This window comes from Apus apus, chromosome W (assembly GCF_020740795.1).
Source record: "Apus apus isolate bApuApu2 chromosome W, bApuApu2.pri.cur, whole genome shotgun sequence".
Lineage (NCBI taxonomy): Eukaryota > Metazoa > Chordata > Aves > Apodiformes > Apodidae > Apus > Apus apus.
In genome coordinates this window covers 10687243-10748190 of record NC_067311.1, presented here as the reverse complement: position 1 = coordinate 10748190, position 60948 = coordinate 10687243, and the positions used below count along the sequence as shown (strand labels likewise).

Sequence of the window (60948 nt, the reverse complement as noted above, 5' to 3'; positions counted from 1 at the left end):
CAGCTTTCCACTTCCGGCGGTTCCCTACAAGACGACAGGAGCCATCGGTGAAAAGAGCAAATTGTTTCTCAGTCTCTGGTAGATGATCATATGGTGGAGCTTCTTGAGCTCGTCTCACCACTTCTTGTGGTGGCATTCCAAAGTGGGTGCCTTCTGGCCAGTTTGTAATTGTTTCCACAATACCTGGACGATTAGGTTTCCCTATTCGGGCTCTTTGGGTGATCAAAGCAGTCCATTTACTCCAAGTCACATCGGTGGCATGATGGACAGGAGAAAGGTTATTCTGGAACATGAATCTCAGCACCGGTAGCCTGGGCGCCAGAAAGAGCTGTGCTTCAGTGCCAATCACTTCTGAAGCGGCTCTAACTCCTTCATATGCTGCAAGTATCTCCTTCTCAGTTGTTGTGTAGTTGGCCTCGGAACCTCTGTAGCTCCGGCTCCAGAATCCCAGGGGTCGACCTCGAGTTCCCCCTGGTGCTTTCTGCCAGAGGCTCCAGTTGGGACCATTGTGTCCCGCTGCAGTGTAGAGCACGTTCTTGATGTCTGGCCCTGTTCGAACCGGTCCAAGGGCCATTGCCTGCACAATCTCCTTTTTAATCTGCTCAAAAGCTTTCTGTTGGTCAGGACCCCATTTGAAATCATTCTTCTTTCGGGTCACCTCATAGAGAGGTTTCACAATTTCACTGTAACATGGAATATGCATTCTCCAGAAACCAACAGTCCCTAAAAAGGTTTGAGTGTCCTTTTTAGTTGATGGTGGGGCCATAGCTGTTACTTTGTTAATCACATCCATTGGGATCTGGCGACGACCATCTTGCCACTTGATTCCCAGGAACTGGATCTCTCGTGAAGGTCCCTTGACCTTGCTTCTTTTTACAGCAAAACCAGCATCCAGAAGAATTTGGATGATCTTTTTACCTTTCTCAAAAACTTCTTCTGATGTGTCACCCCACACAATGATGTCATCAATGTACTTCAGGTGTTCTGGAGCTCCACCCTTCTCCAGTGCAGCATGGATCAGTCCATGGCAAATGGTTGAGCTGTGTTTCCACCCCTGGGGCAGTCGATTCCAGGTGTACTGGACTCCCCTCCAGGTGAAAGCAAACTGTGGCCTGCACTCTGGTGCTATGGGAATAGAGAAGAATGCATGAGCAATGTCAATAGTGGCATACCACCTGGCTGCTTTTGACTCCAACTCATACTGAAGCTCTAGCATGTCCGGTACAGCAGCACTAAGTGGTGGTGTCACCTCATTCAGGCCACGATAGTCCACTGTCAGCCTCCACTCGCCATCAGGCTTTCGCACTGGCCAGATAGGACTGTTGAAGGGTGAATGAGTCCTGCTAATCACACCTTGGCTTTCCAATTGCCGAATCAGCTTATGAATGGGGATCACAGAGTCTCTGTTGGTGCGATACTGTCGTCTATGCACTGTTGAAGTGGCAATTGGCACCTGTTGGTCTTCAACCTTCAGCAACCCTACTACAGAAGGGTCATCTGAAAGGCCAGACAAAGTACGCAGCTGTTCAGTGTCCTCAGTCTCTACAGCTGCTATACCAAAGGCCCACCGGTACCCTTTCGGGTCACGGAAGTATCCTTTCCTGAGATAGTCTATGCCAAGGATGCACGGAGCACCTGGGCCAGTCACTATAGGGTGCATTTGCCACTCCTTACCAGTGAGGCTCACACCGGCCTCCACAACAGTCAGTTGTTGAGAACCTCCTGTCACTCCAGAGATAGTGACAGGGTTTGTCCCTTTATGATTCGATGGCATTAGAGTGCACTGTGCACCAGTGTCCACCAAAGCTTTATATCTTTGTGGTTCTAATGTGCCAGGCCACCGAATCCACACAGTCCAATAAACTCGGTTGTCCCTCTCCTCCTCCTGGCTGGAGGCAGGGCATCCCTAGGGTTGAGCACTAGAGCTCGATGAACCATCCTGGTTGTTGACTGGTGCAACCTTCTTCTTGGAAGAACCATCTCCTGGCTTTGTTCTGTTTAGAAGATCTTGTACACGTAACTGGAGAACATCAGTGGGTTTCTTGTCCCAGACTCTCATGTCCTCTTTAAAATGATTTTTCAAGAGAGACCACAGGTGACGTCGCAGTGGGTCCTGTCTTCCTCGCTGCTGTCTCGTAGTAGGACGTCTCTTCTTAATGGTTGCAACACGTGACCAGTTGTCTCTAGGAAGAATCTGGAGTTTACTTCCCCATCCATTTGGCATCTTATTCTTCCTGTCAGTCATTTTTTCAATGGCTGAGGTGTGGAAGTAAAGGGAATCAGAGAGGATGTCTCCATACTGTCGTGCTTTAAAAGTTACCTCACGTACAGTTGGTCTTTCGTAACCTTCAAAACATCCCATGAAGGAGAATATATGGGCATGCGCTGCTGGTACAGCCTGAACAAACTTCCGGAACATTTGTGTGTCACACTCAACATCATCAGGATCTGTGATTCCATCTTTATTATAGATCACTTCTCGCACAGCAATCTCTCTCAAGTAGGTGATGGCTTTCTCGAGAGTGGGTGTTCTGCTTCGGCGCCATCCGATGTCACCCTTGTGGGGATATCTCTCTCTCACAGCTGAAAGAAGTCGGTCCCACAGGGTAGTAGTTCCTGTCTTACTACTAAGTGCTCTGTCAATACCAGCATCTCTGGCCAGGGATCCCAACTGCTTGGCTTCTCTCTCATCCACATTGTAGGTCTCAGCACCACTATCAAAGCATCGGAGCAGCCAAGGAAGGATTCCCTCACCATCAATGCGGGTGAAGTCCTTTCTCTTGAGGTGCAGTTCTTTCATAGAGAAAGGCTGGGCGAGGTCACCGTCGTCATCTGATTGAGGAGGGCCTGCTGTTCTTTTATCTGCTTGAGAGTGGCCTGGTTTTTTATCTGTCTGAGAGGCACCCGCTCCATCATCTGATTTAGAATCCTTCCCTTCCTCACCGTCAGCCTCTGTTTTTGTCTTTGCCTTGCTCCTAGTCACAGGGTTGTTGCAGAATGGCTTGAGCAGCAGGGCCATGGGCCCCTGCTATCTCCTCGAGAGGCCTTGAGAGTGTAGCACAAACAGCAGCTGTACAAGCAATCTCTTTTTTTAGCCTAACACAAGTATAAACAATCTCTGTTAGCTTAAACTAACTCAAGGACAAGGTAGAGAAGTAGAATGATAGAAAACAAGGAAGAACCCTGGAACTCAGATGTGTGTTGTTGTCCAGTAAAATCACTGCAAGTAGTTGCCGTCCAGTGAAATCACTACAAGTAGTTTTGGAAAAGGGTATGAAAGTAACACTGTGTATTCAATAAATTGAAGCTTGCTTTATCAATCACATTGATTCTGGACTGCTCGCTTCCCTCGCCGCCGGCACAGGGTCAACTAGCTTGACTTGCGAGGGATTGGATTTTATCTTTGTAGGAGCAGTTGTTTTTGTAGCAGCAGGAGTGTTGGTATTGGCAGCAGTGGTGTTGGCAGCAGCAGTGGCAGCAACATTGCCTGTGGGGGAATGGCAGTGAGCAGAACAGCATCTGGCCCTACGCATCCACAATATATTATAAACATTCAGCAAAAACATCCCCACTGCAACCATGCTATTCACATCAAGAGCTGGGAGATTCAGCTTGAAAGAATATGGAGAGGTAAAATTGAACCAGCTATTGCTGTTACCAACATGGACCGTTCTATTCACTTTAGGAGTTGTACCAGTAGGACTAGCAGTGTAACTGTACACATACAGTGACCCCATAGAGAACAGTATCATCATCCCTAGGATCACTAGGCTGGTAATGATACGGTTGATTATGGCTACAGTTCTGTCAATAAACCACAAAAGAATCACAAGAGCAGCTACAAAGAGCAGAAGGCCCTGGGCTACATACCACATGTACAATTGCAGGTTTGGAAAAAGATCCAATAGATTCATTGCAGCAAGTGTCTGTTCAGTTTTCAATCTGTCAGGACACTCAGCAGAATTACTGCTCATTGCTATCTGAGGGATTCCTCCCATCAGAGATGGAATTTTGGACACTCCCAATTGATGAAAATGTGTAATCTGGGCTTAAAATCAAGCCCCACGTTGGGCGCCAATTAATTGTTGTCACCGTTTGACTCAGGTCCGACAACAATGCTCTCGATCCCCTCCCCCCCCCACCCAGGTAGGGAAGGAGAGAGAAAAAAAGAGAGAGACTTGGCTGGATTGAAAACTAAACTACACAGCTTTAATTAAAACACTAATGAATCATACAAGAAAATATATACAATTATATACAGATATATTCAGATATGGGCAAAAACCTCTCGCCTCCCCCCACCCCCGGCAACTCCCACAGCACTCCCCTGAACTGGGAAGAGTCCCGAGAAATCCCGGAGCCGCTGCTGGAGAAAGCAGAGAGTTATGAGGGTCAGGAGAGCTCGAGCCTAAGGGTTGACGGTGATGGATGAGCAGAGTCCTCCCCGGACGCCGGCCATGGACGGAAGAGAAGGCGAGAAGAAGAAGGAAGGAAGTTGTCCTCTATGATCTCTGACCTTCCTTTGAGCTTACGTAGATATATGGAATGGAGTATCTTTGGCCAATTTTGCTGTCTGTCTAACTCAGCCTCCCACGGGGGGGGGTCAGAGATCTCCCCATAGTGTCTGAGCCGGCGGAGTGAAGGTGTAACCTTGAAACCTCAGTAGTTAGAAAAACATTCCACTGTCTTATCAGCCTAGCAGAACACACATTTGCTAGTTAAAAGAAAGCTTACTGAAGGAAAAAAAAAATCAGTGAAAAGAAAAATTGGCTTAATCCTGGCTCAAACCAGGACAGCAGCAATGCACCCTAGTGCAACGGCCACCGGGAGACCCCTTACAAGGCGTCACCTTAGCCGAGCTGATGGGCTTAGGTGCATTTGTGCGGACTGAGGCACAAGCATTACTTGGCCCTGATAAGTGTAGGGAAGCTATGAGGCTAGCCCGGGAGGCCATGGATCTAGTGAAGGGGGAATTCCATCCTACATGGGAATCAAACAAGGAAAAGACGAGGCTTTTGGCAATTTTATAGATAAAGTTGCTAGTGCCATTGAACGAGCTGGGGTCCCTGACTATATGAAAGGTGCAATGTTAAAGCAGTGTGCAATCCAAAACAGTAATGCAGCAAAAAAAAGTATATTGAGCACCTTAGGGTGGGAGTGGACCATTGAACAATCCCTTGAGCGCCTTTCCAGTGTACCCACAGGTCCCCAAGCCATGCTAGTAGAGGCAATAAAAGAACTAGGGGCAGGATTACACAAACAAGCTGAGGCAGCGCAGACTCAGGTGTTAGCTGCTCTTGCACCCTTACAAGCCTCTGCGATAACTGGTGTAAAGGCTCCATCTAGCGGCCGAATAAGGTGTTATCGCTGTGGAGGAATGGGTCACATACGCCGGGATTGTCAAGCCACCAGCCTGTGGTGTCAGAAGTGCCGCGTCGATTCCCACAACACAGGCGCTTGCCGACGCCGTCCGGGAAACTACAAGGGCAGCGCGAACAAAGCCAACAGCAGCCGCGCTCAGACACAAATAGCTGCTGCCCAGCAACAAGCACCGGTACCCTCCTACGGCCTGCCACCGCCGGAAGCCTCGGCCTGGACCTGGCAGCTGCAGTAACCGTCTCACTGATGACCACTAGACCCGAAAAAGTGCCAACAGGGATACAAAGACCTATCATAATCCAAGGACAAGCTATGGGTGCTTTGCTTTTAGGGCATTCTTCGGCATCAATGATGGGACTGTTTGTATTGCCAGGAGTAATTGATGCTGATTATACTGGAGAAATACAAATGATGGTATACACCCCTTTTCCACCGTTACGGATACAACAGGGCCAAAGGGTGGCTCAGCTAATTCCACTTCCACAAATAACAAAACCTCTAGCGCCACCACAAGCGTCAGAGAGGGGAGCGCAAGGGTTCGGCTCTACTGGAGGGTTGACGTTGTTAACCCTAGATCTAACCGACAGGCCGAAGCACATCATACAACTGGAGTTTCAAGGAGAAAAGAAAACCCTCCAAGGACTATTGGACACTGGTGCAGATTCCAGCATCATTGCCCCAGAATGTTGGCCCCAACATTGGCCACTACAAGCATCAATGTCAACGGTCACCGGAGTGGGTGGGTTGACCCTGGCCAGGCGATCCCCCACATTGCTGGTAACCATTGACAAGAAGACGCTGCACAATGTGTTTTCCATCGTGCCTTTGCCTCCAACGGTACAGTGCCTTATTGGAAGGGATATTCTGTCTCAACTGGGAATGGTATTAACCACTGAGCACCCTTTGGGTTAACGGTCATTGCATGGACTTTCCCGATCCCACTGGTTTGGACTACTGATACGCCAGTCTGGGTTAAGCAATGGCCATTGAAAAGGGAAAGTTTAGAACAAGCACATGAGCTGGTACAAGAACAGTTTGATCAGGGACATTTGAGGCTATCGACTAGCCCGTGGAATACCCCTATTTTTGTTATTAAGAAGAAATCTGGAAAGTATCGGCTGTTACATGACCTACGAGCAGTAAATAATCAGATGGAGCCCATGGGAACCCTACAACCAGGACTACCTAACCCTGCCATGTTACCATCTAATTGGCCCCTGTTAATAGTAGATCTAAGAGACTGTTTCTTTACAATTGACCTACACCCTCGAGATATCAAAAGGTTTGCATTTACACTGCCCGCTTTAAACAGAGAAGGGCCTGATCAGCGCTTTGAATGGACTGTATTACCACAAGGTATGCGAAACAGCCCTACACTTTGTCAGTTGTATGTGGATAATGCCCTCCAATCGCTACGTCAAAAGTGGCCTGAAATGATCATCTATCATTATATGGATGACATTTTGTTTGCACAGCAGCAATCATTTTCTGACCATCACGTTAGAATAATACAGGAAACATTAAACAAACAAGGACTGGTAGTAGCCCCAGAAAAAATCCAGATGTCGGCGCCCTGGAAGTATTTAGGGTGGATGCTCACAGATTCAACAGTGTCCCCACAAAAACTGCAATTAACAACGCGAATAGCTACGCTACATGATGCTCAGCAGCTGTTAGGAAACCTACAATGGCTGCGCCCTGTTGTCGGCATACCTAATGAATTGCTGGACCAGCTGAGGCCTCTACTCAAGGGTACTGACCCCATGCAACCAGTCATGGTCACGGCAGAGCAACAAGCTGCTCTACAACAAATAATTGACTGTGTGCTCTGCGGCAGTGTACGCAGACGGGACTTTACGCTCCTGATACAGCTCATCATCTGGTGTGGCCCTAAATATCTATTGGGTGCCTTAGCTCAGCAGGAAAAGAAAACTGGGGAGGTATGGGTATTAGAATGGATTTCTCCCCCATTGCAACAACATAGAACCCTTTATCAGAAAATTGAAATGTTGGCAGATTTAGTGAAAAAGGGGCGCGAACGAGCGCTGCAAGTCACAGGAGTGGAGCCAGAGCAGATATGGATACCTATGCCGAAAGACACCTTGACGTGGTATCTACGCAATAGCATGGAGCTACAGGACGCAGTATTGGGGGCCAGCTGTGTGATCGCCACGGACAAGATTCCCAGTATACCGCTGAGTTGGGTTGGACAGTGGGGCTGGATGCAACGTCCAAAGAGATCTTTAACACCGCTAGAGAATGCAGTGACGGCCTACACCGATGCCGGATGAAAATCCAGATCAGCGGCGGTGACCTGGCAAGAAGGAGAAGCTTGGCGACAGCAGCTACTCCCAGCCACCGACATGGATTCTTTACAAACAATGGAACTGCTAGCGGTGGTGTGGGCGATGTTGAACCTAAAAGGGCCCCTTAATATTGTCACGGACTCCCTATATGTAGCGGGGGTGTGTGAACGAATAGAGGAAGCTTATATTAGGGAAGTCCAAAACAAAAGGTTGCATGCACTTTTTATACAACTACAGAAAGCCATCAGGTTAAGGCAGCACCCTTTTTCTGTTATTCACATAAGGAGTCATAAATGGGATGTAGGATTAGGAGAAGGCAACTCACGAGCAGACAAACTAGTGTCAGTGTTACAAGGAACACCTTTACCACAACAAACATTGGCCAGAGAAGCACATTCTATGTTTCATCAGAATGCCAAGGGGTTACAGAAGGAATTTAAAATCTCATATGAGGAAGCCAAGGCCATAGTCAGGTCATGTCCAGTTTGTAGTCACCATAATGGAGGTTGTGGTTTAGGTTTGGGAGTTAACCCTCGAGGCTTGAAAGCCAACGAGAACTGGCAGATGGATGTCACGCATGTAGGCGAGTTTGGGAGGTTAAAATATGTGCATGTAACTATAGATACCTATAGTCACTTTATATGGGCCACCGCTCAGGCTGGGGAGAAGGCCATACATGTGGAAAGGCACCTCAGTAGCTGTTTTGTGGTAATGGGAACACCACAGCTGATAAAAACAGATAATGGCCCAGCCTACTCTAGCAAAAGGGTTAGAGAATTTCTGCAGTCATGGGGGATCAGACATATCACAGGTATCCCCAACTCTCCAACAGGGCAAGCAATTGTAGAAAGAGCCAATGGCACTTTGAAGAGATATCTAAAGAAGTTCTCTGACACGAAAGATCTTCAGGGAAGGTTGCTAAAATGTCTCTTTGTGCTAAACTTTCTCTGTGTTTTTGGAGAAAATAAAGAACCTGCTGCCATCAAGCATCATGTCCCTCTGACAGGACAAAAGGAGCAAAATGTGAGGGTTAGATACAGAGACCCCAAAACAGGTCAATGGCAGGAGCCAGCAAGGGTCTTATATTGGGGTCGAGGGTATCTTTGTGTTTCCACCCCAACAGGTCCACTTTGGGTCCCAGCAAGATGGACTAAGCCAGTGTTGGATGCTGTCGATGCGCTCAGCCCACCACCACAGGAACCTGTTACAGAACAACACCTGGCGTAGGGACGCCAGAAGACAATGAGGACTTTTGTTTTAACAATTATAGGTGTTCTTGTTGTTTCAGGAGTTGCCGTATGGGTCCCAGCCCCAGCTCAACCAAAAGAAAACATATGGGTCACTCTAGCCAACAAAACAGGTCAAGAGGCAATATGCCTATCTTTGTCCTCGCCAGGTAACCCTTTCTCTACATGTTTAGTAGATGTGCCTTTAGATGACTTCTGTCGCTCTTTCACAATTATTGTTAGATGTAGACTCGGTGTGCCACACTATGCTGCAAAATCGGGCAGCTATAGATTTTTTATTGTTAGCGCAAGGACACAGCTGTGAAGACTTTGAAGGAATGTGCTGTATGAACCTCTCTGATCACTCGATGTCAATCCATGCCCAGTTGTCAAAACTCCAACAGCTTACCAACCGTTTACAACAAGACACAGGTCTAGGCCTTGACGGCTGGCTCAAAGGTCTAGGTTTAGGCCCTTGGCTAAGAGGAATCATACAATATGCCTTAATTCCTGTTGGAATGATTTTGTTAGCCTTGTTAATATCACCATGTATACTAAGCTGCTTACAGAAAATGATTAATCGCATGTTAAGTCAAGCCTTTCAGGCTAATCTAATACTCCACAAAGAAAACAGGGGAAATGTGGAGAGTCTTGCAGAAGACTGGCTGCATGAGAAAGGTCACGTAGACATGATACAGCTGGTTAATTGTAAGAGCTGAGAAAAGGGAGTTTTGCAAGAAACCAGGACAGCATGTCCTTGAGCACAAAAACTGCTATACAATAACAAGATATGGTAGAGGGAACTTGGACATGAGAGTGAGAAAGCTAGCCTGGGAACACTAACTACAATAATGTAATCAAAGGCGTGGTTAACATTAATAGTTAGCCAATGGTGAGCTTAGCTTTGCACTATGTATGAGCTTCATTATTGAGAGCATAAATACTGCCTGATTGGAGTCAATAAACGAGACTTGCTGATCACTCATCATGGTCGTTTGCATTTCTCCCGTCGCCTCCCACAGCTTTATATCTTTGTGGTTCTAATGTGCCAGGCCACCAAATCCACATAGTCCAGTAAACTCGGTTGTCCCTCTCCTCCTCCTGGCTGGAGGCAGGGCACCTCTAAGGTTGAGCATTAGAGTTCGATGCTCCACTCTGGGTGGTGACTGGTGCAGCCTTCTTCTTGGAAGAGCCATCTCCTGGCTTTGTTCTGTTTAGTAGCTCTTGCTCGCGTATCTGGAGAATATCGGTGGGTTTCTTGTCCCAGACTCTCATGACCTCTTTAAAATAATTTTGCAAGATACCACAGGTGGCGTCGCAGTGAGTCCTGTCTCTCTCGCTGCTGTCTCGTAGCAGGATGTCTCTTCTTAATGGCTGCAACACGTGACCAGTTGTCTCTAGGGAGATTATGGGGTTTACCTCCCCATCTGTTCAGCATCTTATTCTTTCTGTCAGTCATTTTTTCAATGGCTGAGGTGTGGAACTGATGGGAATCAGAGATTCCATACTGTCGTGCTTTGAAAGCCACCTCACGCACAGTTGGTCTTGTGTAATCATCAGAGCATCCCATGAAGGAGAATATATGGGCATGTGCTGCTGGTACAGCCTGTGCAAACCTACGGAACGTTTGTGTGTCACACAGAACATCATCAGGATTTGTAAGTCCATCTTTATCATAGATCACCTCTCTCACAGCTATAACTCTCAAGTATGTGATGGCTTTCTCAAGAGTGGGTGTTCTGCTTCGGCGCCATTCGATGTTGCCCTTGTGGGGGTATCTCTCTCTCACAGCTGAAAGAAGTCGGTCCCACAGGGTGGTAGTTCCTATCTTACTACCAAGTGCTCTATCAATACCGGCATCTCTGACCATGGATCCCAACTACTTGGCTTCACTCTCGTCCACGTTATAGGTTTCAGCCCCACTATAAATCATCAGAGCAATCGAGTAAGAATTCCCTCACAGTCAGTGCAGGAGAAGTCCTTTCTCATGAGGCGCAGTTCCTTCATAGAGAAAGGCTGGACAAGGTCATCATCGTCACCTGATTGAGGAGGGCCTGCTGTTCTATCTGCTTGAGAAGGGCCTGTTTTTTTATCTGTTTGAGAGATACCTGCTCCATAACCCATTTAGAATCGTGTGCTTCCTCAATTTCAGTCTCTATCATTGCCTGAAGAAACTCTGGATGTCTCAGATGGGAGTGGGTAAAAAGGGAGGAGCATTTTGCCTTTGCCTTGCTCCTGATCACAGGATTAACTAGTTTGATTCGAAAGGGAGTGGACTTGATCTTTGTAGAAGCAGTATTTTTGTAGCAGTACTTGCAGAAGCAGCTGTTTTTTTAGTAGGACCAGTGGTGGTCTCAGCAGCAGTGGTGGTTGCAGCATCACGGGTGGCAGTGGCAGCAGTGGCAGCAGCATTGCCTGTGGGAGAGTGGCAGTGAGTGGAGCAACACCTCACCCTACGTATCCACAATACATTATAAACATTCAGCAGAAGCATCCCTATTGCAACAATACTATTCAGATCAAGAGCTGGGAGATTCAGCTTGAAAGAAAATGGAGAGGTAAAACTGAACATGCTACCAGCATTACCAACATAGACAGTTCCAGTCACTTTAGGATTTGTGCTGTAACTGTACACATACAGTGCCCCCATAAAGATCAGTATCATAAACCCTAGGACCACTAGGCTGGTAATTATACGGTTGATTATGGCTACAGTTCTGTCAATAAATGATGAAACAATAACGAGCAGCTACACAGAGCAGAATGCTCTCGGTTGCATACCACATGAACAATTGCATATTGCTGTCACTGTTTGACTCGGGTTCGACAACAATGCTCTCGATCCCCTCCTCCTCCCACCCAGGTAGGGAAGGAGAGAGAGAAAAAGAGAGAGAGACTTGGCCGGATTGAAAACTAAACTACACAGCTTTAATTAAACACTAATGATATAAGAAAATATATACAATAATATACAAATATGTTCAGGTATGTGCAAAAGCCTCTCGCCTCCCCCCACCCCCAGCAACTCCTACAGCACTCTCCTTAGCTGGGAACAGTCCCGAAGAATTCCAGACTGCTGCTGGAGAAAGCGGAGAGTGATGAGGGTCAGGAGAGCTTGAGCCTGGGGGTCGACGGTGATGGATGGACGGGGTCCTCCCCGGACGCCGGCCATGGACGGGAGAGAAGGGAAGAAGAAGCAGGAAGGAAGTTGTGTTCTGTGATCTCTGACCTTCCTCTGAGCTTACGTAGATATATGGAATATCTCTGGCCAATTTTGCTTTCTGTCTAACTCAGCCTCCTATGGGGCGGGGGGGGGGACGACGACGACGACACGCGTGTGGGAAACTGTTCTTTTCTTCCCCACATAAGTCTAAACAAAATGCCTTTTAAGCCAGCGAAGGCCTCTCCTGATTATCCCCAGCCAACAAAGTAAAACAGACTTGCTTCTCAAGGACAACTGAACCCAAAACAACAGATGTGGTCCGGGACAGAAAGGATGGGCAACAAGCCATCCTGTGCCCCTGGTAGTCACCGCCCTAACGTTGAGCTCATGGACGCTCATTGGCTCTGGACAGTGACACTGACTGGACAAGTGGGTCAGGGGGGTATCAAAGGCGGCGAGTGCAGCAGGTGGGCCCTTCCCCCCTCCCTGAGGCCCGTTCGGACGCTTTCTGCCTGGGACACCCCCCTGCTGCGGACACTGGTGCTGGGACCCTGCCTGCCTGCCTGCCCCGGGTCCAGCCTGAGCCTCAGCGCCGAGCGTGCCGGGGTCCCGAGCCCTGGGGTCGGGGCCGGAGCCCCCTCCCCGTGTTGCTGCCGCTGGAGGGGAAACCAGCGGCCGCTGCACCCGCTGCCGAGAGGCTGCCCCTCCGACACCACGGACCTGCCGTCCTGCCTTCCGGCCACCGACCAACGCTGGACAAGCCGCCGGAGGGTAACATCATCACACACACACACACATTCCTTTCCTCATACTCGCACACACAGCGCGACCTCTTAAGGAGGACCGGCGTCGGGTTTCCTTCCCTCCTCCCTTTGGTCCTTAACCCTCTCCCTTAAAAGCACCCTTGCATTGCCTCCCTAAAGGACACTTTCTTACTACATACATATTTATAGCCCTGGTAGCCATTTACATTTGCATTGTCCCTAAACATCATCCCTCGGTTTGTGTTAAGCCTTAATAAACCTATTAGTTTGTGGAGTAAACCTTGGCTTTAGAGGCAATTTCTGAGCGTGGTGGGGTGGGGGTGCTTTCTAGCTACCACCCTGAAATACGGTCCCGCGGTGGCCGTTCCTCTGTGAGAGGCAGCGCCACGTGTGACCCTCGGTCTTATTCAAAAACCCCTCCACATCGGGAGGGGGAGTCGTAAAAGTATCCTGACAGCCGGTACCCCCCCGGTACCAGCTTGCAACAGCGTGTCATAGATCTCCCCGTAGTGTCTGAGCCGGCAGAGTAAAGGTGCAACCTTGAAGACCCAGCAGTTAGAAAAACATTCCAGCTGCTATCAGTCTTAGAACACTTTGCTACTAGTTTTAAAAAAAAGCTTACTGAAGGAAAAAAAAAATCAGTAAAAGGAAAATTGGCTTCATCATGGCTCAAACCAGGATACTGAAGAATCAGGTTATGTATTGGGAGCAGGGAGTCTCTGTGCAGTACTGCTGACGATGTACTGTAGTAAAAGCTGTTGGTACCTACTGTTCCTCCACCTTCATCATGCCCACCACAGAAGGGTCATCAGAGAGACCAGGCAGGGTAGACAGCCGGTTAATGCCCTCAGTCTCTATGGTTGCTACACCAAAGGCCCATTTATACCCTTTTGGGTCTTCAAAGTACCCTTTCTGGAGAAAGTCTATACCAAGGATGCATGGAGCATCTGGGCCAGTTACTATCCAATGGGTCTCCCAATAATTCCCACTCAGGCTAATTTCAGCCTCCAACACAGTCAATTCTTGAGACCCACCAGTGACTCCAGAGATGGCAATGGAGTCTGCCCCTCTGTGACTGGATGGTATCAAAGTGCACTGTGCACCAGTGTCCACCAGGGCTCTATAACTCTGTGGTTCTGTTGTGAGAGGCCACCCAATCCACACTGTCCAATAAACTCGGTTGTCCCCTTCCTCCACCTGGCTGGAGGCAGGGCCCCACTAATGTTGAGCATGGCATCCACAAGTAACACAGGGGTTTGCATGGTGTACTGGACTCACATTTGAGTCTGAAACCCATCTGCTTGGACCAGCAGTTACTTCCTGGGAGACCAGAGCGGTCATCATTCTGGGACCGTTACCTCTAATGGCACCACCCTGCAGCTGCCATACTCTTGCATGCAGAGCAGTGGTGGGTTTGCCATCCCATTTGCTCATATCTTCACCATGGCTGTGCAGAGTAGACCACAGAGACCTTCATGTTTGGTTCTGCCCAACCTGAACTGGTCTCCTAGGAGGGCTTCTGTTTATAATGGCTGATACATGGATCCATTCAAGAGAGGAATAAGTGTCTTTCTCCCTCTCCAGTCTGGATACTCTATCACCAGTGTCTTCCACTTCTCAACCGATTTTTCCACAGCTGAGACACGGGCATTTAGGGTGTTAGAGATATTGTTAGAAATGAAATGTAGTGTTGTTTTTGCATTCTAGTGTTAGAAACATAGTGTTGGGTTTGGTTTTTTTATATATATATCCTAGTGTTAGGAATATAATAGTTTGTTTGAGAGAAGTGAGATATCTGCACATTCCAAGGACACCAGGAGTGGTTTACGGCCCAAGAAACTGAGGGAGCGAATTGGGCTCCATCTGGGGAAGAAGGATTTATGGCCCAAGATAAGACCAAACAAAGCCACTTCTATCTTGCTCCTCAGGGCAGGATGACACCAGTAGGTATAGATCATTTTGTTAATTGGGAAGACAGCCAAGGGGGCAAGAAAGGTCAAAATTTTACCTTAAAAGGTAAAAAGTAAACTGCTAGAATGGAATGTGCAAACAGGGGCGGGAAACTTATAGGATAATTTGAAGTGTCGGATAGGCTGTAAACCCTGGAGTACCCAGCCAGTGGGGAAGCAGGGGAGGGAACTTTGCGTCGGGAATAGGGAATATAAACCGTTATTCACCTTACTATGGGTGTGCCTACTTGTTTAGGTCACCCATTCTTGCAAGAATGTAAATAAACTGTGCTTCGCTGAAGGATCTGTGTGGGCCTGTTCATTGGCACGACAAACGTTTCTCACATTAGCATAACTCCTAGTCCTCCTCCACGCCAGCACATAGTAAGGGGCTCAATATGGAGTGAAGAGCAGATCACACAATCGGGTGGGGTAGCGTTTCCACACAGTATTCCTGGCTCCGGGACAGGACTGCAAGTCAAGCTGATCCAGACGGGTGCGACATAGCGCCGAAGCTGGGGAGTGTCCGACTTACCTAGGCTCCAGCCGGCCTCAGGGCCCATGAGGCAGCACAGCGAGAGCTCCAGCGTCGCTCGCCTCGCCCCACCACGCCTCGCTCCGGTGCGGGCAGCTTCTGCTGGCCGAGGCTTCCCCGGGCGGGCAGCAAGAGGGCGGTAGCCAGAGCGGTAGCCAGGGCCGCAGCCATCAGGCATGAGCTCCGCGGCTGGCGCTGAGCACCCTCTCCGGACGGGGCGGGGCCAAGGTAGGCAGAGCACTCGCCAACCGGGTCAGGAGGCCGCGGTGCCACTGGAGGCGGGCTCCCGATACTGCCTCCTCCCCCGCCTCAGCTTGGTCTCGTCGGCTCCTCCGCTTCCTTCCCTCCTTGGCCGTCTCTGGCTGGAGCTCGGCGGTTGCTATTGGCTTAGTGGCCCCATCCGGGCACTCGGCGCAGCGCTGTTGCTCAGCCCGATCGTCCCAATATGGCGGAGGTGAGCGGGGAAAGCGGGCTAGGGTGTTGGTGTTCGGCTGACTCCTCGCGGGGCCCCCCCCGCCGGCAGGCACCCCGCACCCGCCTCGCCATCCCCGTAAAGGCGCTTCCGGGGTGGCTCGGCGGCGCGGGGTGGCTGGCGAGACAGCCGACAGCACTGAGGCAGTGGGAGCCTGCGCGACTAGGCCGCACGGCGGGTGCAGCGCAGCGCGGGTACTGGGTTTACAGCCTGTGGGCGGCCGACAAGCCGAGCAGGGGGGCGCGGGCCGGGTGCGGAGGGGGTCACGGGCCGAGCTGGGCATCGCTGCTGCAGCGCGGGCGATGGAGAAACGCCTGGCGGGAGGGAGGAGGAGTGAGCAAGAGGCAGCTGGTCTGGCTTCCTCCGCTGCTGCTTTCTCTTGTCATGTCCCACTAGGGCTGGAGGGAGCAGGAGTGTTAGGCCCGGCGTGGCTCCTTGGGGGCTTCTGCCAGGGGAGGAGGAAAGGAGAGCGGCACGTGAGGAGCGAGTGAGGGAAGGAGGGATCGGAGAGGGTGAAGGGTGAACGGGATGAAGGAGCGAGCAGGATGGGGGCCGGGGGTGAGGCCGGCGGGGAGCGCAGAGCAGTGGGAAGGGGGCAGCTCCGGGGGTGGAGGTGGGGGGATGGGGCGTGAAATGGAAACCCTTTACCTGCTGCTGGGCTGGAGGGAGCCCGCGTCTCACCTCGTTCACTCCTCTCCCCGCAGGCTTCCTTTGGGAGTTCGAGCCCAGGTTCGTTCTCGCCCACCTCCTGTCCCGGTACCTAGCCTGCTGTCCACGCGCCGCGCTCTCCTTCCTGCTCCTTCCCAAAGTTACGCTCTTGCTTCGTAGCTTTCCTAACGCTTGATGTTCACGTAACTAGATGCCTACCTGATTTTTAAGAGGAGATGTGCACTGTGGAGTTCTTCCCTTAACTCTGTTCGCAGTTAGTAATTGGCTGCTCAGAACCCAAAATGAAAACAAAGTTTTTTAGCACTTTTAAGTCAGCATCTCTGTAAAGCCATATAGCCTGGAGAGAGACTGCTTCTCTTGTTGCTGATAACTGCAGGCTTGTGTAAATTTTTGACTTATTTATAATATCAGAAAATGCTTAAAATAATAATGATATGTAATTGTTAAGGCTTTAACTGCTGTTAAGGTTCTTTGGAATACTTTACACAAGTAAGCATATTTAACATCAGCAGGGCTACTCATTTGGTGAACGCATTTGCTTCTGTGTAACTGCTTTCAGCATTGGCTGTTTTAAATCTTTTTAGCTACTCATTAAATTTATTTAGCTCATATTATTTGAATATGGTTTAAATATTTTAAATGAGATGTTGAGTGTTCAGAGCTACTGAACAAGTGGGACTTTTTTTATTTAAAGTCTGTGAGTGGAATAGAGCTTCCACAACAATAGAAACATTCAACGCATAGTGTTGTAATCACAGTAGTATTATCGGCTATACTGAGAGTTCTATGAGACCATAATATGAATAGCATGTGAATAAAAAACATTTTTGGTCTGACTGTTTCCATATGGTATGGTGTTAAAAACTTGCACAGTATTGTCTTAAGTGAGATAACTGGACAAAGTTTACTTTAATTACCTGCATATTAGAAATGAACACTTGCTGAAAAATTAATTAGGTGCTTTAAGAGTCACAAGAAAAGCACTGAAAAATTTTAGCTATTTCATTCAAAACTTCTTTAGAAGTTCTTATGTGGAAATAATTCTTAATAAACTTTTTATTTGCTGTTTGTAAGCCAAGAATTGCAGCAGAGCACTAGTATGTAAGAGATAGAAGGGGAAAACAGAAGTGAAAGAGAAATACCCTAATCTGTTTCTTTTCTCCATCCTGAAAGCCTTAAGAAAGTGAACATTAAAGAACAACACTGTATTTCAGTAATTTTCATTGCAGAACACTATTTGGTGCAGAATGTTTGTGTTTTTAAAACTTGTTAAATCTAATTATAATCTTTCTAACAGTTGACAAAATGCACTTAAAATAATAACAGTACTTTTTTTATGACTTATGAGTATCCTCTTCACTAATGAAAAAGTGTCTGTTGGACCACAGAGCTGTCACAATGACTTGTTAATTAATGTGATCCATTTGAAGCGTTTTGTTACTTATTTTTTCCTCTATATTTCTTGAAAATACACTGTTCGTTCATCCTTTTTAGATCAAGTGCTAATAATTAAATTACTTTTAATAAAAGATCTCATCTGCGAGGTTAAACTAATCTGAAATGTCTTGCTGCTTATTTTGCTGTTAGTAGGAAGCTGATTCGCAACCTAAGTTAGCTGTTTACCAGTGAAAAACTGTTAGTTACCATATAAATAGAATCGGAGTCTATAAATCAAGTGTCTAGCCGCATTTGAAATCTTATGACGTGTGGACTTTATACCTTAATGATGATTTCAAGGATGTTTTGAATAATTTTCTATTCAGTAAAATATTAATTTGGGATTATACTTTCTGAAACCTTGTTTTAGTGGTTTAGATGCTTCTTCCAAGTACTCTATAGTGCAAGAGAGAAAAATACACCTATTACAAGTATGAAAAGGGAAGGCCAGCTAAAATAGCTGAATTTGTCAGGTAGTTAGGAATTTGTTCCAATTATTCCATTGAGAGTTCTGACCCTGTATGTAAAAATCAATGCAACCTTATTTTTTTTCTGTAATATAACTTCATATGGTGGTATAGACAAAAAAATGACTCAAATTAGGGTTTTTTGATAGTTGGCTCTTTGTCATCTGAGGATCATGACTTTGACCCTTCTGCTGAAATGCTGGTACATGATTATGATGATGAGCGAACTCTTGAAGAGGAGGAAATCATAGAAGAAAACAAAAATTTCAGCTCTGAAATCGAAGATTTAGAAAAGGTAAGAGTGACTTGCTCTCTCCTAAATGTCCATATATATTATACCTTTTTTAGTGTAAAGAACGTTCAACCTGTTCTTTAGTTTGTATTGTATAATGCAGTTTCCTGCAAAATGCCTTTTGCAGTTTGTTAAAAAAAAAAAAAGAAAACATTCAGGTTTGGTTAGAATATAGCAGTGCATCCTTATAATAAAGCTGAACTTAGCTTCTCAAAGATGTTAAGTTCCAATTCTTCTTTTTCATTTAATATTTTTACTTTGGAAGGGAAATTACTGAAGCGGGTTTTAGCATTCTATAATGTAACTTTTAAGTTTTATAAGTTGAAATTTACTTGAAATTGTGCATTTTGCATGCTACTAAGAGACAGCTGTGTTTCATTCTGTTGGTCAGATTTTATTTTTCCAATCTGGAAACGGAATCCTGTTTTAGACCTGATAGATCACAGTCATTTGCTTCATAAAATGTAGTTCTGTCTCAGTTTCATCAGTTTGATGGGTGTACAAAATGACCAGTGTGCTCCTTGGCTTTTCTTATTCCTTTTTACATACATTTTTTCTATTTACACCTCTTGTTTATCCATGGCAGGGCATCACCCATTTTAAACACCTGCTGAATGCTTAACATCCACAAACTGATGCTGCTTGTGTTAGCATTCAGTGACCCACGTACATCACTCGGCATAACTGCAGATTTTGTTCAACAGAATTCCAGGAAAGTGTAATTTTTAGCATTAAATATAATGCTGTGTTTTTGTAGTCTGTGTAAAACCAAATTTTCTAAATGTAGAATTGACAATGTTTATACTAGTGATTTTTTTTTTTTTTTTCTCCTGCTGCCTTTACAATTACATTTTTGCTGATTATGAAATTGCATTTATAATACCAAGCAGCTTGCCAAGTCTGGTGGTTAAAATGGAGTTGTTACTCCACAAAATTCTTATTTCTTCTATAATAGAAGAAAAAAGAACTGAGCACCACTCATCTTAAGCACTTTATTACTTTATGTCCCAATCCTGGAAAGACTTGAACGTGAGTTTATGTTTACCCATTGTGAAAAGTTTGCAGGTCTAAGATCTTAGCTGACTAAAGAAAACAAGTAATTTCTTGTTGAACTCCTACACTGATTAAATTTTTAAAGTTAATATAACTTAAAGTTATAAATATTGGAAAATATTTCTAATTCTTTGACTTGAATCGGGTAACAAAACAATAAACTGGAAGGGTTTTTTAAAATTAATTGTGTTAGGATGCAAGTATGATGATATTTAGTAAAATAATTTGATCAAAAGCTGTTGAAACTAAACCAAGCCTTTCTCTTGATTTTTGCTTATGTATCGTTAGCTGTCTTTCTCCTATTACCTTCTGTACTAGTTTTGGCTGGGATAGAGTTAATGTTCTTCATAGTAGCTTGTATGGGGCTATGTTTTGGATTTTGCTGAAAATAGTGTTGATAAACGCTGATGTTTTAGTTGCTGCTGAACAGTGCTTACACAGTGTCAAGGCCTTTCCTGCCCCTCACACTGCCCTGCTGTTTGGGGACTGGATGGGTATTGGTTGGTGCTGAGCAATTGTTTTCATTTGCGTCGCTTGTCTTTCTTGGGTTTTACTTGCTCTCTCTTCCCTCCCCCCCTTCCTTACATTAAGAAAAAAGATTATTACTTCTTTTAAATTATTAGACTGTTTTTATCTCAACCCACATTTTTTTTTTTTCTCAAGTTTACTCTTCTGATTCTTCCCCTGCATCCCATCCCAACCGAGCAGGGGAGAGTGAGTGAACGGCCACAACTGTCCTTTTTGAAGCTCAACATGGGGCATGAAGGGTTTGAGATAACAGATATAAATAAGCTCTGGTCAAATCTGTTAACAGTTTTTGGTCATGATATTTATTTGTCCTCAATATTAGTTTATCTGATCTGTGCCATGCTCCTTTTTTTTTTCTGTATGTGTTAAGGATTCGTGTTGGCTTTTGCAGTTTGCTGTGCTCTGAAGTGTTTAGTGATGTTTTGCCTGGGAAATTTATTATTAAAACACTGGCCTTAAGCTTAATATTATATTTGGGCTCTGTACTGCCCCAGGGGTGGAAACACAGTCGTACCATTTGTCATACATTAATACAGACTGCACTGAAACAAGGTGAAGCTCCTGAACACCTGCAGTATTTTGATTTTGTTATTATTGTATATATTGTATATATTTTTTTATTTTTGATTTTCAAAATATGTCTTAGCCTTTTAGGCCTAAACTGTTTACATGTTGGCAATATATTGAAATGTTTGTAAATCTTGTATTAGGAAGGAAGCATGCCATTGGAAGATTTACTGGCATTCTATGGTTATGAGCCTGCAATTCCAGTTATGGCCGGTTCCAGTGCAGATAGCTCTCCAAGTGAACTTGCAGACGAACTTCCAGATATGACTCTAGATAAAGTGAGTCAGAATTATTTTCTCCTGTATTATGGTTTAAAAGCAGAAATCCAGGTGACCTTAAATTATATTTCTCTATCTCTAGATGTTACAAAATACATATCTTTGTCAATTTCAATATACAATTAAGAGTTACTGTACTAGTGGCAGACTTGGCAGTTAGGTTTATAGTTGTACTCGATCTTAAAGGTCTTTTCCAACCTAAATATTCTGATTCTGTGATTATACTCTGAATTAATTATTTTTCAAGGATATTGAGGATCTGAATCTAATTATAATTATCACACTTAGACATGCATAGCAACTTTAGTTGATTACTACAAATGAAAAATGAATAAGTTAACCGTTCTTCTAAAACACATCCAGAAAGCTTTAAATAGATTTCCTTTTTTATATGAGGAACTTTTCTGAAAAGATCTGTATTTTGTTGAATGTACACAATGTCCAGAAATAATAATTCTGGCTTCCAACATACATGTCATGTATCAAACCTTTGTGATTAACTTTAAAATGCACTCCTGAATGCTTTGGAATGTTCCTTTCAAATGCATATAATTTGGAAAGGTCTCAACTTTGCTGAGTGAGAGAGATTGTTTTATGTGCAATGACATCTTTGTTGGAGATATGGACGGTGGGATTGACTGTATCCTCAGCAAGTTGGCGGATGACACCAAGCTGTGTGGTGTGGTTGACACCCTAGAGGGAAGGGACGCCATCCAGAGGGACCTTGACAGGCTGGAGAGGCGGCCCAATGCCAACCTCATGAAGTTCAACAAGGCTAAGTGCAAGGTCCTGCACCTGGGTCAGCACAACCCCAGGCACAAATACAGGCTGGGGGGAGAATGGCTGGAGAGCAGTCCTGAGGAGAAGGACTTGGGAGTGGTAGTAGATCAGAAGCTTGACATGAGCCGCCAGTGTGCACTCACAGCCCAGAGAGCCAACTGCATCCTGGGCTGCATCAAAAGGAGTGTGGCCAGCAGGGCCAGGGAGGTGATTCTGCCCCTCTGCTCTGGTCAGACCGCGCCTGGTGCCCTCAGCACAAGAAAGATATAGACCTGTTGGAGAGGGTCCAGAGAAGGGCCACCGAGATGATCAAAGGCCTGGAGCACCTCTGCTATGAAGACAGGCTAAGAAAATTGGGGCTGTTCAGCCTAGAGAAGAGAAGGCTCTGGGGAGACCTTATAGCGGCCTTCCAGTACTTGAAAGGAGCCTACAGGAAAGCTGGGGAGGGGCTTTTCATCAGAGAAGACAAGCGATAGGACAAAGGGTAATGGTTTTAAACTGAGAGAGGGGAGATTTAGGTTGGATATTAGGAAGAAATTCTTCACTATAAGGGTGGTGAGGAACTGGAAGGGGTTGCCCAGGGAGGTTGTTGATGCCCCATCCCTGGAGGTTTTTAAGGCCAGGTTGGACGAGGTTTTGTGCAACCTGGTCTAGTGGAAGGTGTCCCTGCCCTTGCGGGAGGGTTGTAACTAGATGATCTTTAAGGTCCCTTCCAATCTTGATGATTCTATGACTATATATGTCGCATTGTTTAATATAAAACCATGAAACACAGTTTTTGTAATTTGCAGGCTAACTTTGAATTTTGATAGTTTAATCTGTTTTTTTGCTATAAGGCATAGGCAGCTAGTAGTTTGTATTATAAAATCTGTAGGTAGTACATGTGTCTCTACATTTTCTGTAAGTATGATGAAATTATAAACACAAAATACGATATGATAGCTCTGCATGTCTGATTCTCATTAGGAGTCACAATTGTGTTGAGGCTACAGAAATGTAGTCAACTTGTTTAATACAGTTATTTCCCTCCCTAATCTCTATACAGAAGGGTTCAAACATGACTGCTAGTGAAGGAAGTGTGTTTTTTCTTTTTCTTGCTTTTCTCTACAAAACTATTTTTTTGGGGGGAAGGTAATGGGTTGTCTGTTATCTGTAAATCTTCTCAGACAAAGTCTACAAAAGTGCCTGGCTGTTCTGGTTTATTTTTCCCCCAGAGTTTAAGGGGTAACAGCCTGTTAGAGTTTTAGTATAACTGTGATGCAAAGAATGACAGAATTCTAAAGATTTCCACTGGCATTTTTCATTGGATGCATTTGGAGGAACATCTGAGATTTGATGCTTGCAGAGGTTACTACTTGTGCTTTTATTTTAATAGAAGACAAAGGGGAAATAAGTCCCCCTGTGTTCAACTCTGAAATTAATAGTTATATTTATTTTGAGATTTAGGGGGAGCAAACTAGCTTTTTAATTGAGAGGACAGTCTGCTAAAATTACTTATGGTAAAATAATTAATTTTAATTAATGTGACTTACAATTTACAGAATCTAAATGCTCACCAGTCTATACTTAATAGTCAGTCTGAGGTTTTATTTTTTATTTTAATGATACAGGAGGAAATAGCTAAAGACCTCTTGTCGGGTGATGATGAAGAAACACAATCCTCTGCTGATGACTTGACACCATCAGTTACTTCACATGAGGCTACTGACTTCTTTCCTCGGCCATTAAGATGTAGGAAACCTAATTTTATAATAGTACTCAAAAAGTCTTAGTCTTTATATATAGCTTCCTAGCTTAAAATACAAAAATTGCAGAATAGTGCTGACTTTACTGGGAACTGAGGAAAGTGCTTTGCAGGATATGCTGTATGTGAATTTTGTCTTTGGTATTATTGATTACCTAAAACTAATTTTTCTACAAATACAGTAACTTTTAATAATTAATAGTTAATGTATTGAGGAATGCTCTTTTGTGATTTTCAATACTTTACTGAATTACATGAATATGTAAACCAGTCTTTTAAATTAGTGTTTCTCTACTAAATCTTTCGCTGCTGCTTTTAAGCCAGTGACCCCTATATTCAGCTTGTGGATGTGAACTGGAACATGCTTTCTTTGTGATTATTTCCCTTCACATGTTCGACAGTTTTCCATAGGACTTCATGAGTCAAAGCTGTTTTATATGGGATGGGGCCTATGAACTCATGACCACCAAATTTTCACTACCCATGGGCTATTATGGGAAAGATCTGAGGTTATCCAACCTGGATGAGATATTCCTCATTGCTCCAACTCTAGTACACCAGTGAACAAATTAACTGTAATAGGCAATGTGGAGGATTTTTATCACAATTTTAATTTGACAAATATATTGAGCTATTTTTTGGGGTTTTCATCCCTCTAGAGAAGGGGGATGTGCTGTCTCGGTCATCTGCAGTTGTACCCTTTGCATGCTGCTGATTGTGTAATGTAAGACATTTGTATTGAGAGAGATATACAAAAACCTTAAAAATTATAATGTCCTTTTTTAGTTAAGCAAACCCCAACCTTGCTAGCACTTCAGTATTGCTTATGAACACTTAATGAATATGACACTGAAAATGTGGCAACTTTATGGAAAAAATGATTAGCCTTACTCAGGATTAAGAAACAGTCATCAGCTATTGTGGGGTTTTTTTATCAGAATGTTACTCTTTCTCTATTAGAACTTTTGGGCATTTTAAAATCGAATATCCACCATTTCAGGGAGGGAAATGTCACTTTTCTGTGCTGTTGACAGTTTCATCATTTTTCTGATCCCTGTCCATTTCTCTAATATAACATTCATTTTAAGATAAACATGTCTGACACACGGGATATTTTATTAATTTTGGATTAATTGGAAAAATAATTGCATATTATTATCCAGGCATATTGTTGTTTCATGCATTCATGTTAGCTTCTTGCCTGCTACTTCTAACAGCAAAAAGAGATAGACTAGTGATTGTAGTAATGACTACAAAAGAGGAGTCTCAGTCCATACAGTCTTGGAAATTGTCTCTGATGTTGACGATTCTATTTAGTTGTGATGAAATTAAAATTGCAACCCCATTTATGAGCATGTTGTTACTGAAAATTGAGAATAAAAAACCAGCTTTAATGTTATCAGAACTGTAGATTCCATTCTGCTGGGGATAAAATAATAGAATTACTTCAGAACCTAGTACTGTTGTCCTGAAAGCCTGGTGTGCAAGAAGTCAATCCATGCACAGAGTCAAGATATTTGCTTTAATATCCAGTTCCGCACAGAAAAGGGAACAGGGTGGTATTTCACAAAGCAAGCTCAGTTTCCCAAAATGCAAGTGCTACTTTTATACCCGAAAACATGAGAAAAATACTTTAACTTTATTCTATCACTGGCACACATGATCGGTCAACTAATTCCTTGCTTCCATTTAAAGTGGCAATGCTCAGGAATTTCACTATGCTCAAAGAGTAAGGGGCTTGTTGTTAGTAGGGGTCCCTCTAGCCTGTGGGTATGAATTTTAGTATGCTAATGATTAATTAATATATTAATGTTAATACTGTAAATCCAGTTAGTCTGTTTCCTACCTAGTGCTCAAGGCTGTAACCAAAATAAGTTGTGGGCAGTGCTGCTTTCCATCCCTTTCATCTGTCTTGCAGGGCTTTCTCAAGGTTGGGCTGTTGACTACTTGGGATGTGTTTTTTCTCTAATTCTTACTGTTTCACTGTTATGTAAGCTCTATTTTTATTCTGCGTGTCTCTTGTTCTCTTTTATGTGATTTCCCCCCAAAATTTTACTTATTTCAATTAGTAACTGACATAAATTCCCCCCTTTGAGACTTAATTGATTAAAATCTTTTATATATTTAAGTCTCGCTCATTTTTTCCTTCTTGGGCATATTTTCCCACTAATATTTTAGCAGGTTCCATTGCATTTTCTTATTAAGACTGGAAGTTCTCTTTGAAAACAGAGCTTCAGGGAGACCTTATAGTGGCCTTCCAGTATCTGAAGGTGGCCTACAGGAAAGCTGGGGAGGGGCTTTTTATCAGGGTGTGTAGTGATAGGACAAGGGGTAATGGTTTTAAACTGGAAGAGGGGAGATTTAGGTTAGACGTTAGGAAGAATTTCTTTACTGTTAGGGTGGTGAGGCATTGGAACAGATTGCCCAGGGAAGTTGTGGATGCCCCCTCCCTGGAGGTGTTCAAGGTCAGGTTGGACAGGGCTTTGTGCAACCTGGTCTAGTGGAAGGTGTCCCTGCCCATGCAGGGGGGTTGGAACTAGATGATCTTCTAGGTCCCTTCCAACCCAAACCATTCTATGATTCTGTGAAAGTGCACTGTATAAGTACATAGCAACACACAAACACTAATATTAAAATTGCTATGAATCCTGCAATTCTTCTAAACCAACTGCCTAAGTCTGGAAACCAAGAAGTAAGCCAATTCCATGTTTCAGTAAATCCAAGAGAGGCATCATCCTTTTGTATCTCATGTAAAACTCAGGCCTGTTGCCATATTTCAGGTCTGTGAATATTCTTCCACCCAGGTTCACATACACACAGCAGCTTGTCTTTATTAGTGTGCATGCTCCCTCCTTTGATGCCAAGAGCATATCCAAAGCTGTCCTGTCCTGCTCCACAATTTTGGCCAATTGCGAAGCCTCGTCTAGGAGGGCTGTGATTGCATCAGCAGCCTTATTTTCAGTTGTCTGTCACTGCTGAGATATTTATTATTGCTTTTTCCAATTCACTTACTACCAGCCAAGGGACAAACCATCTGGCAAAGGAGTGAAATGTGACATTTCTCCTAACCAGGGGGTTGCTACCTCTTGGTTTTTTTGATGAAGGTTCGGAACCTTTTTTCAGTTTGTCAGTAAAGGTCACATTAGAGACTATAGCCTGTGAAGTGTAAATTCCTGACCAATTTGCTGGTAACACCTTTCTGGTTTGTCTCTGTATGTCCAACACCAACCTCTTCCTTCTGGGACTGGCCAATTTTTACAAAAAGGCTTTACCATTGAAAGAGTTTGGGCACATCCTCAATATCTTCTCACAAAGAATGTTGTATCCTTTAGACAGTTTACCTTAGCCATGCCTTTTTTTTTTTTTTTGGGGGGGGGGGGGAGGGGTTTGCACATTTGTATAGAAGTACAATACTTGTTCCTTGGTACTGGAGTAATTATTTCCCACTATTGGGTTTCTAATTTCTTATCTCTATTAGGGGCTGTGTTTATCCAGAGGTTGGTCCAGGAGATATTGGAAGGAATAGGGACAAGAATCATAGGTGCCTCTTTCTCTGAATGTTCAGGGAAGTGAGTACGAATCCAGCAGCTGGACTTGTTGCTTGTTTTAGCTATCTCCTGGGTCAAGCTGATGTGCATGTTCTTTTCCCAAGGCATGTGAGATGTGTCCATGGCATATGTTCCCAAATTAGTTGTTAGTATCAGTATCATCAAGTTCAACAAACCCGTACTCTTCTGGATGAGCATGACCTCTGATTAACTTTGATTCTCTACACAAGCGAGGTAAAACTACTGAGGTTAATACAGTTATCACACAGAATAATATTGATAGTCTCTGGGAGCAATTGAACTCTAAGTAAGTATTCCCCAATTCCCAGGCATGATTAATTGATTAAAGCTGATATCTAGACAGTTTTAACCTAAGTCCTGTAGGCATCAGATGTCCACTGTCCCTTGGGAGGTGCATCCTTCACTCGGGTGTAATGATCCGAGAATTGATCCCAGTGTTCCAGGTTCTAAAATATGAGTTATTCTATGGAGTACTGTATTTTAATTACTTGGAGTACTCTGCTGTATTTCTTCCTAAGAAAAAAAAGATTAAAGAGGAATAAGCAGTCTTCTGTTGTCTTTTGCTTATTCTGTTTTGCGTATGTCTACTATGTCTTCACTCCATGCTGAGGCAGCCTTGTTTAAAGGAATGTTTTGAATGCCCATTAAAACTTCTGTTGAAAGGCTTTGGTAGGTAATAAAGACTTGCCTTCAACTTTACTTTCTTTGTAATTAACCTGGGGCTAAGTCATAGCCCTGGAAGTTTTCTATTTTTCTCATACCTTTTCTATAAGGTATAAGCCTCTATTGTAGAAAATTATGAAGAAAAATGATCTAATTTCCTTCTGACTGTTAGAAATACAGTAGATTGTCTCAGTTGCTGTGATGGTAAATGTTTCAGTTCTGTAATATACAAGTAGAATTGCTTTCTCACTTCATGCTAGTTTGATAGAAATGTAGATCAACAGACTCATGATGAGTGTCTCCCTAAATAAAAGCAGGGGCTCCTTTCAAAAGTAAAGGATATCTTGTAGTTCTGTGTTTGAACTGAAAATTCTTCCTAGCTAAAATAAAACTTCTTTGTGCCTGAAGCAAACACTACATGTGATGGAGATAAGGAATCAGATGATGAAGACATAGAGGCAGACCATGGTAATTCATCTGAAGATTTGAAAAAGGTAATAACAATATCTTTAAAAAAAACAATAAAAACTTTACTCTTAAGAAAAATGCATTAAGATTTATAGTACATATTTAAAATAGTACCTTAATTCTGGAATTCTCTGCAAAAAGCCATGTTAATGAAATTTGTAATGCTCCCATACACAAAATATTAAAGCTAATACCATTCTTTTGTTATTTTTGTTACATCATCAGGAAATAATGGTTGGTTTACAGTATCAAGCTGAAATTCCACCTTACCTTGGCAAATACAGTGATAATGAAAAGGGTAAGTTCTTCTGATGGTTTAATTTTTATCTTATGTTCATACATAGCTGTTAATGGAAAAAATATTATTTAAATTTATAAGATAAATTCTGTGGCTTCATTGAAGTCCAAGAGACCTCAAAAAGAAAAAAACAAACAAAAAAACCAAGTCAATTGAAGTAACACAACCACATAATTATAACTCAGAAATGTAATTCTACAACTTTGAGAGGAGTTTCTCAAGATGACATAGGAGGGTGGATAATAATGTTAATTCTGAAGTAATAGTTGGAGGCAACAAACCGTGGGTCAAAAAGGAAATGTTTTTATCAGAGTATCATAACTGGGCTGTGGGTATGTAACTTAATTTATATTGAAATCTTCAAAACAGTATCTTTCTTTGCTTGTTTTTTGGAAACCACAATAGTGTGGGTTACAAAATGGATATGCAAAACAAGGCAATTTCCATAGCATTAATAGAAGATGTAGGTCCTGATACACCTTGTCTTTAGAAAAACATTGCTTTTAAGTATGATGTTATTACTGTGTAAATTTAGGTTAAAAACTGCAGTTGTGCTAGAGTAGAAAAAATAACTTATTAAGAGTGTTATTTGGTATCTTTAGAAACCTTTCATCATGAGAAAAGTATATTACATAGCTGTGGAATTCAAAAAGCAAATATTGAAATAAATTTACTCATTGGTGGAACAGCTGTGAAATTAAGGAACAGATTGGGGAATATTCTGTTTTTTCTTCTGTAAGTTGTGTTTGAACTGTAACATTTCATGGGAATATTATTCTAGTGAAGTAAATAGTCTTTTCACCATTACCAACTGCTTTTTGAAGAATGTTCCTTTGCAGTAGAGGAATGTTTAGTATGGATGGAGCTGGAAGCATTAGCAAGTGAACATCACCTGTTGCTTAAGAGACCTAAGGAAACTTTCTTTTATCTAAGATTCAAGCATGAGGCTTACCAGTTGTAAGAAATGAAGGAGTAAGAACCAGATTTATCTGGATAGTTCTTTTACTATTTACACATCTTGATTTATTTGAGAACTAGAGAAGGGCAAATAACCAGAGGATGATCAGGAAGATGTTAATCTGACAACTTTCTCTGGAATGAGCTGGTGCTATAAAGAACCAGTGAGAGTATTGTCTGCTGGCATGACCAAGAGCAGAGGTAGGTTTTGGATGGGAGAGCTTGAGGAGTTCCTCTTGAGAATATCAGGCCTGGACTCCAGCAAGAGGTGCTGGGTTGTCTTAGTTGATAATGGAGGTTTAAGCTGAGCATCAGCAGTGCTTGGAGAGGTTGGACCTGGCTGTATGGGTGGAGGATTCTGTGAAAGCCTCTTCTGTACTCCCTGAAGAGCTTGTGATGGCAAACAGGGGCTTATATTTCTACTATGTAGTCCCAGCTACTGGAATTGTGCTAGAAGGCAGTTCTGCTCTTCTATAAACCTTACACTTATAACACATCTTTTTGAAAGCCTTTCATGTTCTTAAGCCATAACAGAACTTTCAAAGGAGATGTAATTTTATTCCTCACCTTAGCTTAATATTCTTTCCTGCAGTTTTATGAGAGATTTGCAAATCTTCATATCTTCTGCTGTAACTGCCATTATGCTTGTGTGTGCTTGAATTTAATAAGTCTAATTTTGTATTGCCAAGAGAGTACATGAAACATGTGGAATGTTAATCATGTCTGTTGATCAGAGTAAAGGATTTATAGTTTAATCTAGAATTTAAATGTGTGCATAGACAAAGGTTCAGGACAACTCTTGAATATTTCCTATATTCTTTTTCAAATAAACTACTGAAGAGGTGCATACGTGATTTCAAGTATACCATGAAGGAGGACTATACATCCTGATTGCTTGTAAAATATGGAATGTACAAGTTGTTGGCATTCAGTTGTTAGTGAATGGAAAAAGAAATTTCCACATTGAGACCTAGTTTTACATTTTGTTAAGTAAGTTTTGGCAAATTTTAGTTAAAAATGACCTGCTAGCTGCTGCCTTTTTTTTTGACATGTAATATTTGAAATATTAAAGTAATAGCTTTCACTCTTTTATTGTAAAATATAGCTTATTTGTTGAAAACAGCTGAACAAAACTGAGTGGATTTGCTCATTTGTTTATATGAAGATGATGAATTACATATGCATAACTTGACTTGAATCATCTAGCTGTCAAGAAGCTGCTCCTCTGTAAAGACTGTCTCAAGAGTTCTGTCCCTTGTCTCATCCTCATGGAACCTGAGTCTCTTCACCATACCACACTGCAGAGTCTGTCTCTTAACTGAGGCTTTTGGGGAAAAAGTGAGCTGCAATTTAAAAGTGGTATGATGGTACTTGATTTGATTACTTCTGTATTCCTGTTCTTTGTGAAATAGATTTTTATGTTATAGCCTTAAAAATGTCACACCTGGCATTAATGGATTTATGTTTTAACAGCCTATGAAAATGAAGACCATTTACTTTGGAAACCTGATGTGATCTCAGAAAACAAAATTAAAGAATACCTTTTTGAAACCTCCTTAAGAACAGGAAATGAAAACATGATTGACAGAATTCCCGAAGGACTACATATACGGGACAATGAACAAGTATATTTTATATTCTGTTCCATTTGTGACACATTAATTATGAAGCAATGTGTTCTCTTTCTCTGCCTTGTATTATAAAGGCAGCAATATTAAATTTCTTTTTAAATTTTAATTAGATGCTATTGGGTCAGGATCTTATTTGTAATTTTAAGCATTTGCTTAAAGTTACGAGTATTTGAATGTTGGCATTGTAGTGATCTGTGATGTTTCTGATTGTCATGCTGTTGACAATTCCAGGTTTTCTAATAATTACATATAATGTTTCACATTTATTTAATTAAACCTTGCCTCAAGTTCTGGATAGTTTTGCTTTTTGTTGTTATTTGCAAATTTTAATCTTGTATAAATATAAATCTTCTTTTTATACATTACATATGCTCACTGAAAGACTAGTTTCAGAAGTTTAGATTGGATATTTGCAAGCTTTGACTCTTTCTAAAGGCTTCTTCTATTTTATAGGCACTATATGAACTTCTCAAAAGTAGCCATAATGTTAAAGAAGCAATTGAGAGATACTGTTCAAATGGAAAAGCATCTCAGGGTAAGAGAGAGTACCTGCTTTTTAAGAAATGTGTGTTTGGAGGGAAAAAAAATAATTTTAAAAGTTGTGTAGAAAAAACTTGAGTAAGATTTAGATTGATGAGCACATCCTTTTCCATGATGTCTTTAGCACAGATTAGGTATAATCTGTTGGCCAGATGGACATTTCTGCTAGAGAAGTTTGCAACTTGTATAAAGGTTGCTGGATCATCTTTTACACATTTTCTTCCCTTCTTTCATAGAATCATAGAATGTCTTGGGTTGAAAGGGACCTCTAAAGGTCATTTCATCCAACCCCCCTACAATAAGCAGGGATATCTCACACTAGAACAGATTGCTCAGAGCCCTATCAAGCCTGACCTTGAATGTCTCCAGGGATGGGGCCCCCACAACCTCTCTAGGCAACCTTTTCCATTGATCCACCACCCTCATATTAAAGAACTTTTTCCTAATGTCCAACCTAAATCTATCCTTTTCTAGCTTAAAACCATTACCCCTTATCCTATCATTATATGCCCTAGTGAACAGCTCTTCCCCAGCCTTCTTATAGGCCCCTTTTGGGTATTGGAAGGTCTCTATAAGGTCCTCCCGGAGTCTTTTCTTCTTCAGCCTGAACACCCCCAACTCCCTCAGCCTGTTTTCATCAGAGAGGTGCTCCAGCCCTCTGATCATTTTTGTTGCCCTCCTCTGGACATGCTCCAACAGGTCCACATCCTTCTTGTGTTGGGGGCTCCAGAGCTGGACTCACCAGGGCAGAGTAGAGGGGCAGAATCACCTATCTCGGTCTACTGGCCACACTTAGTTTGATGCAGCCCAGGATGTGGTTGGCCTTCTGGGCTGCAATTGCACATCAGACCCCCAGGTCTTTTTCCACAGGGCTGCTCTCTACCATGTTGTCATGACCTGGGTAGGGCAACCCAGGGAGATTCAGATTGGACCCCTTTGCTTTCTCAACTCCTTCTCAGAGAGGAGCCTAGGTGTGGCTCCAACCTTTGTCTCACACCTGGCCCTTCCAGGGAAAGTGATTAAGATGTCATGGTCTGAGGAAATGCTCAACTGTCTGATACTCCTTGATCAGATTAAGGTGAAATGACACTCGATCTGTATTTGAATATTAGATTTAATTAAAACTGTGGAAGGAATACTGATACTTCAATTATCATCTCAAGCTGTGCAATCATAAAGGCCTAATTATTTGGGTCACAAGAGTACAATACGTATATGTTCAAGCTGCGCGACCTGAGGAAAAATCGTGGTTGTGTTACTAAATGATTTTAGGAAGGAAGAGAGGGAGACTAGGAGAAGAAAAGTCAGAGAGATAGATAACAGCAAATCACCAGTCCTGGATCCAGCGCTGGGCCAGCCAATGGGGGAGAGTTGGTATCAGTGAGGCTCCCAAAGTCCACCATTGCAGTCCCCTGTTTTATAGGCCTAGTTTCCTTGTTTCACAAGGATGAGTAAGTGTGATTGAGTCATAAGACTGAGCAGCTGGAGTGGACCTCAGCCCCTCTATCTTGTTGTACATGCAGGCTGCAGGCCACAGGCCATATGCAGGCCATCATGGTTTTCTCCATTCTATCGGGCAGGCCTTTTGGGATGCAAATGAGACTTTGTTTGAGGGGTTACAATGGGATTTCCACACCACTTCCTGCAAGTGCAGGTCCTGAGGGCTGGGTCCCTCACATGTCTTCCCCCAGCCTGTAACACTGGTTGCCCTGGCCCAGATGCAGGATCCTGCACTTGACCTTGTTGAACCTCATGAGGTTCACCTGGGCCCACTTCTCTGCCTTGTCCAGGTCCCTCTGGATGGCATCCCGTCCCTCTGGCGTATCAACCATACCACACAGCTTGGTGTCATCGTTTCCTCCATTGCTGTTTTGACAACAGCACGGACTGAGGAGAAGGATGGGGAGAGTAATGATTTTGCTCCCATAAGCCAGTTCTCACCCACATTACTGTACCTTTTTGAGATCGTGATCAATTATAATCTGCTGACACTTAGCCAGCTATATTCTCCTGATTCTGGTATATGTAAGTGAGCCCCACTCTCTTCATCACTGCACTAAAATTGTGCTATGTTATAGAATCATGAAGCCATTTAGGTTGTGAAAGACCTTTAAGATCATCAAGTCCAATTGTTAACCTAGCACACACTGCCAAGTCCACCACTAAACCATGTCCCTAAGCACCACATCTACACATCTTTTAAATACCTTGAGGGATGGTGACTCAACCACTTCCCTAGGTGGCCTGTTCCAATCCTTTCTGTGAAGACATTTTTCCTAATATCCAGTCTAAACCTCTCTGGCACAACCTGAGGCTAGGTTTCTATTGCTTGATACTTGGGAGAAGAGACCGACACCCACCTCACCACAACCTCCTTTCAGGAATTTGTAGAGAGCGATAAGGTCTCCCCTCAGCCTCCTTTTCTCCAGACTAAACAACACCAGTTCTCTCAGCTGCTCCTTATAAGACTTGATCTCTAGACCCTTCAACAGCTTCATTGCTCTTCTTTGGACACACTCCAGCTCCTCAATGTTCTTGTAGTAAGATGCCCAAAATTTAATACAGTATTTGAAGTGCAGCCTCACCAATGCTGAGTACAGGGGGACAACCCTAAACTGGTTCTACCATGTAGTTCTATAGGTCTTTGGTAGAGTGTGGAGAGATTTGCTCAAGTTTACAGTTGAAAACAAGCTTCCATCTTGTTTGTCCCTAACTTTATTATTCCCTTAAATAAAAATCAGAGTTTATAACTTAGCAAAGATGGTGCTTTGTCCTGTATTTTAATATATGTGTTGCATAAAGTAGAAATGGACTATGAGCCCTGGTATAAATTGGTATTCTGGCAGATATTCTCTACTCAGAAGGGATCCAAAGGCAATTTGAGCGTTTACAAGTTAGGTGCTGTGAAAGCTAAGTATCTAAGGGAACAATAAGAAATATCAGAGCAGTACCTCAGAGAGCTCTTGTACAATAAAAGATTGTGTAGAGCTGAACAGTAAGGAAGTATCAGTTGCAGGGCTGTATCCTAAACCCCACACCTCTCTAGGATTTAGATTCTTGTTTTGGGATAGAAAAATAACTGCCCATTTGTGGGTCAGAGTCCCAAATTCTGTCCTAAAGACTAGTACTTACTCCTACACCCCAACTCAGATGGAATTCATGCCCTCATTAAAAATGGATGATAATACTGTTAGTGCTTGTCTCCTAGAGTAACTTTTGTGCTACAATCTACTCTATCCACTGAAGTTCATTGCTATTCTCAAGATGAGAGTTAAAAATCCTTATCTCATATAGTAATTTCTTAATAGTGTAAATTTCCACAGGGATCTTTTCCTTTGAAGCTTGAGAACTTTGTAGTAACGAATGCAAAACTAATGGGGTGAGAAAGAAGGGAAAAAGGAAAAAAAAAACATGGCCTTGTAGTGAAATGATTATCACCTTCATCTGGGAGCAGAAAGGTCTTGGTTCCAGCATCTACTTCCAGAAATGTTTTGAAATGTGTTTGATGGTTGTTTTTTGGGTTTGTTTGGGTTTTTTCCCATTGGCTTTAAATGACAGCTGATCATTATTATGAATGTAAGATACCTGAAATATCCCTCCTTTGTTATATATAGACATAAAGCCAGCATCAAGATAGGGAAGCAACAATACTTGAGACAAAACTGACATACTCAAATACTTTTGAGCTACGTTGTTTTAACACTCTTATTCTTTTTTAGTGATTTTTAGATATGTTTTTTTAATTTGTAGAACTTAAATTCAATTTTATTTTAAAAAAATTGTTCCTTCACACTTGCGTTCTAACAGCTACTGTTCTTTGTATCCAATGCAAGAAGAAATGTTCAGAAAAATAATCTTGCTGATATCTCAGTGATGTTATCAAATCTTGTTTTTTTGATGACAAACTTCTTAAGAAAGAATAAATCAAGTCTTTTGAATGTTCTTTGCCCTCCAGGATAAAAGATTTCAGAAATCACTCTTATGAGTCTTTATAAACAAGAATGTTAGATTTCAGGTAGGATATCTGTACAGTAGAGGAAGGAACATGGGTCTAAATAACTGAACTGTTGGTTTTTTTAGAGTGCATTTGGATATTCATGCATTAGCAACACAAATATTTTATTCTCTGTACAAAATTAGTGAGTGAAAATAAGTATCATGATACTTTTGCAATTGTCTAGAAGAGATGACAGCATGGACAGAAGAAGAATGCAGAAGCTTTGAACATGCGCTTCTGATTTACGGAAAAGATTTTCATCTCATACAGAAAAACAAGGTTAGTATTTTACAGTTAAATGGGAGAATTGGTAGATGATACAATGCTGAAAATTTGTAAAAGCAATGCATTTTTCAGAAGCCCTGCAGAACAGTGAAATAAGAACCAACATACTAAAACCAACTTGCCATTTTTGTGCTAATTTTACCTCCAGTGTCATTGGAAAAGCTAGGTGTTGCAAGATGAGTCAATATATTATTTCTGAAATCAACTGATATTGACATTACTTCAATTTATATATTTATATTAGTTTAAATGTCTGCCTCTCCTAGTACAGTATTTCCATACTATGACTGTGGGAGGGGAAAATGCTTCTTTAATTATTTTTGTCACTAGGAAGGTGTAATTCTACAGAAACAGGCTTAGCTCTTTTTCAGAAAGTGTAGTCATCCATCAGTACTTTGGTTTTTGGCCAACAAAGGATTTCTAATCTTGATCTGGATTGCTTCTGATTGACTCTTCTGTGCCTGAAGAATAAGAATTGGATTTTTTAGGTTTTTTTTTAGTTTTGTTTGATTGTGTTTGTTGTTGTTGTTGTTTTTTAATTAAATATCTGTAACATTTGGTACATCTGACGGTACAGATGTTTCCAAACTTTCTGTTCATCTCCTGTATGTTTTGATACCACCTTGAGGTTTTGCACTGGTTTTGGCTGGGATAGAGTTAATTTTCTTCATAGTAGCTAGTATGGGGCTATGTTTTGGTTTTGTGCTGAAAACTGTGTTGATAATACAGGGATGTTTTAGTTACTGCTGAGCAGTGCTTACACAGTGTCAAGGCCTTTTCTAGTTCTCACACCACCCTACCAGCAAGTAGGCTGGGGGTGCACAAGAAGTTGACAGGGGGCACAGCTGGGACAGCTGACCCCAGCTGAGCAAAGGGATATTTCATACTATATGACTTCATGCTTAGCAAAGAAACTGGGGGGTGAAGGTTGGTGGGGCCTCCCATTGCTTGGGGACTGGCTGAGCATCGGTAGGTTGGTAGCAAGCATTTTTTTTCTTTTGCATCACTTGTTTTTCTTGGGTTTTATTTTCTTACTTTTTCTTTTTAAATTTAAAATTGTATTTTTATTATTAAACTATCTAAACCCACGAGATTTCTCACTTTTATCCTTCTGATTCTTCCTTCCCCATCCCACTAGGGGAGTGAGCAAGTGGCTGTGTGGTGCTTAGTTGTCAGCTGGGGTCAAACCATGACAGGTTTTTTCTTTAGAAGGCTGGTGGTTTTGTTGTATTTCAGGTAAACTTTATAGGATTGTGGTTGCTGTTCAACAACAGTCAGCTAGTCCTGCTCAATAAACAGCTTAACCTGTCCTGTGATAAATATTTGGGTGGTTCAAATTTTAAATGGACCTTACCAATAAACAGTAATTCACCAGAGATACAAAAAAATAATTTATTTTTTCCAAAATGCAACAAAGCACATGAGTTGATCTTTCCTGTCACTATGGACCAGAATTTGTCTAAGTACCCAGTCTTTTCTGCTTCACTTCTCTTAGGTCATTGGTTTGCTCAGTTTTTTCCATTGTAAGAGATACTGTCTTATAGTTTAAAAAATTGTTATTTAGGTTAAGAACTGAAATGCTTCAGATGTAGATAGAGTTTCAATCTAGGTTAAAAAAGAAAAACAAACAATAATAATGCATACAATAGAACAGATGTAATATTTACAATAGAATATAATATAATATTTCAGTTGGAAGGAACGATTGTCTAGTTCAACTGCCTGACCACTTCAGGGCTGACCTAAAGTTACAGCATGGTATTAAGGGCATTGTCCCAATGTCTCTTAAACACTGATAGGGATGGGGCATTGACCATCTCTCTAGGAAGCCTGTTCCAGTGTTTGACCACCCTCTCATTAAAGACATTTGAAACTGTAGATTTCTTTCAAGTCTCCTGATTTGGTTTCTTCCAGATACTAGAACAGTAAAACTAACAATATTGCAGACATATGGGGACTGGAGAGATGACAAAACATAATTATTTGCATTAATCTTGTCAGTTCTTCTCGCCTTCTTCTAGGTAAGAACCAGAACAGTTGCTGAGTGTGTGGCTTTCTATTACATGTGGAAAAAGTCAGAACGTTATGATTACTTTGCTCAGCAAACAAGATTTGGAAAGAAGAGATACAACCATCATCCAGGAGTTACGTAAGTAAAAGATGCTTGGAATATGTTTTCTGTTGCAAATTGTAAATGTGGAATGTTGTTTTTTTCTTCCCATCATTGCAGTGTAATTCTGCAGTAGCTATGGCAACTGGCTCCAAACCTGGTGCTGCCAGCAGGACTTGGGGGTTTTGACCGTAGTTTGATTTACAAGACAGTGGGCCTGCTGGCGACGGATGGGAAAACCCTATCTCACAGGGGGAAAAGGGTACTAGGGCAAGAGTTAGCAAGGCTCATGCACAGGGCTTTAAACTAGACTTGAAGGGGGAGGGGGATAAAACCAGGCCCACCAGAGATGAGCCTATGGGTGAAGTGCCAAGGATGGAGGTGAAATCAATAGCCCAGTTCAAGTGCATCTATGCTACCACACCTAGCATGGGCAACAAACAGGAGGAGCTGGAAGCCATCGTGCTGCAGGACAGCTATGAGGTAGTTGCTATCATGGAAACATGGTGGGACAACTGTCATGACTGGAATGCTGCAATGAATGGATATAAGCTCTTCAGAAGGGAAAGGCAAGGAAGGAGAGGTGGTGATGTGGCTCTATATGTTAGGGAGTGTTTGGATTGGATAGAGCTTGATTATGGTACAAATCTTTGGTAAGTCATGGGTAACAGGAGAGGTGCCTGAGGACTGGAGGATAGCAAATGTCACACCAGTCTACAAGAAGGGCAAGAAGGAGGACCCGGGTAACTATAGACCGGTCAGCCTCACCTCCATCCCTGGAAAGGTGATGGAACAACTTGTTCTTGTCACTATCTCCAGGCATATCAAGGATATGGGGGTCATCAGGAGCAGTCAGCATGGTTTTATCAAGGGTAAATCATGTTTGACTAACCTCATAGCCTTCTATGAGGAAATTACTAGGTGGATAGATGATGGTAGAGCGGTAGATGTGGTATACCTTGATTTCAGTAAAGCATTTGACACTGTCTCTCACAGCATCCTTGTAGATAAGTTGATCAGGTATGGGTTTGGTGATCAGGTAGTGAGATGGATCAAGAACTGGTTGAAAGGAAGGAGTCAGAGAGTTGTAGTCAATGGGGCAGAATCTGGTTGGAGGTGTGTGACCAGTGGAGTCCCTCAGGGGTCGGTACTGGGACCGGTGTTGTTCAACATCTTCATCAATGACCTGGATGAGGGTATAGAATGTACCCTCAGCAAGTTTGCTGATGACACTAAGCTGGGAGGAGTGGCTGACACACCAGAAGGCTGTGCTGCCATTCAGAGGGACTTAGGCTGGAGAGTTGGGCAGGGAGAAACATGATGAAGTTCAACAAGGGCAAGTGTAGAGTTCTGCATTTGGGGAAGAAAAACACCATGCACCAGTACAGGTTGGGGGCTGACCTGCTTGAGAGCAGTGTAGGAGAAAGGGACCTGGGAATCCTGGTAGACAGGAGGATGACCATGAGCCAGCAATGTGCCCTTGTGGCCAAGAAGGCCAACGGCATCCTGGGGTGCATTAGAAAGGGTGTGGTTAGTAGGTCAAGAGAGATTCTCCTACCTCTTTATTCTGCATTGGTGAGGCCGCATCTGGAGTATTGTGTCCAGTTCTGGGCCCCTCAGTTCAAGAAGGACAGGGATCTGCTTGAGAGAGTCCAGCGCAGAGCTACAAAGATGATTAAGGGAGTAGAACATCTCCCTTATGAGGAGAGGCTGAGGGAGCTGGGTCTCTTTAGCTTGGAGAAAAGGAGACTGAGGGGTGACCTCATTAATGTTTACAAATACGTAAGGGGTGAGTGTCAGGGAGATGGAGTTAGGCTTTTCTCAGTGATGACCAGTGATAGGACAAGGGGTAATGGGTGGAAATTGGAGCATAGGAGGTTCAAGGTGAATATACGAAAAAATTTTTTTACTGTGAGAGTGACAGAGCACTGGAACAGGCTGCCCAGGGAGGTTGTGGAGTCTCCTTCACTGGAGACATTCAAAACCCATCTGGATGCGTTCTTGTGTGATGTGCTCTAGGTGACCCTGCTCTAGCAGGGGGGGTTGGACTAGATGATCTTTCGAGGTCCCTTCCAACCCCTAAGATTCTATGATTCTATGATTATAAAATTGAGTGTTTATGGGAAAGGATGAATGGGAAGGCGAATAAAGCAGATACTGTGCTGGGAGTTTGTTATAGACCACTCAACCAGGATGAGGATGCAGATGAAATATTCTATAAGTAGCTGGCAGAAGTCTTGCAATCACCAGCCCTTGTTCCGGTGGGGGAATTCGACCTGCTGTGTGTCTGCTGGAAATATAACACAGCAGAGAAGAAACAGTCTAGGAGGTTCCTTGAGTGTATGGAAAATAACTTCCTGACACAAATGGTAAATGAGACTACCAGGGGAGGTGCCTCGCTAGAACTGTTCACAAACAGAGAAGGAGTATGTCGTGGTTTGGGCCTGACACAACAACAAAGATACTTCCCTTCCCTCCCAGGATGGGGAAGACAAAGGCCAATTAGGAGCTCATGGGTCGAGACAAAGGGCAAGGAAGGTTATTCACCAATTTAAGGTCCTGGGCAAAACAGACTCAACTTGGGGAAAAATAATAATTTCACATTAATCAGATGCACACAGGACACAGACAACACAAAGAGCAGTGTTTACATATGTTACCACCACCCCTCCCGTCTTCCCAGGCCCAAATCACTTTGTTCCCAATTTCTCTCCCTCCTTCCCCCCAGTGGCACAGGGGGACAGGGGATGGGGTTTAGAGTCAGTTCACAGGCTGGTGCTTCCTGTTGCTCCTTCCTCCTCAGGAAGAAGGATTCCTTACAGCCCTCCCCTGCTTCCCCATGGGGTCCTCCATGAACCTCTGCTTCATGATTCCTTCCTGAACCTGTCCTTCATGAGTCCTTCCCATGAGGTCAGGAGCAAGCTGCTCCAGTGTGGGCTTCCCACAGAGTCATGGGCTGCTTCGGGAACAGTCACCTCTCCTGGTGCCAGGGCCTTCCACAGCTGCATAATCCACTGACAGCAAATCCAGGTCCACTGGCCAAGTTCACCCCTCCTGGCGCCCCCAGGGAATGTTCCACCACGTTCCTCCATGAGTGCAGGGAGACAGCCTGCCATCTTGCCATGGGTTGCAGGGAAACTTCTGCTAGGGCACCTTCTTCCCCTTCTTCCTCACCAACCTCGGGTACTGCTCTGCCTCTCCTCGCTCTGCTCAGGTCTTATATCTGTTCTTTTGTATGTTAATCGCAGAGGTTCATCTATTGTCTCTCTAAAGGCTCCTTGGTTAGCTGGTTTTGGAGCAGGGGGAGCTTCTCAGCTTCTTACAGGAGCCACCCTTGTGGCCCTTCCCCCACTACCAAAAAATCCTGCCAAACAAAACCAGCACAGACTAGTGGGAGATGTGTTGGTTGGACACAGTCTTGGGCTTAGTGACCATGAAATGGTGAAGTTCTCAATTCTTACTGATGTAAGGAGGGGAGTTAGTAAAACCTCCACCTTGGACTTCTGGAGGGCAGACTTTGGCCTGTTCAGGACACTGGTTGAGAGTCCCTTGGGAGAGAGTCCTGAAGGGCAAAGGGGTCCAGGAAGGCTGGATACAAACACATCAGTAATAAAAACAGAGCCAGAGAGAATCTCCATCCTTTACTGGATGCAAGGGGGAACATTGCAACCAAGGATGAGGAAAAGCCTGAGGAATAGGGAAGTGATCATGCCTGTACTCGGCCTCGGTTGAGACTGCACCTTGAGTGCTGTGTTCAGTTCTAGGCCCCTCACTATAAGGAGAACATTGAGGTGCTGGAGCGTGTCCAGAGGAGAGTAACTAAGCTGGTCAAGGGTCTAGAGAACAAGTCATACAAGGAGCGGCTGAGGGAACTGGGATTGTGTAGTCTGAAGGAGGCTGAGGGGAGACCTCATGGCCCTCTACAACTACCTGAAAGGAGGCTGTAGTGAGGTAGATGTTGGCCTCTTCTCCCAAGTAAATAACAACAGGACCAGAGGAAATGGCCTGAAGTTGCAGCAGGGGAGGTTTAGATTGGATATTAGGAAGAATTTCTGTACTGAATGAGTGGTCAGGCACTGGAACAGCCTGCCCAGGGAGGTGGTTGAGTCACCATCCCTGGAGGTATTCAAGATCTGTGTAGATGTGGCACTTCAGGACATGCTCTAGTGGCCAAGGTTATGTGGGTTTTTTTTTTTTAATTTTGTTGTTTTGTGTTGACGGTTGGAGTCTGATCTTATAGGTCCTATCCAACCATGATGATTCTGTGAAATTAAATCAGTCATAATTTTTAGGCTTTGTTTTCCTGTTAAATAATCCATTAATGGCATCTTCTTTAAGGGACTACATGGATCGTTTGGTAGATGAAGCAGAAGCCCTTGGTGGAGCAGTACATTCTTCAGCTGTAACATCTAATACTCGAACAGAAACCATTCCTGATCAACAGCTAAGTATTCTGAACTCTATCACTGCCAATGAGTTGACAGGTAATTCAAGGGGGGGGGGGCGGAAGCTCAACTAAAAAACAAAAAACCTTTTTATTATAACTATATAAACTATTTCATTTACGTTTTACGTTCAACTTTTTTTTTCCAGCATTGACAAACAGTGTAGCTACAGTCTGCCACACTTCAGATGTGAACTGTCTGGATGACACCTTACCTCCTATGGACAGCTTACCCCGAGCACCAGTTAATCATGTGCCTATTGGAACAGAAGAATTGCTTAGCTTGCCTAGCAACGGTGAAAGTGACTGTTTCAATTTATTTGAGACTGGCTTTTATCATTCAGAGCTAAACCAAATGAACATGTGCAGTGAGGAGACAGAAAGACCTGTGAAGAGATTGAAAATGGGAATTGCTGTCCCAGAATCTTTAATTAATGATGTGTCTGTAAATAACCTTGGTGTGGACTTTGAGAACCACACGCACCATATTACCAGTGCTAAAATGGCTGTTTCAGTGGCTGACTTCAGCAGTCTATCTGCAAATGAGACAAATGGTTTTATCAGCACTCATGCTCTTCACCAACATGCTGCTCTTCACTCAGAATGACTGTGGAAAACTAAACAGTGAGTACTTTATGCAGTAGTAGTAAACTTGATGGGAGCTATCAGGTTTGTTTTAGTCTTTCACTGGAAGTTTGACCTTTATGACATCAGTGATGTCTTTTTATGTATAGAACTATATCTTGATTTATCAAGAATAATTTCTTTTTTCAGTCCATAAATGTGGAAACGTTCAACGGATTTTAGAACTAAGAGAACTGTGGTGCAGCTTTAAGCTCTGCTTCAATTTTTTAAAAAGCCTGTAGACAGAGGTCACAATTTCAATACCAGCACAGAAGTTCTGAACTGATTGGAGTGGCTTTTTAGTCTAAGTTACTTTTGCCATAATGGATGCAGTGTAATAACAATGTTTACAGGTACTGATCCTGATCCTTGCTCAATGTAGCATTTTATTTTTTTCTTGTACAGGCAGGGATGGGTTTCTTTCTTTAAGTTAAACTGCACAAACATACTAGCATATTTTTTAAATTGAACCATCCCTCATGTGATACTAAACTAGAGCACTTCAGTTTAAAAAACAGCAAATTCGTCTTGGTGGAAGCTAGCACAAGGGACTTAACATGAGTAAAGTATGAAAACCTGGATGCTGTTGCAAAATTATAGGCCATGGCTACCTTACACAGAAGTAATTATGCTGCCAGAGTTATGTGTACTTTAAACTTAATGGCTTAAAACTGGCTTAAACAGATGCATTTTAGGTATTTGGATGGGTTTGGTTCACAACTTTGAAGATGAATGCACCTGTATAACTTAATTTTCCTAAGATAGCTGATGTATAAAGCTACAGTCTGCACACCTTAGGATTTAAGACTAAACAGTCTACATTTTGGAAGACATCTTAAATAGTTTGGAACACTGCAGTTCAAAGTGTTAAAGTTTTGAGGGACTATCTTGTTTATATAGAAGTAGTAGAACCTTGAAGTACATGTTTGAAAGTTTTTCTTCAGTGTGGATTGCAGTTTTCTGTTTTGGCAAGTCATTGGCTCAAAAATGACACTTCACTACATTGGTCAAACAGGAAAGGGTGAGTTAGTGTTTCCCATAAAAGCAACTATTTGACCACATTTTTTTTTAATTTTGTACGTTGAGTGCAATTTAGCCATCCACAAAGTTTGTCTTGCAAATGCTTTTTCTATTTCTTCTAAGAGAACATTACTTTGGTAGGATTACCCTTTTCCCTCCATACTTTTTCTTTGCACTGTTTGTATTACCAATTTAATTGCCACTAACTTGTTTTCATTATTGAAGTGATTAAGCTTGTGTTGCTGATATTTGTAATAGTAGCTTCAAGGTTATGCTGAGTAATTAGAAAGTAGTGACTTTAATTTTAGAAAGGGAAGAGGGTATTTATTATGCATACTGTGAACTGCATTGACATCCTGAATTTTGGATGCAGTGTATGGAGTTTTCTTTACATTTACTGTAATGAAGGTCGCTTTGAAGCATTTATGCAATGGCATATTTACCATATTAAAACAAATTAGTTTAGCACAGGGGACAAAAGTAAAGATAATTTTGTAATCAGTTCTTAACTTATACATTTGAAATGTAATTCTAGTAAGTACACAGTAAATAATGGGTAGCCTTGGCCCTGTGTTGTACTCTGACATTTTTAGCCAAGTTGTCAGCTTCTTGTTGCTGAGTTTTGTGCTGAACTGTGTACCTTGTTTCTTTTGTTTATGAATCAACACATTTTATGTAATTTTGTAAAATACTGGCCATAATCTTTCATTGCTATACATTCAAGTTTATGGGTTTACAGTGAGTGGTTGGTCTGTATAAATATCATTATACAAAGATGACTGAATGCTTATACCAGTTGCACTTAAATGAACATGCCCATTCTCATTAGCTGATGCAGTAATATATTCAATTTATCTATGCATTGCTGGGCTCTTAATGTAGACAGACTTGTCTAAGGTTTGGGTTGTCAGCAAGTTGAATGGACACTTTATTAAATAACTAAAGATTTTTGACCAAAATTCATAAAATTATGAGAGAAAAATTAATGCCAGCTAGTCTAATAGATTTTTAAATACTGATCTTATTTAACCTGTTGGCTAGCTAGCTGGTATAATTTACTTTTAATTCCTTATTAAAATGAGGCAATAATTTGCAAGATTTTGTAAATATGTACATTCTTATCTTTTTAGATATCTATTTCAATATTTTCTGACTACTGTGTATAGTAACATTTTTGTGCATGCCTGATGTGACATTCATAAATTTGTACCACTATGACTTTATCCATGTAAAATAGCTATTTATTGAATTGTTCTTTTAGAAGCTGGACTTAATTATTTTCCTCTCAGTTTAAACATTTTAAATGGAGAACTTGTTACTGTTTATTAAAATAATTGCATTTTGAAAGTCAGCATGAAGATAACTGAATTGCAACCATATGAAGAAATTATGTTGCCTTGGTTGGTGAAGCACAATGCTTATAACAAACTGTGATGAATTCTTTGTCCTCTGCCACAATTTTTCTTCATACAAACAAACCAAAAATCCATAATGGGCAATTGCAGTGTTGATAATGTATCCTTTTTATGTACAGGGAATCTGAAGAGAATAGCTGATTCATTTAGAAGTGTAACTTGGTGCTGTGATTATAGCAATACCTTTACTTTGGTTACTCGTGTCATTCTTGTGCTAAGTTTTAAAATGTTTAATTTTCTTCTTGTCATGGTCAAACTGCTGAATTTACTTGAAGGATACTGATTTGTGTTCTATTAGGTAAATTAATTGTGCATTTGTTTCCTGTTTTTAATTTTTTAAACTGAGGGTCAAAAATGTATGAGAACTTCAGATTAAATAGAACATACTGATATTGCTTAATTTAACCAAAGTCTTTAGGTGAATATTTCAAATTTGAATGTAAACTAATGGATAAACTGATCAACAGGGACACTATTTGCCCAGCACTACAAGCGCATTGTCTACAGATAAGGAAACTAAATACAGTAAGTTATAAAATAATTACAGGGTTACTATTTTTTTATTCCTGTTTTTCATTGGAAGAAGGAAAATAATATTAATTGTAAGATACAGTAGGTATGGTTATAGTCCCCTTGATAAAACAGATTCCAGTTATTCTCAGTTCAAAGAACCCTGTGCATGACAACAAATTTAGTGACAATCGGAACATGTTTTTAATAATAGATGTTCAAGAGGAAATTGCTATTATTGCATTGGTTTTAATATGTACAAAACATAAACATTTCTTTCAGCATTATTTTGTATTTGTTGTACTTTAATACCTGGTGTATAATTCCAGAAATAAATGTCTGGAAACCTTTCTTTACTTGTAAAGCTTTTCATGCATCTGCATTGTTTGCTACTTCCTTTTCAGAATTATTTAGCAATAACTCTGAACACATTTTAAGATACTCTGGGTACTGCTGAAGTGCACACTACCACTCTACATAATGTTACAGATGAAATATTCTATAAGCAGCTGGGAGAAGTCTCACTATCACTAGCCCTTGTTCTTGTGGGGGACTTCAACATACCAGGTGTCTGCTGGAAAATAATACAATACAGCAGAGAGGAAACAGTCTAGGAGGTTCTTAGTGTGTGGAAGATAACTTACTGACACAGCTGGTGAGTGAGCCAACTAGGAAAGGTGCCCTGCTGAACCTGTTGCTTATGAACATAGAAAGATGGGTGATGTGACAGTTGGAGGCTGTCTTGGGTATAGCAATCATGGAATGATAGTGGTTTTGAATCCAAGAGAAGTAAGAAGGGGGGTCAGCAGGACTGCTACCTTGAATTTCTGGAGTGCACTCACTAAGTTTGCAGGCAAGACCAAGTGGGGTGGGACTGTAGATCTGATTGAGGGTTGGAAGGCTCTAAAGAGGGATCAGGACAGGCTGGATCAATGGGTCAAAGCCAATAATATGAGATTCAACAAGGCAAAGTGTCCAATCCTGTACTTGGGCCACATCAACCCCAGGCAACACTACAGGCTTGGGGAGAGTGGCTGAAAAGCTGCATGGTGGAAAAGGACCTGGGGGTGTTGGTTGATAGCCAGCAGAATATAACCCAGCAGTGTGCTCAGGTGGCCAAGTCAAACAGCATCCTGGCTTGTATTAGAAACAGTGTGGCCAGCAGGACTAGGGAAGTGATTGTCTCTATACCCTACAGCTACCTGAAAGGGCATTGTAGCAAGGTGGGTTTTGGTTTCTTTTCCCAAGTAACAAGTGATAGGATGAGAGGAAATGGCCTCAAGTTTTGCCAGGAGAGGTTTAGATTGGATATTAGGGAAAAAAAATTCACTGCTACACAAACAGATTTAAGTCAATTCATTAACTTGGCAGAAGAACATCACTTCCTTTTGGTGCAGTTCTTGACCCTGGTATCTATGTCATCAGGTGAGCTCCAGAATTAGCACAGGAAAGGAACACTGCCAAGGAGCAGAGCTGCCTGATAGGCGAAGGGGAACTTTTGGGTAAGTACAGCATCACCTTTATATGCAAAATTTAAGCATCTTAAAGCATGGCCTCACAAGATCCAGTGAGTCAAATTAGCAACTTGCAGCCAACTATAGGTTTCCTGCTGGCTCTGACCCCTCTGAACTGTTTCAGCTCACTGCAATAGCATAAAACAAAACAAGTGAGAAAGCCTAGGGTTTTTGTTGTTACCATGTTTAGCAAGTCAGATCAGCTCACAGTAGGGTCTGATGAACAATGGCCATGAAGGTATGATGGCTTTGAGAACAAGGGAGGAGGGAAGGATGAGCAGTAGCCTTTACCCATGCTCACGCACTCACACCTCCCCCCCGCCTCTCCTCCTATCAGAGTACCATGAGAGTTGCCTGGGGAATGGTAGCCCCTACACAAGTCCTAGTTAGAGATGTGTATATTTAAACACACCTGTTTTTATATATTAATTATATATACACATGAATATACATATATTAATGTATACACACACACATATATAACCTTCAGTAGTTTAACAGATTTTAGTTTTTTTCAGTGCCTGACAAACTCAGTCTTTCCAAAACTGAAGTGTTGCAACAGGGAGACATTTGCCCTGATCACACTCTCCACAGCCACACACAGGGGTGACATAAAATGGCTCCTAAAGGGAAGGTGGCTGCCTCTGAGCTGCCACCAATTGCCGCCCAGCCCAGTTCTTCATGGTGGACTCCTATGCGGATGGGGATTTCAAACACAAGTGCACTAGCCAGGAAAGCTGTCCAGCTACTCTAAATCATATTTCTTGTTATGCATCAGCAAGCAAAAATCCCACCACCGTTCTGCAGCTCTGATTAAATAGTCCTAGGCTGACCTATACTTCTCTGCTCTGGCTCTCCCAGTGGCATCTCCTCATCTTCCCCTCCCTGAGGTACTGCCCTCAGACACTGAGAGGTACTGCTCTGCCTTGCTTTAAATGACTATCCTGTCGGCAATTTGTCTGATATCAGCGTTTAACTACTGCTTCTCTTCACTTTGCATACTGATCCCTGTTCTCCCCACTTTGCCAACCTAAGCAGGCTGCAAAGGGAGTTACAGAAACTACAAACACATAACCTTGTGCAAGCTTCTTGGCTGCTCTACCTCTCCATGACAGGGGGTGAGCCCTTCTGTCTGGGAACCGGGGTGCCTTTTCAGACATGGTGCACTCTGTCCTTCATTGTTCTCAGCAAGCCAACCAAGCAGTCCTCAGTCTCACCTGTTCCAAGTAAACCTTTTAGTGCAGGACAATCATACTGTTGCTTCCTTCACTGATTTTAGTAGCTTGATTAACAATTGCTTTTGTAAAGTGAGTTTCTGATTCTTGTGCTGATGACCCCTTGCATCTCCTTCTCCCAACAGACATGTCTCTCTCCTAGTGCTGGTCATCTCTCAGTTCTTTCTGGGAATCTGCAGCACCCCTACAAAGTTTTTTAGCTCATCTCTTGATCTTGCAAGCACCTCTATTTTCCTGTCATCTCGAAGCAACAGGGATTCCAGTTAACAACCTCCTGGAGAATTACAATTAACCATTACCACTAGCTTCACCTTTTGAGCTTTGAAGTAAAAAGTCAGAGCCTTGCAGACCAATTTTCTTCAGAGGAGCCCGGTGAGAGCAGCTGGGTGTCTCTTGATGCAATCTAATTTCCAAAATCTGATTTCACCATCTGAACTACAGCAGCAGGCCCTCACAGTTTCCAAATCAATACTGTAGTGTCGAAGGCTCCATCCTCCTGCTGAGGAGACACATGAATTCAGCCCAACCTGCTAAGCTTCTCAGCCTCTCACCCCCCACAAATTGGCAAGCTGCATTCAAGCTCTGGTACCTGCTACCAGGGGACTCCTTCACTGGCAGCACCAGGACTGCCAGGATATTTACCACAGGGGTGAGGAGTGAGTTTGGACAAATCCAGGAAAATAAGCCTAAAACTCTCCATGCAGTAGTGAGCCTTTCCCTTTTCCCCACACACTCCTGGTTTTGCTCTTATGTTGGTGATCCTCACTGAGGATCCGAGCCAATGCATCACAGCTGGCAATGGATTTAAACATACAAAATATCTCCTGAATTAGTACAGTATTTTAACGTGGAGACTATAGGTTTGCATCTGGGAAAAGGACTTTACAGACCTGGTATATAAGTAGGCCTATAAGTTGAAAGTACCCTATTTTAGTTTGATTTTCCTTTATTTCTACCATTAAGTGTACAGGCATATAGAGGTAGACTATAAAGACACTATTTTTAAGCAATTCCAGTTAAAATTGCCCAATCAAATAATCTTCCAAGAGAGAGATTTTACTTACTGTAATGAATAATTTATTATTAGCAAACAATAAATATATCGTATGGGAAATTTTACTGGGATATTAATCAGATTGCACATTACATCTGTGTCCTGGTTTGAGCCAGGATGAAGCCAGTTTTCCTTTTACTGATTTTTTTTTTTCTTCAGCAAGCTTTCTTTTAACTAGCACTACTCTGTTCTAACTAAAGCTGATAATAGCGGAAATAACTGCTGGGTCTTCAAGGTCGCACCTTCACTCTGCTGGCTCAGACACTATGGGGAGATCTGTGACCTCCCCATAGGAGGCTGAATTAGACAGACAGCAAAATTGGCCAGAGATATTCCATTCCATATAGCTACGTAAGCTCAGAGGAAGGTCAGAGATCACAGAAGACAACTTCCTTCCTGCTTCTTCTTCCCTTCTCTTCCGTCCATGGCCGGCGTCCGGGGAGGACTCCGTCCATCCAGCACTATCGACACTTAGGCCCGAGCTCTCCTGACCCTCATCACTCTCCGCTTTCTCCAGCAGCAGCTCCGGAATTTCTCGGGACTGTTTCAGCTAAGAGGAGTGCTGTGGGAGTTGCTGGGGGTGGGGGGAGGCGAGAGGCTTTTGCACATACCTGAACATATTTGTATATAATTGTATATATTTTTTCTTATGTCATTAGTGTTTAATTAAAGCTGTGTAGTTTAGTTTTCAATCCAGCCAAGTCTCTCTCTTTTTCTCTCTCTCCTTCCCTACCTGGGTGGGAGGGGGAGGGGATCGAGAGCATTGTTGTAGAACCCAAGTCAAACAGTGACAATCTGAAATAATATCACAATGTATCCTCCTCTTAAGCACTGCTGGTGTCTGGTGGTAAGGAATGGACACACAGGAAACTAGAATGACTTTAACATAAAGAAACAGGAATCTAAAGACAACAAGGAAAAATCTGATATACCTGAAACCATTTCCATAAGCTGTAGCACTTTACTGGGACCATTATTTCCACTCTCCCATTTTCCTCTCTCCTGCTCAGTCACCATGTTGTGCTGCTTCTGGCTCAGAAGTACCACCTGACTGCACCTCCTCCCCCTGCCAGTTTTTGGTTTTCTATAGCCAGCATCAGACAAGAAATCAATTGCTACTGCTAGTTGCAGGCCAGGTCTTGCTTTTCCTCATGTATTAGCAGTCCCTGATCAGACTGTTAGGTTACAGTATTTCAGGAAGGAGAAACCAATCCCATGTGTCCTGCAGCCTGCACTTCAGCGCTGCAATCCTCCACTACTGTGCAACATTCACATCAAGGAGGCAGCAAGAAAGCTGTTTATACAGACTCAAAGACTGACAGGCTGTCTCTTATTTTCTGAAGGCACTTTGCAGACAGCAGCAGGAATTAACATGGGAATGACTGGCTCTGTTTATGCCAGCACACACAGAGCATTATTTCCTCTGGCCATGCCACAACATGAATTTATCTCTCTTTGAGAATAAAAGCTATGAAAGTTGCCACATGCCAGGAAATCTTAACTGAACAACTAAAACTAGGGTTGGACAGGGTCTCAAGATATCATAGCATCTTTCCTGCTACCCCAAGACAGGTATAGCTAAAGCAAGTGGCTGAAGTTGGCCTCGCAATGACAGTACATTGTGCAGGCACATCAGAAGTGCATATTAGCACTGTTCAAAAGGCTTCATAAGAGATTTGGATGACTGGCTACACTGAAATATTTTCAACAAGGAAGCAGATATCCAAGAGAATGGAACCAACTCCAAGAAAACCAGAGCAAGAACTGTAAACTACTGAGGATCATCTGAGGAATATTTCACAAGAGGGAAGTAATTTTTACAAATTGTGTCCACTGTAAGCATGAAAAGTGAAATGGCAAAATATTAAAACTAAGCCACAGTTATAGACAACTTTGCAAACTGGAAGATTAAATAACATGTCCAGAACTTACATTTTTATTTTATGAGATATTGTAGAGACAGCTGAATGCCAATTAACAATAATATCAACAAGAGTAAATTGCTGAGAACCTAATGATGTAAACAGTGAAACCTTCATCTCTGTATCGAATGTGGAGTATTTTCAGGGAAATACAAGCCTGCAGCTTGCATTCTAAATGATAAAGCTAGAGCTCTCCATTGTGTAAATATGCTCATGAAGCTTGAAGTACACACACAATAAGTATTTTAATAACACAGATTTCTTCATTCTTGAATCCATTCATTTAACAACAGTGTAGTAATTAGAAAAAAGTTCTTCTCCTTGCTTGATGTTTCAGTGACATATCTCTACATATCTTAGTTGTACATTACCCAGGCTTACTGAAAGTTCAGTCTTACCTTTTTTTTAATTGCATTTATTTATCTGCAGTTTACAAGTACATCTTTAACCTTGCCTCAACAAAGTTAAGGTTAATCAGAAAACCAATATGCACCGTAACTCTCTAACCAAATTGTAGAGTTTCAAAATAGCTCCAGAATTACTGTCATGGTTTGACTCAGGATGTACAAATATGTACAAGTATGTGCGGGAATGTGCAAAACCCTATTGCCTCCCCCCACCTCCAGCAACTCCCACGGCACTCTCCTGAGCTGTGAGCAGTTCCGAGATGTCCCGGACTGCTTCCAGAGATAGCGGCAGATCAGATAGAGGCTGAGGGTAGAATGAGGGTCAGGAATGCACAAGCCTAGGATCAAAGGAGATGAATCGACGGAGTCCTCCCTGGATGCCAGCCATGAATGGAAGGGAAGAAGGAAGGGGCTTGACTTCCATGATCCCTGAATTATATATGGAATGGAATACTTTGGTTTGATGATTTTGCTGTCTGTGGAAACTTTTGAGTAACTCCTCTTAATATGGAGTAATATTCTTTGTCAATAATATTTGTCTTTTTTACACATACAGTGTCGTGGTTTGGGCCCAACACAAAAAAGAACATCCACATGGCTGCTCACTCAACTCCCACACACACACACTGGGATGAGGAGGACAAAGCTCATGGGTTGAGACAAAGGACAAGGAGGGTTCTTCACCGATTAAGGTCCTGGGCAAAACAGACTCAACTTAGGGAAAAAATAATAAGTTATTTTCACACTAATGAAACACAGACAGGACACACAAAGAGCAGGGCTTCCATATGTTACCCCACCCCTCCCTTCTTCCCAGGCTTAAATTACTTTGTTCCCGGTTTCTCTGCGTTCTTCCCTCCAGTGGCACAGGGGGACAGGAGATGGGGTTTAGAGTCAGTTCACAGGCTGGTGGTTCTTGTCACTCCTTCCTCCTGAGGAAGAAGGATTCCTTACAGTGCTTCCCTGCTTCCCCATGGGGTCTGTCCCATGGGAGAGAGTCTTCCACAAACCTCTCCTTCAAGAGTCCTTCCCATGAGGTCCAGAGCAAGCTGCTCCAGTGTGGGCTTCCCACAGAGTCATGGGCTGCTTTGGGAACAAACTCCCCTTGCACTGGGGTCTTCCAAAGCTGTGCAGAGTCCACAGGCAGCAAATCCACTGGCCACAAAATCCAAGTCCACTGGCCAAGTTCACCCCTCCTGGCGCCCCCAGGGAATGTTCCACCACGTTCCTCCATGAGTGCAGGGGGACAGCCTGCCATCTTGCCATGGGTTGCAGGGAAACTTCTGCTAGGGCACCTTCTTCCCCTTCTTCCTCACCAACCTCGGGCACTGCTCTCCTCCTCCAGCACAGCTCTTCTCCCCCACAAGTGCCTCTCTGCTCAGGTGTTATATCAGTTATTTCATATGTTAATCGCTGGGGCGCATCTATTGTCTCTGTAATGGCTCCTTGGCTGGTTTTGGAGCAGAGGGAGCTTCTCAGCTTCTTATTGGAGCCACTCCTGTGGCCCTTCCCTGCTACCAAAAAACCCACCAAACCAGAACATACAATATGCTTTGTGTCATACAAATCTATGAGCTCTTTGATTCACTGCTAACCTCTCTACGTTGCAGATGTAGACGATGTTTGGTACATACTGTTTCACTTCTAATGAAAAAAGATCAAACCCCTCATAATACATATTGGCTGCTTTTTCTATAAATAAGAAAAAAAACAAAACCAAGTGTGTCTTATACTGAGAATTTCTTAGATAGGATTTAGAGGTATGTAAAAATATTAAATGTACTACTGCAAAAGGACCAGATGCTTCATCAGGCCTGAAAACCATGCCTCTGTCGGGCATCCTCTGACATCCTATTTTGAATTTACACAAGAGAAACACAGCCAACTATTTGAGTGTCACTGTTTGACTCAGGATCAGCAACTGAACCAGCGACAATAATGCTCTCAATCCCCTCCCACCCAGGTAGGGAAAGACAGAATAGAAGGAGACTTCCCAGATTGAAAACTAAACTAGACAGCTTTAATGAAATACTAATGGTAAGAAAATATGTACAACTATATACAAATATGTTCAGTAATGTGAAAACCCCTGTTGCTTCCCCCAGCAACTCCCCGGAGCTCTCCTTAGCTGTGAGCAGTTCCAAAATGTCCCAGACCATTGCCAGAAAGAGTGGCAGAGCAGACAGGAGCTGCAGGGAGAGTTATGAATGCATGAGCCTAGCGATCAATGGTGATGGACAGACGGAGTCCTCCCCGGACACTGGCCATGGATTGAAGAGGGGAAAAGGGGCTTGACTTCCACGATCCCTGAATTTGTACAAGGTGCCACATAAATATATAGCTGGAATAATTTTTTTTGCCAATTTTGCTGTCTGTCTAGTCCACTCCCTCCTATGGGTGAGTTCTAGATGTAACCCTTCTGCTCCTTTAGTGCAGGAAGCAGAGCAAAGTGGCCTTGGTTTCTCAGCAGTAACTAGACATTCAAGTGTTGTCAGTCCACTAGATAAAAAAACTTGCTGTTAATTTCAGCAAGTATGCTGCTTAAAAAAGGATTCACTGAAAAAAAAATCAGTAAAAAGAAAATCGGCTTCATCCTGTCTCAAACCAGGACATTCCACCCTTTATTCCAGACCATATATATTACACGTAGGCTCTATGTTCTACCAACTGCCAAATTAAGGATTCTTCCCCAGAGTCAGATTACCTTGAGGTCCACATTGTACTTCACCATCCTCCATTATCACACACCAGGTACATCCAGGTCCCTGAGCAAAAGCAACACCCCTGTCACCATTTGACTCAGTTTGACAACAATGGTCTCACTCCCCTCCTCCTCCCACCCAGGTAGGGAGGGAGAGAGAGAATTAGGAGAGAGATGCTCTGGATTTAAAGCTAAACTACACAGCTTTAATTACACAGCAATGATAAAAGGAAATATATACAATTATATACAAATGTGTTCAGGTAGTGTACAAAACCCCTATTGCCTCCCCCCACCCCCAACAACTCCCACAGCACTCTCCTTAGCTGTGAACAGTCCTGAAAAATCCCAGACTGCTGCTGGAGAAAGCAGAGTGATGAGGGTCAGGAGAGCTCGAGCCTAGGGGCTGACAGTGATGGATGGACGGAGTCCTCCCTGGACACCAGCCATGGACGGAAGAGAAGGGAAGAAGAAGCAGGAAAGAATTTGTCTTCTGTGATCTCTGACTTTCCTCTGAGCTTACATAGATATATGGAATGGAATATCTCTGGCCAGTTTTGCTGTCTGTCTAATTCAGCCTCCTATGGGGGGATCATAGATCTCCCCGTAGTGTCTGAGCTGGCAGAGTAAAGATGTGACCTTGGAGACCCAGCAGTTAGAAAAACATTCCAGCTGTTATCAGCCCAAGCCGGGACACTTTGCTACTAGTTAAAAGAAAGCTTACTGAAGGAAAAAAAAAAAATCAGTAAAAGGAAAAATAGCTTCATCCTGGCTCAAACCAGGACAACCCCAGACAGGTTTGCATTTGCCTCCCTGGGCAGCCTGTTACAGTGCTCTGTCACCCTCAGTTTAAAGAAGTTGCCTCCTATGTTGGACGCCTGTAGCCAGTGATGTCCCCCAAGGGTCAATACTCCGTCCGGTCTTGTTCAACATACTTATCAATGACCTGGAAGAGGGGATAGAGTGTATCCTCAGCAAGTTCACTGGTGATACCCAACTGAGAGGGGTGGCTGACATGCCAGAGGTCTGTGCTGCCATCCAGCATGACCTGGACAGGCTGGAGAGCTGGGCAGAGAAGAAACTAATGAGGTTCAACAAGGGCAAGTGTAGGGTCCTGAACCTGGGGAGGAAGAAACCTATGCACCAATACAAGTTAGGGGTGGACCTGCTGGAAAGCAGTTCCGAGGAGAAGGATCTGGGAGTGCTGGTAGATAGTAAATGATCCATGAGCCAGCAATGTGCCCTTGCCACCAAGAGGGCCAATGGAATCCTGGGGTGCATAAGGAAGAGTGTGGCCAGTAGGTCAAGAGAAGTCATTCGCCCCCTCTACCCTGTCCTGGTGAGGCCACATCTGGAATACTGTGTCCAGTTCTGGATTCCCCAGTTCAAGAGAGACAGGGAACTACTAGAGAGAGTCTAGCAGAGGGCAACAAAGATGACTGGGGGATTGGAGCATCTCCCATATTAGAAAAGTCTGAGAGAGCTGGGACTCTTTAGCCTGGAGAAGAGAGGGCTGAGGGGAGACCTTATAAAAGCCTATAAGTATCTAAAGGGTGGGTGCAAGGAGGATGGAGCCAGACTCTTGTCAGTAGTTCCCAGTGACAGGACAAGGGGCAATGGGCACAAGCTGGAACATAGGAAGTTCCATTTAAATATGAGGAAAAACTGTCATAATTGCCTTCCTCCAGTCCTCAGGCACCTCTCTTGTTCTCCATGACCTTTCAAAGATGATGGATAGTTGCCCAGCAATAACATTTGCCAACTCTCTTAGCACTTGCAAGTGCACCTCATCAGGACCCATGGACTTATGGAGGTCCAGTTTGGCAAAGAGGTCTCTAACCCAGTCCTCCTCTATTGAGGGAAAGTCTTCCTCTCTCCAGACCTTTTCCCTTGCCTTCAGGGTCTCGGATTCATGAAGGACAGCTTTATCAGTGAAGACTAAAGCAAAAAAGGCATTAAGTAACTCTGCCCTCTCTGTATCTTCCACCGGTAGGGTGCCCACCTTATTCATCAGTGGCATGATGCGCAAGAGAAACATTGCTCTTGAACATTCAGCCCAGTACTGGCAATCAAGGCACGAGGAGTTGTGCTTCAGTGCCGATCACTTCTGAAGCGGCTCTAACTCCTTCATATGCTGCAAGTATCTCCTTTTCAGTCAATGTATAGTTGGCCTCAGAACCTCTGTAACTCCAGCACCAGAATCCCAAGGGTCATCTTCAAGTTTCCCCTGGTGCTTTCTGCCAAAGGCTCCAGGTAGGACTGTTGTACCCAGCTACGGTGTAGAGCACAGTTTTTGATGTCTGGCCCTGTTTGAACTGGTACAAGGGCCACTGCATGCATAATCGCCTTTTTACTACGTTCAAAAGCTTTCAGTTGGTCAGGACCCCATTTAAAGTCGCTCTTCTTTTGGGTCACCTCATAGAGAGGTTTCACAATTTGACTGCAACCAGGAATGTGCATTCTCCAGAAACCAACAGTCCCTAAAAAGGTTTGAAGGTTTGAGTGTCCTTTTTTTTTAGTTCTTGGGGCCATAGGTGTTATTTTGTTAATCACGTCCATTGGAATCTGGCGACAGCTCACACGACTGGAATGTGGCCATGGATGACTATGTGCTTTTTAGGAAAGATCGGTCGGTGAAGCGAGGTGGTGGAGTTGCTCTTTATGTGAGACAGCAGCTAGAATGTATCGAGTTTTGTGCAGGGGCTGATGAGGGGCAAGTTGAAAGTCTGTGGGTAAGAATTAAAGGGCAGGGTGGTATGGGTGATACAGTTGTGGGGGTCTACTACAGACCTCCTGATCAAGATGAGGAAGTTGACGAGGCTTTCTACAGGCAGCTGAAAGCAGCCTCACAATTACAGTCCTTGGTCCTCATGGGAGATTTTAACTACCCCGATATCTGCTGGAAGACTTATACAGCCAGCCTTTCACAGTCTAGGAGGTTCCTCCAGTGCATTGATGACAACTTCTTAATGCAAATGGTGGACAAGCCAATGTCCTGGTTTGAGCCAGGATTAAGCCAATTTTTCTTTTCACTGATTTTTTTTTCCTTCAGTAAGCTTTCTTTTAACTAGCAAATGTGTGTTCTGCTAGGCTGATAAGACAGTGGAATGTTTTTCTAACTACTAAGGTTTCAAGGTTGCACCTTCACTCCGCCGGCTCAGACACTATGGGGAGATCTCTGACCCCCCCCGTGGGAGGCTGAGTTAGACAGACAGCAAAATTGGCCAAAGATATTCCATTACATATATCTACGTAAGCTCAAAGGAAGGTCAGAGATCATAGAAGACAGCTTCCTGCTTCTTCTCGTCTCCTCTTCCGTCCATGGCCGGCGTCCGGGGAGGACTGCTCATCCATCACCGTCGACCCTTAGGCTCGAGCTCTCCTGACCCTCATAACTCTCTGCTTTCTCCAGCAGCAGCTCCGGGATTCCTCGGGACTCTTCCCAGTTCAGGGGAGTGCTTTGGGAGTTGCTAGGGGTGGGGGAGGCGAGAGGCTTTTGCCCATATCTGAATATATCTGTATATAATTGTATATATTTTCTTGTATGATTCATTAGTGTTTTAATTAAAGCTGTGTAGTTTAGTTTTCAATCCAGCCAAGTCTCTCTCTTTTTCTCTCTCTCCTTCCCTACCTGGGTGGGGGGGGGAGGGGATCGAGAGCATTGTTGTCGGACCTGAGTCAAACGGTGACAGCCGACTAGAAGAGGAGCGCTGCTGGATCTTGTGCTCACCAACAAGGAGGGCCTTGTTGAAGCAGTGGTGGTCAATGGCAGCCTTGGCTGCAGTGACCATGAGATGGTGGAGTTCAGGATCCTGTGTGGGAGGAAGAGAATACCCAGCAGGACCAGAACCCTGGACTTCCACAGAGCAAACTTTGGCCTCCTCAATCAATTGTTAAGGGAAGTCCCATGGGACAGAGTGCTAGAAGGTAAAGATAGCTGGACTACATTCAAGGACCACTTCTTGCAAGCACAGGATCAGTGTGTCCCAATGGGTAGAAAATCTAGTAAGGGAGCTAGGAGACCAGCGTGGTTAAAAAAGGAACTGCTGGGCAAACTCAAATAGAAAAGGAAAATCTATAAATCATGGAAGGAGGGGCTGGTTACTTGGGAGGAATATAGGACTGTTGTCAGAGAATGTAGGGAGGCAACTAGGAAAGCTAAGGCCTTCTTGGAACTTAACCTTGCAAGTCGGGTTAAGGACAATAGAAAGGGCTTTTTCAAATACATAGCCAACAAAACTAATACCAGAGGCAATATAGGCCCACTGCTGAATGAGGCGGGTGCCCTGGTGACAGAGGATTTAAAGAAGGCAGAGGTGCTGAATGCCTTCTTTGCCTCTGTCTTTACTCCTGCAGGCTTTCCCCATGAGCCCCAGTTTCATATAGCCCCAGTAGAAGTCAAGATAAAGGAGGAGTTTGCTTTGGTAGATGAGGATTGGGTTAGGGATCAGTTGAGTAATCTGGACATCCATAAATCGATGGGTCCGGATGAAATGCATCCAAGGGTGCTGAGGGAGCTGGTGGAGGTCATTGCTAGTCCACTCTCCATCATCTTTGGTAAGTCTTGGGTAACAGGAGAGGTGCCTGAGGACTGGAGGATAGCAAATGTCACTCCAGTCTACAAGAAGGGCAAGAAGGAGGACCCGGGTAACTATAGACCGGTCAGCCTCACCTCCATCCCTGGAAAGGTGATGGAACAACTTGTCCTTGGCACTATCTCCAGGCATATCAAGGACATGGGGGTCATCAAGAGCAGTCAACATGGTTTTACCAAGGGTGAGTCATGTTTGACTAACCTCATAGCCTTCTATGAGGAAATTACTAGGTGGATAGATGATGGTAGAGCGGTAGATGTGGTCTACCTTGATTTCAGTAAAGCATTTGACACCGTCTCCCACAGCATCCTTGTAGATAAGTTGATCAAGTATGGGTTTGATGATCAGGCAGTGAGGTGGATCAAGAACTGGTTGAAAGGAAGAAGTCAGAGAGTTGTAGTCAATGGGGCAAAATCTAGTTGGAGGCCTGTGACTAGTGGAGTCCCTCAGGGGTCGGTACTGGGACCGGTGTTGTTCAACATCTTCATCAACGACCTGGATGAGGGTACAGAATGTACCCTCAGCAAGTTTGCTGATGACACCAAGCTGGGAGGAGTGGCTGACACACCAGAAGGCTGTGCTGCCATTCAGAGAGACTTAGACAGGCTGGAGACTTGGGCAGGGAAAAACCTGATGAAGTTTAACAAGGGCAAGTGTAGAGTTTTGCATTTGGGAAAGCACAACCCCATGTACCAGTACAGGTTGGGGGCTGACCTGCTGGAGAGCAGTGTAGGTGAAAGGGATCTGGGGATCCTGGTAGACAGGAGGATGACCATGAGCCAGCAATGTGCCCTTGTGCCTAAGAAGGCCAATGGCATCCTGGGGTGCATTAGAAAGGGTGTGGTTAGTAGGTCAAGAGAGGTTCTCCTCCCCCTCTATTCTGCATTGGTGAGGCAGCATCTGGAGTATTGTGTAAAGGGTGAGTGTCAAGAAGATGGAGTTAAGCTTTTTTCAGTGATGACCAGTGATAGGACAAGGAGTAATGGATACAAATTGGAACATAGGAGGTTTAAGGTCAATATCAGAAAATTTTTTTTTACTGTGAGAGTGACAGAGCACTGGAACAGGCTGCCCAGAGAGGTTGTGGAGTCTCCTTCTCTGGAGACATTCAAAACCCGCCTGGACGCCTTCCTGTGTGATGTACTCTAGGTGACCCTGCTCTGGCGGGGGGGTTGGACTAGATGATCTTTAGAGGTCCCTTCCAACCCCTATGATTCTATGATTCTATGATTCTATGACATCCATCTCACAGGATCACAGTGAGATCCCTTCTTGGACCTTGGTCCAAGGTGCACCTCTTCCCCCAGTTGCTGGTCTCCTGCTGGTTGTGGGCCTTTCTTCCACAGATTGCGGGCTGTCCGCTGGGCACTGCGGACGTAG

General features: G+C 43.2%; 1 protein-coding gene across 2 annotated transcripts; it reads left to right on the top strand.

Annotated features, from left to right (window-relative positions):
* The first annotated feature begins 15567 nt into the window (after window positions 1–15567).
* Window positions 15568–46492, top strand: LOC127395178 (mesoderm induction early response protein 3-like). Of its 2 annotated transcripts, none has more exons than XM_051641724.1 (13): window positions 15568–15776; window positions 16499–16523; window positions 18517–18662; window positions 20951–21085; window positions 23476–23596; window positions 28250–28335; window positions 28535–28607; window positions 31038–31189; window positions 31649–31730; window positions 35920–36011; window positions 38039–38166; window positions 42466–42611; window positions 42721–46492. In XM_051641724.1, the coding sequence occupies exons 1-13, from the start codon at window positions 15768–15770 to the stop codon at window positions 43176–43178; spliced, it is 1653 nt and encodes a 550-aa protein (XP_051497684.1). In that variant the 5' UTR covers window positions 15568–15767; the 3' UTR covers window positions 43179–46492. The 2 variants fall into 2 exon arrangements, with proteins under 2 accessions (XP_051497684.1, XP_051497683.1); XM_051641723.1 differs by having other exon boundaries at window positions 35917–36011.
* Window positions 46493–60948: the final 14456 nt, after the last annotated feature.

Excerpts from the sequence above, each read along its gene's own strand:
- LOC127395178 (XM_051641723.1), top strand. Across the intron at positions 31,731-35,916 it reads AAATGGAAAAGCATCTCAGG|AAGAGATGACAGCATGGACA; the intron begins GTAAGAGAGAGT and ends GCAATTGTCTAG. Across the intron at positions 36,012-38,038 it reads ATCTCATACAGAAAAACAAG|GTAAGAACCAGAACAGTTGC; the intron begins GTTAGTATTTTA and ends GCCTTCTTCTAG.